The 59,376-nt window shown below is 46.6% G+C and overlaps 4 protein-coding genes across 8 annotated transcripts; all 4 read left to right on the forward strand.

Moving 5' to 3' along the window:
- The first annotated feature begins 5,906 nt into the window (after nucleotides 1-5,906).
- Nucleotides 5,907-23,136, forward strand: LOC310851369 (NACHT, LRR and PYD domains-containing protein 12-like). The gene is made up of 8 exons (XM_083753692.1): nucleotides 5,907-6,264; nucleotides 11,877-12,207; nucleotides 12,721-12,801; nucleotides 14,702-14,758; nucleotides 16,149-17,925; nucleotides 18,652-18,738; nucleotides 20,152-20,319; nucleotides 21,583-23,136. Exons 1-8 carry the CDS (start codon nucleotides 6,199-6,201, stop codon nucleotides 21,908-21,910), a joined length of 2,895 nt encoding a protein of 964 aa, XP_083609818.1. The 5' UTR covers nucleotides 5,907-6,198; the 3' UTR covers nucleotides 21,911-23,136.
- Nucleotides 23,137-26,036: 2,900 nt separating this feature from the next.
- Nucleotides 26,037-31,302, forward strand: LOC310851523 (uncharacterized protein). 4 transcript variants are annotated; one of them, XM_083754036.1, is made up of 3 exons: nucleotides 26,037-26,476; nucleotides 27,194-27,292; nucleotides 28,012-31,302. In XM_083754036.1, exon 3 carries the CDS (start codon nucleotides 28,058-28,060, stop codon nucleotides 29,381-29,383), a length of 1,326 nt encoding a protein of 441 aa, XP_083610162.1. In that variant the 5' UTR covers nucleotides 26,037-26,476; nucleotides 27,194-27,292; nucleotides 28,012-28,057; the 3' UTR covers nucleotides 29,384-31,302. The 4 variants fall into 4 exon arrangements, with proteins under 4 accessions (XP_083610162.1, XP_083610164.1, XP_083610161.1 ...); XM_083754037.1 differs by lacking the exon at nucleotides 26,037-26,476 and adding an exon at nucleotides 26,510-26,528; XM_083754038.1 differs by lacking the exon at nucleotides 27,194-27,292.
- An 8,204-nt stretch (nucleotides 31,303-39,506) lies between these two features.
- On the forward strand, nucleotides 39,507-46,903 carry LOC310850144 (lens fiber membrane intrinsic protein-like). Its single transcript, XM_083751266.1, has 4 exons — nucleotides 39,507-39,703; nucleotides 42,355-42,519; nucleotides 45,218-45,352; nucleotides 46,460-46,903. Exons 1-4 carry the CDS (start codon nucleotides 39,529-39,531, stop codon nucleotides 46,519-46,521), a joined length of 537 nt encoding a protein of 178 aa, XP_083607392.1. The 5' UTR covers nucleotides 39,507-39,528; the 3' UTR covers nucleotides 46,522-46,903.
- Nucleotides 46,904-50,211: 3,308 nt separating this feature from the next.
- Nucleotides 50,212-58,924, forward strand: LOC310851742 (protein NKG7-like). Of its 2 annotated transcripts, none has more exons than XM_083754411.1 (5): nucleotides 50,212-50,334; nucleotides 51,865-52,094; nucleotides 54,893-55,042; nucleotides 56,347-56,481; nucleotides 58,467-58,924. In XM_083754411.1, the coding sequence occupies exons 1-5, from the start codon at nucleotides 50,324-50,326 to the stop codon at nucleotides 58,505-58,507; spliced, it is 567 nt and encodes a 188-aa protein (XP_083610537.1). In that variant the 5' UTR covers nucleotides 50,212-50,323; the 3' UTR covers nucleotides 58,508-58,924. The 2 variants fall into 2 exon arrangements, with proteins under 2 accessions (XP_083610537.1, XP_083610538.1); XM_083754412.1 differs by having other exon boundaries at nucleotides 50,246-50,334; nucleotides 51,868-52,094.
- Nucleotides 58,925-59,376: the final 452 nt, after the last annotated feature.

Genomic DNA, 59,376 nt, shown 5'->3' on the forward strand with positions numbered 1-59,376 from the left:
TAAGATCTAAAACTAAAGATACAACAATCTTCCAGGCACGCCTGGAAGAAGCGGACCATTTGGATCCCTTCCAGTCGGGATTCAGGCCTCATCATGGGACTGAAACTGCCTTGGTCGCACTGGTTGATGATCTCCGGCGGGCTAGGGACAAAGGTGAGAGCTGTTTCCTAGTTCTGCTGGATCTCTCAGCGGCGTTTGATACCATCGACCATAACATCCTTCTGGACCGTTTTGAGGGCCTGGGAGCTGGGGGCACTGTCCTACAGTGGTTCCGCTCCTTCCTCCTGGGTCGTGTTCAGAAAGTGGTGGTGGGGGATGAGTGTTCAGACCCCTGGGCTCTCACTTGTGGGGTGCCTCAGGGTTCTGTCCTCTCCCCCATGCTTTTCAACATCTACATGCAGCCGCTGGGAGAGATCATCAGGAGGTTTGGGCTGGGTGTTCATCAGTATGCAGATGATACCCAGCTCTACCTCTCTTTTAATTCAGAACCAGTGAGGGCAGTGAAGGTCCTGTGTGAGTGTCTGGAGGCGGTTGGAGGATGGATGGCGGCTAACAGATTGAGGTTGAATCCTGACAAGACAGAAGTACTGTTTCTGGGGGACAGGAGGCGGGCGGGTGTGGAGGATTCCCTGGTCCTGAATGGGGTAACTGTGCCCCTGAAGGACCAGGTGCGCAGCCTGGGAGTCATTTTGGACTCACAGCTGTCCATGGAGGCACAGGTCAAATCCGTGTCCAGGGCAGCTGTTTACCAGCTCCATCTGGTAGGTAGGCTGAGACCCTATCTGCCTGCGGACTGTCTCGCCAGAGTGGTGCATGCTCTGGTTATCTCCCGCTTGGACTACTGCAATGCACTCTACGTGGGGCTACCTTTGAAGGTGACTCGGAAACTACAACTAATCCAGAATGCGGCAGCTAGACTGGTGACTGGGAGCGGCCGCCGAGACCATATAACACCGGTCTTGAAAGACCTACATTGGCTCCCAGTATGTTTCCGAGCACAATTCAAAGTGTTGGTGCTGACCTTTAAAGCCCTAAACGGCCTCGGTCCAGTATACCTGAAGGAGCGTCTCCACCCCCATCATTCTGCCCGGACGCTGAGGTCCAGCGCCGAGGGCCTTCTGGCGGTTCCCTCATTGCGAGAAGCAAAGCTACAGGGAACCAGGCAGAGGGCCTTCTCGGTAGTGGCGCCCACCCTGTGGAACGCCCTTCCAGCAGATGTCAAAGCGATAAACAACTACCTGACATTCAGAAGACATCTTAAGGCAGCCCTGTTCAGGGAAGTTTTTAACGTGTGATATTTTATTGTATTTTTGGTTTTTATGGAAGCCGTCCAGAGTGGCTGGGGAGGCCCAGCCAGATGGGCGGGGTATAAATAATAAATTATTATTATTATTATTATTATTATTATTATTATTATTAATATAAATAAAGGCAACAGCTCTCTCAACCCCCGTAAACAATACTCCAGCCCAGGAATCTGTTCAACAGCCTCAGCTTTTGTAGATGGAGTCAGTCAGAAATCCACTCTCCCAGGCCAGATGGGAAAGGGAGCCAGTGTGGTGTAGTGGTTAAGAGCAATAGACTCATAATCTGGTGAACCGGGTTCGTGTCTCCGCTCCTCCACATGCAGCTGCTGGGTGACCTTGGGCCAGTCACACTTCTGTGAAGTCTCTCAGCCCCACTCACCTCACAGAGTGTTTGTTGTGGGGGAGGAAGGGAAGGGAGAATGTTAGCCGCTGTGAGACTCCTTCGGGTAGTGATAAAGCGGGATATCAAATCCAAGGGCGAGTCAGGCAGGGTGCAGGTCTTCCAGGGCTCACAGCCAAGATAGTCTCATTTGAAAGAACACAGATAAAAATTAAAAACAATTGAAAAGAGGAGCCCTTGGTGCTAAGCAGCAGCCGCAGTACTTGTGAAACCTGTGAAGCCCCGCCTCAAGCCAGGTGGAAAGGACTGAGGTGATGCTGAGCAATGTGTGGGCTGTCTATTGCAGAGGCAGCATTTTTAGTTGAGAACGGAAGCAAGGGTTGGAAAGCAGAAATAGCTCCTCTCTGGCTGTTTCCCTTTTCTCCAGCATCCCTCATGTGCTACTGTGCTCAAGTCATCTAAACGCCTCAATATGAGGGCAGGGCGAAGCCTTGCAGATGACTAATTACAGTGGATTTCCCCAGTCTGCGGTTACTCCAGATGTTGTCAGGCTCCAGCTTCCATCAGCTTTAGCCAGTGGAGCCAACAAGCCAGGGTTGATGATGATGAGAAGTGGTCCAACAACAAATGGAGGGGGACCCAGACGGTGGCTGTTTGGCGTCATTTGTAGTTTGCAAGGATAAAGACAGGGCAGCATGTATGTGTGTGCAGAAATTCCATGCAAAGAAAAGCTGGATTCTGCAACCTGCATGAATTATCAGGCTAAGCAGGTGGATGGATAGTCTCACTGAAGTTTTTATTTGATTTTAAGGATTTATAGGCTACTCTTCAGCTGAAAAAGACACACACGACGGCCTACCAATAAATCAGAATTCTGTGCAAAGAAAACCTGGATCCTGCAACCAGCATAAATTATGAAAATAAGCAAATTTATTTATGTATGAATGCATAGATTATACATTTTTTTCTATATGCCACTCTTCAATTAAAAAGTACCCTACAAATAAATAAAAAAGAAAAAGCTGGGGGTTGGGGGGTATAAGCCATGAGGTTAATTAGGAATGGATCTGTCAGTTTCTGTTTCTCATTTTTCCAAACCAAAGCACAGCAGTTCGCATTTCTCTTTCAATCCTCATGAAAATCCTGTGGCAATTTAGTGCAAATTTCTCCACATAAACACTTTTTTTTTTGCAGTTTTGATTAACATACAACTTCCCTGCAAGCAATTTCCCCTGATGCAATTTTGTACACCAATAATATATATCTTATACATGCCTTCCCTACTGCATGCATTTCTGCAGCAAGCTGTTTGGCTGTTTGTGTATCTCCAGAAGTGTGCATGCACACAAAAGCTCATACCAATAACAAACTTAGTTGGTCTCTAAGGTGCTACTGGAAGGATTTTTTTTTAAATTTGTTTGGCTGGAGAACTGCATCGCAAAATCTGAGGCAGTGCCAATTTTGAAGGCCAGCTGTGTTTCAGTTCACATGCCGATCTGAGAAGCATGAGGGAAGTAACTCCTCATTAAAATGCAAACAAAAATGGAATCCCCCCCCCCAAAAAAAATCACTAAGCGTAGGGCTCACACAGTTTGCTAAATCTCTCCTGCCTCTGCTTTCAAGCAGTGGGCCAAAATTATACAGTTAGGTTATGCAGACCACTCCAAATCTTTACTGTGCCCCTACTCTGGCTTAAGAACTTCAGAGCGCTGGATCAGGTCCTATCAAGTCCAGCATCCTCTTCTCGCAGTGGCTACCCTCAAGCCAGACCTGAGCGCTCTCCCCGCCTATGATTTCCAGTGACTGGTATTCAGAAACATTTCTGCCTCTTACTGTGGGGGCAGAGTGTAGAAGAAGAATAGCTTGGATTTGATATCCCGCCTTTCACTTCCTTTTTAAGGAGTCTCAAAGCGGCTAACATTCTCCTTTCCCTTCCTCCCCCACAACAAACACTCTGTGAGGTGAGTGGGGCTGAGAGACTTCAAAGAAGTGTGACTGGCCCAAGGTCACCCAGCAGCTGCATGTGGAAGAGCGGAGACGCGAACCCAGTTCACCAGATTACGAGACTACTGCTCTTAACCACTACACCACACTGGCTCTCTACACACTAGCCAACCACAAATGAATGTCCTGCTTTGCCTAATATTTAAAGGTAAAGGACCCCTGACAGTTAAGTTCAGTCACAAACAACTCTGGGGTTGTGGCGCTCATCTCGCTTTACAGGCCAAGGGAGCTGACGTTGGTCTGCAGTTTTTCAGGGTCATGCATGGCCAGCATGACTAAGCCACTTCTGGTGCACCGAAACCAGAGCAGTGCATGGAAACGCCGTTTACCTTCCTGCCAGAGTGGTACCTATTTATCTACTTGCACTTTTTGTCGTGCTTTCGAACTGCTAGGTTGGCAGGAGCTAGGACCGAACAACCAGAGCTCACGTTGTTGTGGGGATTCGAACCACCGACCTTCTGATTGGAAAGCCCAAGAGGCTCCGTGGTTTAGACCACAGCACCACCTGCATCCCTTGCCCAGTACTTAGGGACCCTCAAAGTCCTCCGAAGCAGAAATCCTGCCATATCCAGGTCCTCCAACCACTTCTCTGCCCTGGTATTTTTTGCATTGCCTGTGACGGTGAATGGGACATTGCTACAAGTTACCTGTTGTAAATATTTGACTAGAGCCACTCCTTAGTAACTATTGATTGGCAAACGTGCTAAAGATGCCAGTCATGCAGAGAAAAAAGCTTGCATATCACTTTCCCTCGTGTTCGAGGTTGCAAACATTTGGCTGTCCAGCTTTGCCTAACAGGTAAGGACCTCCATTGTGCATGCTAGATTCTGGGATGGGTTACCGAGTAGACATCCATTTCCATTTTTTATGGTTTTAAACTTCTTTCCAGTTGTTGCTTTTCTACTGTTTTGAAAAGTGTTTTAGCTGCTTGGATGGGGTAACTGGAAATCGCCTCGAAACACATATGTACACGGCAATGTGAAATTAATTGATTAAAATAAAGGTTACGCTGGGAACATAGAAAATTTGGGAACCGCTGCCTGATGGGGTGTGCCTCACATTAGTCCTTCAGATGGACTGAACAATGCAATCTGCTGACCACAAGAAGAGCACGAGGGCTTTGAGGCTGAGCTTAGCTTTGCCTTCACCGCCCCTTACTTAAATCTGAAATTTGCTTCTTCATTTTAGAGGGCGTGATTTGTCTGTCAGCTTGCCTGCCTCTTGGGCACACACAAACTGCCGTGTCAGCTACCAAAGAATGTACAGTCTGCTAAGCAGCTATTCTTCCTGACACAACTTTTATGGTTTTATGATTATTATTAATCAATCCTCTGGCACTTTTTGTGTCCCAACGCGCTTTGTAATTCTTATCTTGTTTATCCTTCCAATAACCCCCTGAGGTAGTTAAGCTGGAGAGATACAGGCCAGTCAAGGTCATCCAATGAGCTCCCCGGATGAAAAGGGATTTGAGCCAGAGGCGCCTGAAGCCCAGATGGCAGCAATTTCCTCTCTCCACCCCCCGCCCTGCCGACCCCGCTGTTGTTTGTGGTGCTAGAATACAGAGGACGCTTCTATTTGACAGCTCCCTCCATAGCCTTTTAAAGGCTGTGTGCCGTTCAACAGGTGCCTCTTATCCACAGGCTTGGTTCACGTCCTCACCATACATTTAAATCACTCTTTAAAAATATATATTCTGGGAACTGTAGTTTAAGGGTGCTGGGAATTGTAGCTCTGTGAGAGGTAAACTACAGCTCCTAAGACTCTTTGGGAGGAAATGGCTTTTATGTATGCAGCAAAGGACGAAGTGATGTTTGCGTGGGATGGGACTGCCCGCCTCTCAAACAACTATTACAAAGGAACGCTCTTTCAGGTCAGGATTCCTTTCTGGGCAACTTTCCGGGGGCCGGAGGGCCAGTGAGTTAGGGCCGGAGGCAAAAGCAGGCAGATCAATTGATTCATGTTGTGTACAGTAGGCTAGCTGATACACACACCCCTCTCTACCCACGAGCCAAGCAAGGGGCTTATAATCAGAGTTCAGGGAAACATTTCAGCCACACTCAAGGGATGTGTGGAGCAGGGGCAGTGAGGGGTGTGGCCTAGTGAGAGGGGCGTGGCCTGCAAAGAGTTCTGAGGGCCAGGTAGAGAGACCGGGGGCGTACACCATTACAGCCTCTGTTGCGGGAGGAAGGACAGCAAGAATGGCAAAATACCTCTAATGGCTAGCAAGCAGGGACATCTCCTTCTGCATGTACCTGTACCCAGAAGTGAAGCTGCAAGGAATATTCGGTGTTATGTTGGAAGGGGATGCTGGGAAACCGGGACTTATGCTCGCATGTGGTGGGGGTGTAGATATGTATAGGGGAGGAGGTGTTTAAGGAGATAACAGAAATCACTGGGTTAAAGCCGACCAAAAGTCCAGAGGTAGCATTATTATCAATTTACAATGGGGCGGAAAGTTTGCAGGCTAGGAAGGATTTGCTCCCCAATTTATTGACAGCTGCACAAGTTATTATAGCTAGGAAGTGGAAGGGGCAAGGTGAATATAAAATGGAAGAATGGTATAAAGAGGTGTGGGATATAGCGACTAATGATAAATTAACATGTGCTATTAAGGTAAGGCGGGGAATATGCAGGAGAAATTATTTTGAGATATGGAAATTGTAGAATTTGTACTGATAATAATGGAAAGGGGTCAAACCATCGCAAGAGGTGTTGAAATTTTGGGAGGTTGGATAGTTACAATGGAATGGTCTGGCGGTGGGATGCACATTTTTATTCTTATTTATTTTTGATTAATGCTTTGTCAAAAAAAATTAAAAAGAAATAAGGAAGTGAAGCTGAATGATGGAAGTGCTTTTTCACGCAGTGCATGGTTAAAGTATGGAACTCACTGTCCTGATGGGCACCAACTTGGATGGCTCTGAAAGGGGATTAGACAGTTTCAGGGAAGACAAGGCTATTAATAGCTAGTAGCTGGAATGGCTGTGGTCTCCCTCGACTGTCAGAGACAATGTGTCTCTGAATACTAGTTGCTGCGAATTGCAGGTCCATAGAGCCACTGTTGTGCTGAGGTTCCGCTTGCAGGTTTCCCATGGACATATGGCTGGCCCTTTCCCAAAGGATTCTCCATCTACTCTTATGCCCTATTGTGTTCAGTGGGGTTCATTTTCCTGAACTGGATCAAGGTCAAAGATGGCAGCCCTGGGAGAGTACAAGGCATGACCTCAACTCGCTAATTTACAATAGATTCATATCACGTTCTACACCCTTGCTGAACCTCTGGGTTTGATCAGCAACCGGCTCCCCTTATCGCTGACTCTGCCCAAATGAAAGGTCGAGTTCATAGCTTCCGTTATCAGACCTACCTTTGAGAAACGAGGTGATAAAGGAGAGCTATATCCTGTTGTGTTAACAGGTTGTGGCCCTTTCCCCAGCAGTAGCTGCTTATCTGGCCACTGAAGAACTGGATCCGAGCCCAAAATGATTTTCCCTGGTCCCTGCTAGCCCACCAACATTTTAATCCAAACATAGTAGTAAGGAAGAGAGTTGTTTTCAAAGATGAGAGACGAGGAGATTCTACATTGTAATGCAGATTTTCCAGACGGAGGGCCCTTTCAGATGACCTGTTTTGTTGAGTAGCCATCTTGATTTGCTTGCATAAAGGTTACGTGGAGGTTAAATTACTTCTGGTGTTTATTGAGCATCTGTTCCGGTTTCTTTGCAGGCAGGTTGCATGACAAGGAGCATTGGCCCTGCATTCCTCCTGATCTGCTTGCAAGGAATTTATTTATAAATCTTCCCACCCATCATTCATTCATCCCAACTTTTTAAAGTGCATTGCTGCACCTTGGCGCCAATCTCCCCCCTCTGCAATTCTGCCTCCATCTTTCTTGCCCTCTGCTTTATGGCTGCCTCTATTCTACCACACTTTTCTCCTTGTCAGCTTAACCTCCCCCCGTTTTCCCTCTTCCTTGAAACAGGGATAGAAAGCTGTAGTCCACCAGATGTCATTGAGCTGCAACTTCTTCCACCCTGGCTTGTGATGGCCATGCTGGCTGGGGCTGGGGCGAGTTGCAGTCCTACAGCATCTGCAGGGCCACAGATTCCTCATCCCCATCTTGGAAAAATATGCAAGGACACAATCAGTGAGGTGGAGGGGAGAGGGGCTTGGTGTTCCATGATGTTGCAATGCAAACCCTCCAGTAGGTGGCAGCACAGCACGTTTTGGCACGCTGCAAATGTGTCATTCATATGGAGGCCGCAACAACTTTGCATTTGAGCCAGTAAAGGTAAAGGGACCCCTGACCGTTAGGTCCAGTCGTGGACGATTCTGTGGTTGCGGTGCTCATCTCGCTTTACTGGCCGAGGGAGCCGGCGTAAAGCTTCCGGGTCATGTGGCCAGCATGACTAAACCACTTCTGGTGAACCAGAGCAGCGCACGGAAACACCATTTCCCTTCCCACCAGACCTATTTATCTACTTGCACTTTGACGTGCTTTCGAACTGCTAGGTTGGCAGGAGCTGGGACCGAACAATGGGAGCTCAACCTGTTGCAGGGATTTGAACTGCCGACCTTCTGATCGGCAAGTCCTAGGCTCTGTGGTTTAACCCACAGCGCCACCCACACCCCTGTGTGAGCCAGCAGGTGGAAGCAAAAAGACTCTGGCAGCAAACAGGGGCAAAGCAGCCCCCTTCTCACTCCATAGCTCCTTCGGGCCTTTGCAGCTTTGGCCAAGCACCAAAAGGATCCCAGATGCTGGTGCGGCTCACAAACCTCCCTTTCCTAGTAGTGATTTCCACCAGAGAGGACAGAGTCGCCCCGTAGCTCAGTGGTGGAGCATCTGCCTTGCATGCAGGAGGTCTGGGGTTCAATCCCTAGCATCTCCAGATAGGGTTAGGAGAGAACCCTGTCTGAAATCCTGTAGAGCTGCTGCCAGTCTGTGCAGACAGTGCTGAGCTAGTTGGACCGATCGTCTGCCTCAAAGCAACTGTGCCAATTGCAATAACCTCCAGCGATTACGTATGTGGAAATGCACAGAATCAGAACCAACAAGCATCATCTAGTCGAACCCACTGCAATGCAGCGTCGCGTCATGATTCCTCCCACTGTTGTTTGAGCAGCTGGTGCCTTTGCAGCAGTGCTGGATTTATGTATAAGCTAAACAAGCTATAGCTTAGGGCCCCCAAAAATTACAGTGGTACCTCCGGTTACGTACTTAATTTATACCGGAGGTCTGTTCTTAACCTGAAACTGTTCTTAACCTGAAGCACCACTTTAGCTAATGGGGCCTCCTGCTGCTGCCGTGCTGCCAGAGCACCATTTCTGTTCTTATCCTGAAGCAAAGTTCTTAACCTGAAGCACTATTTCTGGCTTAGTGGAGTGTGTAACCTGAAGCGTATGTAACCTGAAGCATATGTAACCCGAGGTACCACTATAAAGGGGAAAAAACTGGATGTACATTTCCAAAATATAAGATAAAAAAATAAAACCTACATACAGCAACAGTGATTTGTGTTGTGTAGGCTCCTATGACGCAAGTCATGGGCCCCGCCTGCTAGCCTGCTGCCTAAAATATCACTGGTTTGCTCATTTCTATATCTAGGGTGCCTACATTCTGCATGTGCAAATAGCTTTAGATACCTATTAGGTCCATAAATTACCATACAACATATATTCCACACAAAAAACAGCGACAATTTGTTGTTGACAAAGGACAGCTGGACATATAAATGGCCTCATTACCTTCAGTAGCTATGGGCCTCTCAAACCTAAATCCGGCCCTGCTTTGCAGTTATGCTCAAGACAGCAGTGGTTGTCTCTCTAGTTGTACACTCAAGCAGTGGCATAGTTCTTAATTCAGCTGTGGCTTATGCCAACAAAAACATACTCTGTAGCCTACACAGGTAGCACTCTCAAACAGCAGTAAAGCTGGACCTCCAGATGATTACGATTACGATACAATTGAAGGAGTGAGGACCAAGGGTCCACCTGGGTCCACTTTGGAGAGCCAGACTGAAGCCATTTTATAAGAAGCAAGCTAAAAGCTAAAAGCTATTTCTCTCCTCTGCCTGCACACAGCATTTTTGTAAATGCAGCAAATGTGGTCAGAGCACTTCACACCTGCTCTAGCCGTTGACCCAATTCCAGTAAACACACCGAGAATAGAGCGAACAACAGGAAAGATGTAGCCCACCACAAAATAAGGTGAGAACACGGATGGCCAATGTGGTTTTACAAGGAATTGCAAATAGGTCAAGAGGATTATAAGCTTACAGCGCCACCTAGTGGATAATGCAGCTTGGAACCGAAGGGCCACCATCAATTCTTTAATTGGTTGAGCTTCAATGAATATGCATAAAGGGGAATGTTTAAGGGGGGTGGGTGAAGGGGCTGAACTTTGCTTTGCCTAAGGGGATAAAAACTGTCTGCCCCCTGGTGTTCGGGGGCATTCTCTCATTTTTGCTGAATGTACCCACTTTGCTTTGCTTGTCTGACAAATAAACCAGAGTCAATAAAACTTCTTTTAAAAATATTGCTGCCTGGATTTTTTTCCATTCTGGTCTGGATTCTGAAGTCTCCAACACAATTACGATATCTTTATTGTCATTGTCCCTTGCGGAATAATGAAATTGAAAAACTACTTAAAACTACATAAAACTACCACAAAACTACACAAAACTACATAAAACATTCAAAAAACCCCTAAGAACTCTAAAACCCCATTTTAAAATACACTATACTACAGAGACCCCTTATGCTGCGTTTAGAACCAGAATTGCATTAGCGTAGAAACTGTTTCTCAGGCGGCTAGTCCTGGCCTTCCAGAAGGCAGAAGCTGAAAGAGATCATTTCCGGGGTGCGTACTATCATGTGCTATCTCTGCCACTTTCTTATGGCACCTAGCAGCATAGATTTGATCTAAGGTGGGAAGAGTGCACCAAATAATTCTCTCTGCAGTCTTTACAACCCTGGATAGCATTGTTTTTTCCCTGGCCATGCAGCTCCCAAACCACACACACAGACCATAAGTTAGTACGCTCTCCACAGTGCAATGGTAGAATGCCATCAACAGGTCCTTTGAGAGATTGTTTTTCCGGAGGATTCTCAGAAAATATCACCTCTGCTGCGCTCTCTTCACCAGGTCTTTGCTGTTCTCTCCCCAGGTTAGGTCATCTCTCAACTCCATTCCCAGAAATCGAACACCGAGACCTGTTCCACGCACTTCCCCTCAATAATAAGTGGCTGAATATTCAATTTACATTTCCTAAAGTCCACAATGATCTCTTTTGTTTTCTTTAAGTTAAGGAGTAAATTGTTTTTGTAAATTGTTGGTGCCAAGGATGAGAATGATGTGAGGTATATTTCAAAACATCTGGAGCAGGGCACTGGGTTGGGGAAGGCTGGCTTAGAGCATGGGTGGTGAGCCTCCAAATGTTGATGGACTCCAACTCCCAGCAGCCAAAGTGGCCAATGGTCAAGGATGATGGGAGCTGTAGTCCGAAAACATCAGGTGGACTTGTCACAGTGCCGCATCTTTTGCCACAGAAGCAATTACCGTAAATGTAGTCCTGAAGGCATTGCTGGGGTTAAACTGCTTATCTCTGAGAACATTAAGAGTGAGCTGGCCTGGAGTTGCCCATCTGAGATAAGTTCACGTATATGTGTGTTTAGACATGTAGGCAGATATGTAAAGGTTCTCTCCCCCCCAATTATATTTCATTACGTTTCAGCTTTTTAAACATATGCAATCAAAACACAATTTTGTCTTTCCTCTTATTTTTGTCAACTTCCCACCCCGTTTCCCATGGAGTTGTTGCTTCTCCCCTTCTGCTGCCCCTTCTCTATTAAATCATAACTACAATATTATAAACCTAATAACTTCTGTTGCTCATAGTTCAAATCTTGCTTGCGAGTTCATCATACTATAGTATTTCTGAAAAAAGGCATCCATTCTTCCATTCAAACACTCACCATTAGGTGATCTTAATTTTGCTGTTGATTTTTTGCCAGTTCTGCAGAGTCCATTATCCATTCTTCTTTGGTAGGAACGTCTTCCTTCCATTTCTGCACATAAAGAATCTGAGCTGCTGTCGTTACATACATTAACATTTTTTTGGGGGGGGGATTTCTGCCCCCTATAATCAGGGAGCACTCTTCCAACCAAGCGACAAAATGGGATTGGCCTACTGCCCTCCTGTTCACCCTCTTCTTTCCCTCCCTGCAGATGGCTGCTCCCTTGGACTTCACTCGGCTCATCCAGGAGCACCGGGAACTTCTCCTGCGCTGGGTGGAGCCCAACCCAGCTCCTCTGCTCCGCCTACTCCATGACAGCGGGCTCTTGACCCAGCCGGAGTACTTTTCCCTGCTGGAGACCATTCCCAAGAGCAACCAAGTCATTGCGCTTCTGGACAGGGTCTGCAGCAAGCCGGAGAATAGCCAGAAGTTCTTGGACGCATTGCGGGAATTGCAGGAGGCCTACTGTCCTGAGCTCCAGCACTGGCTGGAAAAGAGCTGTCCGGAGAAAGGAAAAGGAGAACCTTCTCCAAGGCAGCCAGGCACGGCAGTGAAACAACTAGCCTTGAGGGCAGGAGTGAGGAGGGAAGGGCCACATTCCTTTCTTGGCAAGCTTCTGGGGGCCACGTTCCGGTGGTGGATGGGGTCAGGTGTAAATATTCGCCTCTGTATAGTGGGCTAGTTTCTCCACTCCACACACAAGGTATCCTGATTCGTAGACCTGCCAGTGGGCATCTGCTCTCACACTGCTTTGCCATCACAGTGAGAGCCAGTGTGGTGTAGTGGTTAAGAGCGGTAGTCTCGTACTCTGGGGAACCGGGTTCGCTTCCCTGCTCCTCCACATGCAGCTGCTGGGTGACCTTGGGCCAGTCACACTTCTCTGAAGTCTCTCAGCCTCACTCACCTCACAGAGTGTTTGTTGTGGAGGAGGAAGGGAAAGGAGAATGTTAGCCACCTTGAGACTCCTTCGGGTAGTGATAAAGCGGGATATCAAATCCAAACTCCTCCTCCTCTTCTTCTTCTTCACAATCCTTCTCTTTCCCGTTTCAATCTAGAGCCTCCTCCCAAAACTCCCAAACGAGCTTTGCTGAAATTCTGGAATTCGAAGAAATACAAGCTCCCAGCAGTGCCTGCAGGCAAGTCATCTCTCCCACCTTGCTCCATAGGAGGGCTTGCTTCTGTGCATATATTTGTATCTTTGAGTGGACGGTGGAGCGGTAGGGCTCACTTGGCGTCCAGCAGGTAGCTTTGCCGCTGCTTACCAGGTGACAGAGAGGGAGGGACGAGACCAAGGTGTGGTCAGTACGATGTAAACGCATCAGCAAAGCCAATCTGGCATCCCCACTGGTGCATCTGCGCATAGCATGGGCCTTGCCCCCATCTTGCTCTTTGCTCCTTTACCTCCTTGTAAGCGGCAATGTTTCAACCAGGAGCTCAGGTGAGCATCATTGCCCCACGAAGCTGTCCACTGGGGCTGGCGCCACATTTTTTGGGGGCCACGATTTCAAAGCTGGTTATCTTTAACACGTGCAAAAGGTTCGGTGCCACGAAGGCTCAACATAAGAACAGTTTTTGTTGTCCGATAGGTTGCTGCCCAAGATGGGTAGTTGAGGCCTCTTAAGGAGAACTAGCATTTGGGATAGGGATAGCCCATGGAATGCCCCACAAATGTTGTTGGGACTACAACTCCCATTGCCCCCAGTCTATGTGGCTTATGATCAGGGATGATGGGAGTTGTAGTCCTGACCGTCTGGAAGGCACCACATTGGCTACCCCTGGTTTGAGAGAAGTTGGTCTGGATCTCTGAGCATTTTGGAGTAGGAAAACCATCAGAGGATGATGGAGCTGGCAAATTCCCACCTCTGTTAGAGGGAGGGGGCTGATGTAAGAGACGTTTGTGTGTGTGTTTGGAGTGTGAGTTGAGGCGAGAGAGAATATCATGAAGGTTGAAGACATGGTGACATGCATCTCTCTCTGTCTCTGAGGATCTGGTGTGGGGAAACCTACGTGTTGCTTAACAGGAGTATGCATTGCTTGCCTTTCCTAATGCTCTACTGAAATGAACATTGCAAAAAGCATATTGTTCCAACTCTTCAGTAGGGGTCTTAAAGCAGCAGCAATTTTCATTCTGACCTGCCTTTGTCACAATCTGTGCTGTTTCCTTTCTGTTTCAGTTTGGTTTCTGCCAAATACAATGTTATCTGTTGGCTATCTGCCGTTCACCGTAATTTATGTACTTATTTATGTTAAATTACAAATTTATCATAATTAACGATGTCATTATTCCCACAATGTTCACTTCAGTGCAAAGGAAACACCACTGTAATGAGGGGGGAGCATCCCCAATTGCGTATCATTTGCAGGCTGAAAACGACAATGATGAATGCCGACATGTTAAATGGCATATCAGATTTACATGCCTGGATAGCTCTGCTTAGACAAAGTTAGTAGCAGGTTCCAAAAACAGTACAGTGAAGAAGCCTGCCTACTGGGCTAGGAGTTCCAAAGTGTAGTTACTGCTACATGGAAGGATAAATCCCTTGCATGTGTGGGATGAACATTATGTCGCACTTGTAATGATGCTCAGATCTATTGACAGTATGGGGAAAGGGCTGAACAGGGAGAAATTGTTCCAGTTTTATGCGCTCTCAGAAATGATTGCAGAAAGAGCAGTGCATCAGTCTGCTGATTTGTGTTGCTTTGTGACAGGCAGGGCTGGTGCAAGTTTGGGGCCTGCCCTAATGTTAGGCAGAGTGAGATGATCGCCTCAGGCAGCAAGTGATGGGAGCTAGGGAACAGTGGCTAAGAGCTGGACACCAGGCTGCCTGTGCCCCCAAATCTCCCCTGCTGCCCTCAGGAGGACACTGTCCAGTCCCCCGTGTCAAAATAAGATTCCCCTGCCAGTTCAATCAGCTTCCGTATGGGAAATGTGGGAGCCATCTTGTCCTTTGCCTCAGGCAGCAAAATCTCTTGGGTTCGGAGGTCTCTACAGGGGCGCCTGTTTCCTATGCATTAAATGTTCTCTTGTCATGGCAGATGAGGAAAAGAGCAACGACCTGACGTTTCGAAGAGCCTTGAGCCGACAACTCAAAGGTAACGGAGGAGGAGGAGGAGAAACAGCAATGAAAGGATGTGCAAGCAGAATCCAGGACAAAGAGGGGCTTCAGTGCAGAAGAGGGTGGGGAATTGTTTTCAGACTGAGGGCCACATTCCTTTGTGGGCAACCTTTTGGGGGCCAGAGACAAAACTGGGCTGGGCAACAGAGGCAACTCATAACTTTGCACGGCAGGTTACAGTCCAGCCTTACAGAGGTCAGAGATTTACCCACTCAGCTCCCTGCCTTTCCATCCTCTGTCCAAGTAAGAGGCATTGGCATTCTCACACTTGATTAAGCAGTATTTAAATCTTAATATAATATAATTAATACATATATGAATACTAAGGAAGGCAGCAAGAATAAAGATGGATTGCTCAGCACATGAATCTTGCAGCTGCCAAGGAAACTTTAGCTGCAAGTTTCCTACACTTAGCAGGGGTCCCTTCCAGCTTTAAAAATTCTATGTTTTTATGGCCATATACATCTAAAGCAGTAAGGGACATGGGTAGTGCTGTGGGTTAAACCACAGAGCCTAGGACTTGCCTATCAGAAGGTCAGCGGTTCAAATCCCCACGACAGGGTGAGCTCCTGTTGCTCGGTCCCAGCTCCTGCCAACCTAGCAGTTCGAAAGCACATCAAAGTGTAAGTAGATAAATAGGTACTGCTCCGGCAGGAAGGTAAATGGCGTTTCCGTGCGCTGCTCTGGTTCGCCAGAAGCGGCTTAGTCATGATGGCCACATGACCCGGAAGCTGTACACCGGCTCCCTCAGCCTCTAAAGCGAGATGAGCACTGCAACCCAGAGTCGGCCACAACTGGACCTAATGGTCAAGGGTCCCTTTACCTTTACATCTAAAGCAGCATCATACTACTTTAAACTTCCCCCAGGGGAATCCTCGGAAGTTTAGTTTGTTCAGGGGTGCTGAGAGTTGTTAGGAGACTCTTATTGCCCTCCCAGAATTACAACTCCCACTGTGGTTTAACATTTAATCCTTCTTCCCAGGGAACTCTGGGAATTGTAGCCCTGGGAGAGGGGAATAGGGGTTTCCCTCAGCACCCTTAGCCAACTACAGTTCCCAGGAGTCTTTAACTGTATGGTGCCTAAGACGTCTCCCCATTGCAACAATCCTGCCCATTGCAACAGTCTCTGCGTCTCCAGTAAAGATCCCCAAAGTAATACGTCTGTGAAAATGCATGCAAAAGATGGGTTCACGTGGATGTGGGTCTAGAGAGATGGTTTTTTTTTTTTTCCAAACGGGAACTGCAAACTCAAGGGATGGATCTCCTTGCCCTACAATAGTCAGCTCTGTACATTCCATCAGGATTATCCGCTGTACTCTTCTGGGTCTCCTCCTTACCTTTTGCTCCAACTGCTATCCTCCTGCCAGCTGCTTTGCAGAACCACCGCCGCTCCCTGCTGACCCGCACGGAGAAGCTTTGCACCAACGTGGACGACACCGAAACCTGCGGCCACATCGAGATCCGCTACACCGACCTGCTGCTGTCCGACAACCCTCGCTCGGCTTCCAGCAGCCACGACTACTTGCACCTGGCCTCCCGCCGTGCCCGCCTCTACTCCCTCCACGCCCCCCGCCGCCTGGCTCTGAGCCAGCTTTTCTCCCCGCTCCCCGAGGAGAGCTTCCCACCTCGCCGGGTGATGCTGAGCGGGGCTGCCGGCATCGGCAAGAGCGTCGCGGCCCAGAAGATCATCCATGACTGGGCGTTGGGCGCGGCCTTCCAAAAGGCCCTTTGCATGCTAGACTTCTCCTTCCGGGAGCTCAGCCTCATCAGGACACCCCAGAGCCTTGAGGACCTGATCCGCAGCAAGCATGTCCACCTGAGCGGGGTTCTCCCCGAGCTGCTAGATCGGCCTGGGGAACTTCTGGTGATTTTAGATGGCCTGGATGAGTTCCGGCACTCCCTGGAGAGCAAGAATCACTGTTTCCAATCGGACCAGCCGGCTCACATCAAAGATCTGGTGCACGGCCTCCTCTATGGGACTTTGCTACCCGAGGCCACCATTTTGGTCACGTCAAGGCCTTCTGCTGCCCTTCCAGAGGACCTCTTTGACCGCCATGTCATTATCCTTGGCTTCCAAGAGCAGCAGGTGAAGGACTACTTCTTCCGCTTCTTCCGTAACCCGACACGAGCTGCAGATGTGCTTGGTTACGTATCTGCCCACGAGGGCTTAGCCAGCCTCAGCTTCATTCCCCTCTACTGCTTCATTCTCTGCACAGCGCTGGGGGAATTCTTCCCATGGGCAGGGGAGATGGAGGCCTCCCCACCAAGCACCATCACTGAGGTCTACCGCCAGTATTTGAGCACCATCCTCCGGCTGCGACGAGCAGGGGGAGCCGGCGGCGCCTTGGAAAAAGCCAAAGACTTGGTGTTGCAGCTTGGCAAGCTGGCCTACGCTGGTCTGCTGAGGGGGAAAGTTGTCTTCTACGCAGATGAGCTGCGGGGTTTCGGCTTTGACCCGGAGAACTTACCCGGCACTTTCTTGAACCGGATCTTCTTCAAGGAGAAAGACGAGGTCTACGGCTTCTTCCACTTGACCATACAGGAGTTCTTAGCTGCGTTGTACTCGGTGGCTATCTTGGACCCCAGTACTGAGGAGTTAACTTCTTGCCTGGATCTCTGGTGGGATGGAGAAGCTCCAGAAGGTGGACAGGCTGAGAGACTTCTGCCCCCACCAGATGGACGTGCTGCGGCTGGACTTCTCGGCTACACTAGAGAGTTGCTGAGCGGAGGCCAACAGTGGGACAACCTGCAGATGTTCTCCAGGTTCTTCATGGGCCTCTTGAGCTCCAGGATGCAGGGGAAGCTGGAGAGCTTGGCTGAGGGCCTAACAGGGGACCCCCTTGTGCCTTTGGCAGAGTGGCTGGGGAAGAAAGCTCAGTACGAATCAGACCGGAAGCTGCTCTCCTTGCTGCATTGCTTGGCAGAGCTCCACCAGGACTGGGTGACGCAGAAGGTAGCTTCCAACCTGGATGAAGTGGATTTGTTCAAGGTGACCTTGAACCCAGCTGACTGTGCAGCCCTGGCCTACGTCTTGGGCTGCTCGGAGCATAAGAGGCTACGGAACCTCAACTTGAGCTACAGCAACATGGGCATCGGGGGGCTGAGGCGACTTCGGGGGCTTCTCCATCGGTGTGAGACTCTCCAGTGAGTACCTGGTTGGCAGTGTCCTAGGCCTTGGCCATATGCCGTGGGCAGTGGCTGCAGGATGCAAGCGTCCTATGCCCTGCTATGAATATGGGCAAGCAGTGGCATTCAGGTCAGCTGTCCAATGCAAACTTGCATCATGTCTCTCCCAGGAATTCTTGGGATAGTTTGGCAAGGGTACCGTGAATAGCCTGTAAGAGACCCCAAGGCCAAGCCACAGAAGTTCAACTCCCACAGTGCTCTGTATGCAGAGGGAATAATGGTAATAACTAATAATAATAATATATTTATATGCAACCCATCTGCCTAGGTTGTCCCAGCCACTCTGCATGGCTCCCAACAATTTTTTAAAAAATAAAAACAGAATACAACATCAAATACTAAAAACTTCCCTGAACTGGGCTTGCCTCCAGATGTCTTTTAAATATCCATTTTAAATCTGCAACATACATATGCCCTTAGTGTTTAAAGGAGCAGGAACAGATCTGGATGTCATTGAATTTAGTTATTTAGATAAATTCCGTGCACAGCTTGCAAACTCAAAGTGGTTTACAAGAGGAGGAAAACAGTAAAATTAGTCTGTGCTACGTATTCAGACCACTTTGGAGTGTTAGGGGAGGGGTGATATTTCTGGTGGGGGACACACCATGCTCCTTGTGGGGTAGTTTGTCCACCTTTGGTCCATACCATGTGCTCAGCTCTCACCTGCAATCTCCTGTTTTCCAGGTTGCGGTACAATTCTCTGGACTGTGAGGCGGCAGCCATAGAAGCTGAGATACTCAGGTCCCCAAGATGCCAGGTGAAAAGACTTCTGTGAGTCACCTTCTGTGTATGTGTGTGATATAACCTACGGAAGTCTTGACATCACTCCCACCAGTGACACAATTACTGTATTTTTCCGTGTATAAGACACCCCCATGTATAAGACGATCCCTATTTTGGGGGACTCAGCAACCAATAACATGCACAATAGCCGCTGACAGCAGCGGCAGCAACCAATCAAACGTCTTCCCTATGCACCATTCCATGTATAAGACGACCCCCACTTTTCACCATATTTCTTAAAGAAAAAAACCTAGCCTTATACATGGAAAAGTACGGTATTATTATTATTATTATTATTATTATTATTATTAAAACTTAGGTGCCTTTTCTTTTTTTAAGTGACTCAAAGTGACATAGGATAGGGTTGCCATATTTCAAGCAGCGAAAATCTGGAGAAAAACAAATTGTTGACCCTCCTTTTTTAAAAAAAAATTCCCAAAGCTGCTTTTTGGGGGAATTATCCCAAGTTGTTGAGTTTTTTTTGAAAGCCCCCCGCAAAATGTCTGGGACATATGGTAACTCTACTTAAGAACAACAATGCACCACACTGAAAGAAGGCCACAGATAATTAAAAGCCAAAGACCTGGTGGCAAATAAATGATTTAGCCTGGTACCTAAAGATAAGTAACGATGGTGCCTGGTGAGCCTTCCTGGGGAGACCATTCCTCAAACAGGGAGCCACCACTGAAAAGGCCCATTGTGGTGTTGCCACCCTCTGGACCTCCCGTGGAGGAGGCAAATGAAGAAGGGCCTTAGATCACGATTACAGGGTCGGTTCATATGGGATCAGGTGATCCTTGATTTATGGTCATATCTACATCACACATTGAAAGGACATGGTCTTCCCCAAAGAGTCCTGGGAAGCATAGTTTGTTTAAGGTGTTGGGAATAGCACCTCAGTGAAGAGTAAGCTATAGTTCCCAGGATTCTTTGCAGAAAGTTGTGTGCTTCCAATGTATAGCAAGGGTTTCATCTATATCTCTTATCATTGTGCTTCTAGTCCATAGAATCCTAGTAAATTAAGACAGCTCACCGGCAGCATGTAGCTTGGCTTATTTGCTCGAGTTCTCTAAAGAGCTTTACTTTTCTAAAGATCTTTGCTTTTGTATAATATCCCTGCCTCCTCCTTGAGATGGCCCACTGCCTAGATTCCATAGGATTCTGCCTTTAACTGGGAGTTCAGACCTCGTGACCCTCTAGCCAGTTTCAGCTCTATGGAAGTAAAATCCTAACTACCAGGAAGGGTGTGTTTTGCTTCATTCATTCTGATGGGATAATCTGAAACTGGGGATTTCCTATACAGGAATTTGCAATGTGTTAGTTTGAATTCCACTGATCATGGGAGTTCCTCTTTGCTTTAAGTTAAACTTCTCTCTCTCCCCCCACCCCCAATTTCTTAAGGTTTTGTGGGAACTGCCTGGGCTCTGAAGGGGTGAGGGGTTTATGGGATGCCCTCCAGGAGAACACCACGCTCGAAGAGCTCTATCTCGATATCACAGGAATCACAGATAGCGGCTTGGATAATATTATGGATTCCTTGATGGGCAACAGAACGCTCAGGCTCTTGACGTAAGTATGCTCTGATGATACTGCATTTTAATATTTTGCAAACTTCTGGAAATGAAATCACAAGCCTACCAGAATAGAATTTTGGCAGGAGGTATAATTGATTAGAGGTGATCACATTTTTGCAATGATCCCAACACAGAGCAAATACAATGCAGTGCTATGCAAGAGGAATAAGGAATGCTGTTGTATACATCTAGGAATTTTCACACACACACACACAAACAAACAAACAAACAAAGAAACAAACACCCCCCAAATAATACCTTCATAAATTTCTACAATTTTTATTTTCTTAACCCAACAAGTGTTGCAGTTTCTATAGTGTGTTTTGCAGAATATGTAATCATGAGTATAGTTTCTCCCTCCCCAAAATTTAAATATTTAAAGTGTGCATGCATAGATATACTTATCAGATTTGGTTTTCCTTTCCACTGTATTTGTAAATAAAATAACTATATAATTTTAGATGTGGGGAATGAATTTCCTCAGTTGAGCTGCAGTGAGGAGGAAGGGAAAGCCATTAAGTCAGAGGTGGGTGGGACACTTGTGGCCTTCCAGATGTTTGCTGGACTATGACTCAAATAATCCCTGACCATTGGCCATGCTTCCCGGGGGTCTGGATGGGAGTCAAGCTGTTGGAACTGAAACAGCAGGGATCATTCAGTTTGGAGCTTAAGGGTTTATTCTGTTAAAGTCAACTATCCAAGAGGGAGGTGGAGGTGTTGCTTTAGCAACCAGTCAGAATGGCATGACCTTTGCTGAGGTAGTACAATTTCTGGCTGTGCGGTTCTGAGGGAGTGCTCCCCTTGTATGTTTCGCCCTAAAACCCTCCTCACTTGTTTCTTGGGCATATGTGTGTGCATGTGTGTGTGTGAGAGAAATTGATCTGCATGCTCTCCTATTACAAGGTCTTTCTCTATCATGGGTTGCATCCTGGCTGAGTTAATTACACCAAATTAGTTGTTAGGAGACCCCAATGCCCTCACAGAGCTACTAGTTCCAGAGTTCCCTAGGATTGATTGTTAGTCTCTTCTGGGAATTGTAGCTCTGTGGGAGGAAAGGGGGCTCCTAGCAACTCTCAGCTCAACAAACTACAGTTCCCATGATTCTTTGGTGCAGGGGGGAGTCTTGACTGTTTAAAGAGGCATCATAACACTTTCAATATATAGTGTGCATGTGGCCTAACATAGCTTGGACCCAACCTCATGTCTATCCACATTTTCCCCCAGGGTACCTTTATAACACCTGTCTTTTTTTTCTCAGCATTGTGGGGAACCGCCTGAGCAAAGCCGGGAGAGAAGTCCTCTCCGAGTTGAGTCGCAGGAAGCCGGAGCTCAAGATCATAAGCAGTTTCCTGTCCGACATGGGGCTGCTGCAGGCATATTTGGACTGGGTGGAAGAGATCAAAGCGGACCAGGAACAGATGGAGTCAGTTAAGAACGCTGACGCCTTGCGTTCTGTTCTGGAAGTTCTGGAGGAAACAGAAGACCCGGGAGCCAGCCAGGAAGCTCGGGAAAGAGCGGAGCTACTGAAGAAACAGATCACTGTCCTCCTGGGGGAGCAGAAAGCAAGAGAAAACGGGAGCCCGTGATGTCTACTTGGCTTCACCTGTCCTGCAAATGGAGGCATCTACTGGGAGGTCAAAGGACAGCATCTCAACCAGTGTATTCTGCAACATGTTGTGGATGGAATATTAGGGCGTTAGTGGTAGATTTGTACTGGACCGTCCACACATCATTCTGCCGTTGTTCTGCGATGCCTCATTAGTGTTACCTTGTTCTTGCTCTATAGAGCAACATTCCCCCCGGGGATGTTAGGTATGAAAAGTTACTGAACTTCCAACAGGAAGCTACTACAGGACGTGTAAACAAGTAGAAATGAAGCCCTGAAATGTTTGCAGGTGCAAACAGTCCCGAGATCAGGATCATGTGCCCCAAGATTAGCAAAAATCCTTGTGGGTGCCTTTGTCTGCCTTACCTCAATAGAACATGTCTCTCCTGTATCTACAGCCACAGCAGGCGCTGTAATTCTCCAACGGTTTGATGTCACCCCTGAAGGCGCAATCTTCCATTGTCTCCTGGAGACAGACGGATGCCAACTGCGCATCTGTAGACGCACAATACAAAGGACCTCTGGATGGGCACCTCAGCCTACCCAAAACTTTTTCTTCATGGGGAATCTCCCTATCCTACTCAGCCCCTCGGACACAGGAAGCTGTCTTTATACTAGGTCAATTTATTTGTTTGTGCTCTGTGCTAGCAGCTGCTCTTGGGAAGACGTCTCTTGCATCACCACAGACTGCAGAGCAGGAGGGCACATCTGGGCCTCTGAGGTCAGAGAGGGGACCAAGGGCCACTGCACCCACTGCCTCCCAGGAATAACATTTAAGGCAAGGGGGAGACCTCATTGGTCCTATTGATCAACTGGAGAAGGGGCAGCTGCGAAAAGGAGCTTGCTTCCTGAGAAAACACTGCAGAAGCAAAGGTGGAAGGATGCTGTGACCCCATCCTTCAGCCCAAGCCTTGGCTGGAGCTTCTTTCACCCTGAGGACCACTGTGGTGTTCGTCCATTCTTCGGGGATATGTTTGTATGGGGGAGAGAGAAAGGGTTAATCGGTTGACCAATAAGAAAGCACAGGGGCGGAGCCTACCTGATTTTGAGGCTCAGCTCAGAGGTTTTGACAGTTAGTTCCGTTGGTTCTTTTGGGAGGGGAGATAGAGGAGTCAGAGTGAGTTAGAGACAGGGACGAATAGAGTGACAGCGTCTTGAATATTTTAAAACTTGTTTGTGTTTGAAATAAACTTTAATCTTCATTGTTAACTCTACCTGACTGAGACTCAGTACAGTGGTACCTCAGGTTAAGTACTTAATTCGTTCCGGAGGTCCGTTCTTAACCTGAAACTGTTCTTAACCTGAAGTACCACTTTAGCTAATGGGGCCTCCCGCTGCACCACTGCTGCGCGATTTCTGTTCTCATCCTGAAGCAAAGTTTTTAACCCGAGGTAATATTTCTGGGTTAGTGGAGTCTGTAACCTGAAGCGTATGTAACCCGAGGTACCACCGTACTTCACTCGGGAGTCCTGGGTTTCCCCCCACAAAATTGGTGGCAGCGGAAGAATAAAGTAGTGGTGTACAGGTCAATAGTCCGTGAAACGACCGGGGGCTCCATACGAACGCCACAACCACATCCCCTTCTGATCAACCATCCAAGAGTCACAGGGCAGTGGTGGGTGGAGCCAGGGGCAAAAGTGGGTGGAGCAACAAATGTAAGCTTATACACGCACTCTTTCCCCTGTGCTCCATCCAGGCTAAAAGGGTGGGGAAAGGCACTAACTTTCCTTAAAGGCGCAGTATTTTTATTCCTGCTACCTAATACTAATACAGTGGACGCTCAGGTTGCGAACGTGATCCGTGCGGGATGCACATTCGCAACCCGCAGCGTTCGCAACCCGAGATTTAGCGATTCTGCGCATGCATGACCGCCGAAACCTGGAAGTAACCCGTTCCGGTACTTCCGGGTTTCAGCGGTCCGCAACCCAAAAAAAGGCAACCTGAAGAGGTATGACTGTAAACTGATTTGCTATCACGAAATAATCGAACCCTTTGGGGGCAGAACAGCATTGGTTTGGGCAAAGCCTGAGCATAAATAGCCTCCTCCGCATCAGTTTCTGGACAGATAGTCTGTTGCAGGAGAAAGTCTTAAAGCCTAAGGGATTAATTTTGGCATGATGCTTTTATGGTCTAGATTCCACCTAATCAGATGCACAAAATCTTAAACATGTCTACAGAATACACTCACCATCCAGTGAGGCTAATGGGGTGGAGGGGGGTGCTCAACAGAAAGTGAAGATGGACCCATAGGGGGATCCACTCCATACATTCAATACATGAATTTCCAGGGAACTGTATTTTCCTCCTCACAGAGGAACTGTATTTTCCTCCTCACCATTCCCAGCACCCTTAAACTACAGTTCCCAGCTTTCTTTGGGGGAAGACATGTGCCTTAAGCGTGCCTTGGACGTGCATTGAATGCACTGCATGTAGGCAGAAACAGCTAATTCTAGGAAGCATGGTGGGCAGTGCCTCCTCCTGGACTGGTTGATAAGTAACAAGGCAGGCGGGAGCCAGATGGGGAGCTGGCTAAAAAAGTGGGAGAGCGGAGGATATCACTGGTATTAACTTGGTATAATACTTTACGCACGTCAAACCTCCTCGCTGTGCAAACTGTGTCCGTGTTTGCTTGTGCAAATTACAGGATTTTCACGAGTCTAATGCGCCATCGAATCTAATGCGCAGCTCAGTTTTCAGAACCTTGAAACCAAAAACAGTAAAGGTAAAGGGACCCCTGACCATTAGGTCCAGTCGTGACCGACTCTGGGGTTGCAGCGCTCATCTTGCTTTATTGAGCTTAGAAAAAACACCACTTACACTCCCATATTAACTCCCCCCCCCCAATGTACACATAAGAGTGCAAAACGATGGTGACTTACAGCATCATCCTATGCTTGTCTACTCAGAAACAAGTCCCATTCAGTTCAATGGGACTTCTAGATCCGTTGATGCAGGATTTCACAGGATTCAATCCCACTGACATGCTTAATTGGGGCTGAGGAGCTCAGTGGGGCTTACTTCTGAGCAATCCTCTACTCACTTTGGAGTAAGAACCGCTGAATTTAATGGATCAGACTCCTAAATAGATATGCATATATATGCATAATTAACCAAGTAATGTGGAGAGGCAGAGTTTGAACTCTCTAACCCCTACACTAGCTGTCCACAGAAAGTTATTTACACTCTCAACCATTTATTTGGAAACGTGTACTTTTTTCCCCTGGGGGAATGCATACCCCTAAAGAAGAAGAAGAAGAAGAGTTTGGATTTGATATCCCGCTTTATCACTACCCTAAGGAGTCTCAAAGCGGCTCACATTCTCCTTTCCCTTCCTCCCCCACAACAAACACTCTGTGAGGTGAGTGGGGCTGAGAGACTTCAGAGAAGTGTGACTGGCCCAAGGTCACCCAGCAGCTGCAGGTGGAGGAGCGGGGAATCGAACCCGGTTCACCAGATTAGGAGTCCACCGCTCTTAACCACTACACCACACTGGCTCTCATTTTCATTCACATTTTGTGAATCTCTGTACTTTTGTACATTTACTGTATTTATTTTTCCCGATTTGAGCTATAAAATGGTGCTTTTCTTGAGTCAAAATAAGAGTACCCCTAAACATTTTTTTAAGAAAAAAAGCACTGAGTATTGTTGTTGTTGTTTAGTCGTTTAGTCGTGTCCGACTCTTCGTGACCCCATGGACCAGAGAACGCCAGGCACCTCTGTCCTCCACTGCCTCCCGCAGTTTGGTCAAACTCATGCTGGTAACCTCGAGAACACTGTCCAACCATTTCATCCTCTGTCGTCCCCTTCTCCTTGTGCCCTCCATCTTTCCAGGCATCAGGGTCTTCTCCAGGGAGTCTTCTCTTCTCATGAGGTGGCCAAAGTATTGGAGCCTCAGCTTCAGGATCTGTCCTTCCAGTGAGCACTCAGGGCTGATTTCCTTCAGAATGGAGAGGTTTGATCTTCTTGCAATCCATGGGTCTCTCAAGTCTCCTCCAGCACCATAATTCAAAAGCATCAATTCTTCGGAGATCAGCCTTCTTTATGGTCCAGCTCTCAGTTCATCACTTCCATACATCACTATCACTTCCATACATCACTATCACTGAGTATTACAAATGTTAATACATTATGCATTGCTAATAGTACTATACTAGAAGTACTGCTAGTATATTGTTAATGCTACTACACCCCTATACTAGTAGTAACACTATCCTAGCAGCATTGCTAATTCCAATGATAAACATTATTAGCACCACTAGAGTGTGAATGATGATAACAATAAGTATGCTACCTTCCCCCTTTTCGCGCTCTTCCCGCGCTTTCGAGATGTGCTTCTTGAAGCCCCGCCCCTTCTTCTAAGTTTCTAGGCCCCTCCCCGTAGGCTAATTCCAGCGCTCCAATTGGTCTTCCCCCTCTATGTATAGAAATGAACTCTCTGGGAGCCGCCCTTCAGCGGAAGCAACTGCGCATGCCTGGGCGTTCTTTTGCCCGGGTCCTCGTGCAGCAGGAGTCGCTGTTGGGCGCGAGACAGCAAAGCGGATTGCAGGTAAAGCGCGGGAAGCGTTCGCAGCCGGGTGCATGGGAGGAAGGCGCCCTGGGTGGATTTGTGTCCCCAAGCAGAGGCTCTTCGGGGGGGGGGGAGGGAAACATCCGTTTTAAAAACTTTTTATCGAAATGACCTGAGCCCCTTTCCTCTGCAAGCCAGCAAATTTGATGTCTGCACGGCTCTTCCCAGAAACTTTGCTCCAGCGGCCCAGCGGCTGCTTGTAAGGAAATAAATCCCTTTTGCACATAGGCATTTTGGGAATAGTCGCAGGCGTGGGAATGCACTGTAAGGAAGGCAGGTGGGGCTGCTAAGGTTCAAAGTAGCTTGCAAAGTTACTGTTCTCTAGGACCCTCTCCTTCCCCAGCCCCCTGTTCTGCGTGGGCTGCGGGTAAAGACAAACCCAAGAGGAAAGGCGCTCAGTGCATGCCTAAAGGCGTTTTCTTTACTAATTATTGCATGGGTTGGTTTCTATGCCATTAGTTCCAACGGGATAAAAATGTTTTGTGGACACACGCACCTCATATGGAAGTGTGTCTCTTGCTACATACACCACTTAGAGACTACTGTGATTCAGCAGCATACAAATTGTTGAAATAAATGATAAAATACAGTTTTTTTTTTTAAAAAAAATTAACTTGGTGGTATCTGAATGTATTTAAAAAAAATCAAAAACTTTTCCATCTTTGCCAACTCAATCTTTTGCCTCCTTCAACACAGATATTGTGGAGTTGGAGAGCCTGGTGGCCTGCTTATTCTTGTTTTCTGCATGCAGGGGAGTTAAACATGATTTCCTAGCAACCTGAGCTTCATATTGGGGTGAGTTGTCTTTGGAGGTAGAGCGACGTTTACACTGAACACCTTGACATGTTTACTCAGGAATAAGTCCCATTGAGCTCTTTGGGACTTACTCTCAAGTTGTCTTTGCAGGATGGGCGTCTAACCTTATTTGGGGACTGAGAGGTTATCATCCTATTTCTGGTCAATGTGAGGACTGGTAGGACAAAGGTTTGTTTCCCCATTAAGATGACAGGCTCCTGTCCAGTACTACTTTACCCAGTGTGGTGTAGTGGTTAAGAGCGGTGGACTCGTAATCTGGTGAACCAGGTTCGCGTCTCTGCTCCTCCACATGCACCTGCTGGGTGACCTCAGGCTAGTCACACTTCTCTGAAGTCTCTCAGCCCCACTCACCTCACAGAGTGTTTGTTGTGGGGGAGGAAAGGAAAGGAGAATGTTAACTGCTTTGAGACTCCTTTGGGAAGTGATAAAGCGGGATATCAAATTCAAACTCTTCTTCTTTTTCTTCTTATCCTCCCACCACCGAAACTATTCTCCCACCATCTTCAGCATGAGGTGGGCAGAAGAATTTGCTGACTGGGCCTGAATCAGACCCAAACTGGGGGTGGGCAACTTCTGTCTCATGGTCTCTGCCCTTCAGAGAATAGAGGGCAGAAAATTGGGATTCCTGCTGTTACAATTATTTGCTCTAGCAAATAAGGGGAGGCTCCTAAACTTGGCTTCTCTTTCATCCTTTGCAGTTTCTACATACCTGCAACCATTGCTGGGATCACACAGGCAGACCTCATGGCTGACGACAGAGTGACTAGCCGCTCGCCGGAGAGAAGGCCAGTTCTGGTGTCATCTACTTCATCCTCCAATGAGCCCACCTCTTCGGGGCTCTCCGGCAGCCTCCAGCCTTTCTTCCTGGGCCGCACTTGTGCACCAAGCAACCTCCTTTCCCTCACGGTGCCCGTACGCTTGGACATCCTCTATGTCCTCATTAATGCTGCCAGAGGGGCACAGTGCCTCCCTCCTCCAGCACCCATTCATGATGGCGCTCAGGCCTCTTTCTCCACATGTCACGAGCCACCTGCTCAGTGCGCCTTGAGCTGCTGCCGCCGGTCGGCTTGCTGTTGTGTGCCAGGCTGCGCCAGTGGGCAGCAGCAGCCCAGCGGAGTCCAGCAGTGTGGAGCGGCTCCTGGAGGATACGGTGGCCACAGAGGGCCAAACGTCGGAGTCCTAGAGCCACAAAACTACGGGCGCAATTGGAACAGCGCTGCCGAAAGAAATGGTGGGAGCAGCAGGTCTGACCACAGCCAGCCACACACAGCAGGGGGTTGGAAGAGAGCCCAGCCCCACACAGGCTGGAGGGGGAACCAAAGAGGAGGGGGAGAAGGAGAGCATGGGAATGGGGGTCGTTGGCAAGACAAGCGGCAGGATTTTGACAGGGCTTGGGGCAACCGGAGGCAAGGCGCTGTCGAATCAAGCTCTTGGAACTCAGGGCCCCAAGGGTGGAGGAGAGGAGGGTCTTCTTTTGGGTCCAGCGCTAGCAGCATGAAAAGGAACCAGGAAGGGAACCGTTGGCAGAGTGCGCAGGATGCCCCAGAAGCGAAAAGATGTATGTTTGTCGCCCGTGAGTGGCAGAAAACCCAAGGCACTGGGGATTCTGCTGGCTTCGTAGGCAAGGCTGTGGATGCTGGACCAGCCAAATCCGCAGCTCTGGAGGATGGGGAAGACTGGGAGGCTGAATATGAGAGTGAGCCAGCAGTCCCTGCTGCTGCAGAAGGTGCTCCGGATGCTTCCCACCAGGATGACAAGTCCGACTCTTGCAAAGTAAGCAATGATGCGGAAGGTGAATGTGTTACATCTGCCCATCCACCCAAACCAGAGCTCTCTGTTTCTCCCCTTCCAAGGTCTGATGTGATGGACCAGGGAACATCAGATGGCACGGGGAAGGAATGTGCTGCGGATTGGAGCAGCAAGGAAGACAGGTTTGCCACCTACCTGAAGAACCTTTATTCTGATGTGCCGGAGAAGTCCAGCTCTGAAATCTCCGTGGGCATAGCTGTGGATCCTCTGACACTGGATGAGGAGGAGCAGTCCCGAGAGAGTGTAGCTGGCTCTCCTTGAGAGAGCTGAGCAAAGCACACAGTACTCTGGGGAAAGGGGGCAGAGGAAGAGATTGAGAGCCCGAAATCCTGATTGACAGCATGGCGGCCAACAGTGGCCTTAATTCAGCTGGTATTGTAAACTGGGAATTCCACCCCCATCATGGGTGTTGTACTCAAACTTCTACTCAAAAGTGGACACACTGGAATTAATGAGCCTAAGGTGGCCATGTCTGTTAATTTCGGTGAGTCCACTGTTGGGTATGACTTGGAGTGCTGAGATGAGCACAGGCGAAATGTTCCCTAGATCCATTATTGCCCGCTTTAAGTTCAAGGGCAGCTGCCTGAAGTGGCAAAACCTCCTGGCAAGAACCCTGGGAAATCAGACTTTCGTATTTGTGCAGGGACCCTATTGGAGTGAGCCCCACTTCACACAGTAGCCCCCCGAAACTCCCAGGCAACTGTTGGAGGTGGGCAGACCCAGGTGAGCTTGTCCTCCTGCCCCATTTGTGGAATTCACAGGGCAAGTGTGTCCAGCCGTTCTAAACATTAACAGCTTGGGCAGGTCTGCACCACTGCATCTGAAGTACACCCAGTGCACATTTAAAGCATATGACGCCCCCATCCAAAGAATCATGGGAATAGCAGTTTTTCCTTCACGGAGGTATAGTCCGCACCGTCTTTAAACTACAGTTCCCATGATTCTTTGGGGTGAAACTCATTGCCTAAAACAGTGTTGGCCAAACTTGGGTCTCCTGCTGCTTTTGGACTACAACTCCCATCATCTCTTGCTTGGGGTCAGGGATGATGGGAGTTGTAGTCCAAAAACAGCAGGAGACCCAAGTTTGTGAAACACGGACCTAAAACTTGAGTTGGGTGAGGATCTTCCTATTGCATGGGTGTAACTTGCAGCAGAGGTACCATTTTGCATTGCAGTTCCCATTGCAGTTGTAACATGAACTGCAACTCTGACATTGTAGTCAGATTCTGTTAGGAAAAGCCCAGCAATGCAGCTAATGGACAGCATAATTTGCATCCCATTGAAGACTAAAGAATTGCAATGGAAACCTCAGCGGTCCAGGGCAGAATTTTGCCACAACTTTACATTTTTGACTGGGTTGCAGCTGTTCAGTTCATCTTAACTACAAAGCATTAAGGTTTTGGTTCTGTTTGCATTTAACATAAGAAGCTACAAAGAGAGAAGAAAGCAAAGGGAACTTTGCTGATTTAATAACTGTTATATTGAAGGGAATCTGCTGTTTTGAAGACAATCAGCATTGCAAAGTTTTGATTTAGAAATCCAGAATGGGGGAAAAAAATCAGAGGGCGAGTCTGTGTGCAGGTAAATCTCATGATTCTGAGACTGTGCCATTCCAGACTCCAGATAGGGGGATCCTATGCGCGAATAGCTTCCCTGTGTAAACACTAAAACCCTTCCTGTTGGAAAACAAGTCCTGCATATTAAATAGAAGAGTCTAATCCAGTCTTCTCTCTAACATGCCAGTTTTTAGCAGGTAGGGAGGCTTATTTAATGCAGAAGAAGCATTCAGACATGCAGTTCCTCACCTGCCTTCTCAGTTAGCATCATCCCAAGAATTCGCCGGATTTCTCTGCACAAGTGTATCTGCTCTAAGATGGTGAAGGTAACAGTACCATGGCTAGGTGCATTAAACTAGCAGTCTAAAAACACTTAAGGGTTATGTTGGGGTTTTCTAGGAAGGTTTTATTTTGAAAAATCCATATATATCTTGTATAGTGAACCTGGGTTACTTTGGAAAGCCTGAGATAAATGCCTCTGGTGAGTTTGTGATTTAAATCACATCATTGCTTCCAAATAGTTCAATTTCTGTTGGTTCGGCCTTCTCACCCTTTCAAGTTGTCTGTTTGTTTCAGTTGCATGAGGTTTTTCCTTAATTTGTTGCAATAAAAAGGACGTTTACAGCACTTTACAGGAGGTTGGGCCATTTTGTTTTGTTTCAACAAAGCAGGTGTTCTATCACTCGACTCCATAAGTGAGCTTGGCAAGGGATACCATTTTTAAAACATTGGAATGGAAACTCATGAGTGAACACCAGGGCTATATTTGGATACACACTGACTTGGGAGTTGAGTCCATTGAAATCTTGGATTTATTTCTGAGTAGTTACTTGTTCAAACCAGTTACTTTCTTAATGTGAGTTCTCAGGCATCTGGAAAGATTATCAGGGATTCCTCACTTGAGAAGATGAGGAGTGGAAGCCAAGTTTTTTTAAAAAGAGAACCAGAGTTTAGATGAGGTCAGCCAAGCTTTTTTTTCCTGTACAGTTTTCTCCAGAAGCAACATTATGTTGATTTATGTTTATACATGACACACTCTTGACTTAGGCTGTGTGTGGCTAGACAACACTTTCAAAAGGTTTCTGTTTTTTAAAAAAAGATTTTACTAAAGCTTTTTAATAATGCAATAAGATAAAAGAAACTGATCTTTAAAAAAAATACAGAGGAGAAAAAAAGAAAACACCAAAGGAAAACCACAAAAAAGAGAAGAAAATGAAAATAAAAAGGACTTCGCATTTTCTACCAAACAGTCACATAAAATAAATTATTCAAAACATTCACTCTAGAATGACATCCAACTGAGCTGCTTTACATTAGGCAATTTTTTCCCCAATCTTCTGACTGAAGTAGATGAATTCATTTTCCTTTATGCACAAAAATTCTCTATTTTGTGCATCTTGACCTTCGTTTTAGGCACATCACTTTGAAGACTTGCACATCACTTTGAAGTTGGGCGCAACTTCCCATGTTTCTCACTTAAAACAAAAATGAGCCATCAAGTGGATAGTCATGACGGTATCAGACAGCAGTTGAGACAAGTTTGTTCTGCATCCCGGTAGAGTGCAATTAATCACTAAAAATGTATGTTATTACAGTAACTTAACAGAAATTTGAAATGCTTGCAGCAAAACATTTTGGCTTCTGCCAAAATGAATGAAGCCCTTCTGAGCGTTTCTGTTCTCCAAGCTCTGTGCCTGCCACCTTGGAAATGGCGTCATTTTCGTCAGAGCAACAATTGAAGGTGAAAATAATACAACTGTGGAATTGGAAGGGACTCCGAGGTTCATTCAGTCCAACCCTCTGCAATGCAAGAATCTCAATTGTTTTGCTGTAAGAATTTAAAGCTGCTGTGTGCATATATATACATGCACACATGCCCCTCATGGACTTCCTTTGAGGGAAGCTGGATATAAATCAGGATTTTAAGAGTACCAGGGTTATTTGGAGGGAGAGAGAGGCGCCCGTGTTCAGTAACTGAATATTGCAACTACAGCACCACCACCTGACATGAGTGCTTACTGAGCCGTTGCTTAAATATCTCCACTGAAAGAGAGTCTACCACCTCCCAAGGCAGTTTGTTCCTGTTGGTGTTGGAGTTAAAATGCTGGCAAAAGCTGAACTGAATAATCAGCCTTTGCTGGAGAAACAGGCTTTAGCATGGATAAGAAAGCTAAAAGGCTAGGCTTTCTGTTGCATCTCAGCAGGCAAGAGATCCATAACATATACCCGCCTCTCATGAGGAAGGCTTGGAGAAGAAGCAAGTAGGAATTGAGGCCCGCAGTCCTGAGAGTAATCTGAAGGAAGGGTAAAGGTAAAGGGACCCCTGACCATTAGGTCCAGTCGCGGATGACTCGGGTTGAGCTCTCATCTCGCTCTATAGGCTGAAGGGAGTCAGTGTACAGGTCGTGTGGCCAGCATGACTAAGCCACTTCTGGTGAACCAGAGCAGCGCACGGAAACACTGTTTACCTTCCCGCTGCAGCAGTAGCTATTTATCTACTTGTGCTGGCATGCTTTCAAACTGCTAGGTTGGCAGGATCTGGGACAGAGCAATGGGATTCGAAACGCCGGCCTTCTGATCAGCAAGCCCCAAAGGCTCAGTGGTTTACACCACAGCGCTACCTGCGTCCCATAATCTTGGGCTACGTACGCATTAGCAGCTTAAAACACAGGTTGCCCTCTGCCGTTTTTCAAGTCACATTTTCACGCTGTTGCACACACACCAGATGTCTTTGCCAGTGTGTGTTACCTGCTTGACTTTCCTGCCTCTGTACATACATGCGCACACAAAATATCAATCATGGGCAATGGCTGTATCAAATGCATACAATTAAGCCACATTCACTTTACATTTAAGCTGAAGTTTTTCTTTTGGATTGAAGCTTGCTTTGAGGGAAATGGCAGAATTTCTCAAGGACAGGATGGCTCTGCGTCATAGGCAAAGTCACATGTACACAGGATTCAACAGGCAGCAGCCAGGAGTGCAAAGGAGCCAGACTGAAAGGTATTACATACTCTGCCTTGATTTGAAAGGGTTTGTTTACAGTGGACGTTCCAGTGAAATATAACCCGCTAGTTCCCCCCTTGTGACCCATCGCAGCACTACATCTTGGAAAAAAGTAAGTACTGGTCTCACAGAATGATAGAATTGTGGAATCCAACCCCTGTAATGCAAGAATCTCAACTAAAGCATCCATGACCTCTACTTTGTTTATATTCAGTATTCATATGTTCCAGCAACCTAACAAAAGCTTAACACGGCCTCCCATCAGATGTCAAGGAAATAAACAGCTGACTTTTAGGAGACACCTGAAGGCAGCCCTGTGCAGGAAAGATTTTTTTATGTCTGAGGGTGTTTTTGTGTGCGCGCTTTTACTATTTTGTTGAAAGCCGCCCAGAATGGCTGGGGCAACCTCCCCCACATATATATCTTCATCAAATTAAGCTGTTACAAAGCAAATTTTGAAATTCAATACACCCAACAGGCAGTCTTAACAAAAAATGTAAAAAAATAGCAGCAGGAAACACATTAAAGATGATAGTTAACGTGCCAGCCGGAGGAGCAGGGGAATCAGTTAAATAACTAAAATTGATATTTTACATGGGAAATACAGTGGTACCTCGGGTTAAGAACAAAACTTCTGGAGGTCTGTTCTTAACCTGAAACTTTTCTTAACCCGAAGTACCACTTTAGCTAATGGGGCCTCCCGCTGCTGCCGCTGTGTGATTTCTCTTTTCATCCTGAAGCAAAGTTCTTAATCTGAGGTACTATTTCTGGGTTAGTGGAGTCTGTAACCTGAAGCGTATGTAACCTGAAGCGTCTGTAACCCAAGGTACCACTGTATATTCTATTTGGTGGATGTTCCTGTAGCCCATTTGGCACCTTGAATTCATGAGGGGAAAATGGGGGCCTACTACCTCACCCTATGGTGCAGCTCTAGGGCTCTGCTGTTTTTGTCAATTTCGTTTTCTCCTTTTTCCCAATCTTAATTTCAGCTTTTCATTCATCAGGGGACCATTGGTTGTAGCCAGCTAAGTTCTATTTGGAGCAAACCTGTTGAAATTAATGGACCCAGACGAACTGTGTTTATTCATTTCAATAGGTCTTCTCTGAGTGGGACTAGCATTGTCTTCTGCTCAGAAAAATACCATGGGCACTATACACTCCCAATGTGAAAAACTGCTAGCAGGCTGAAGGAAATAATGTGTGAACGCCTCTTCATCTTCCGCTGCACAGTTCCTAAATGTAAGGGGGTCAAATGCAGGCTAGTGGCTTAAATCCCCTTTTATTTCCACTCTGCAAGGCAATCCTCACGGGGTCTCTGACCCTGAGGCCTTCCTGCAGCTCCTGCCCTGGTCCCAGAGCTGGAGAGTCAGCAGGTTTTACTGCATTCAGGGTGCCAGAAAGGAGTTTGCTGCCTGTGCACATTTCCCTTCTCGAACCAACAGCGTCTCTCGTCATCTGTATCCTCCACTCCCACCCCAGCTCCCCAGCATTGGTCATTTTCAGTAAGGCTCTGGAGACGTTTGGGCCGAGTCAGCGACATGTAGCTGTTGGAGGTGTTTTGAAAAAAGGGGCTTGGCTCAGCCAAGACGAGAGAGACAAGCGGCAAGGGAAGCGGCTCCCGGGGTCTGCAGGTAGGCAAGAGGGGTGGATGCTGAGACCACCCACAGGATACGTGTGGCTGGGGCAGAGGCATGGGGTTGTTGAATATACAGTACACAACCTACCCCAGACTGGGAACTTTGCAACCCCATGTGGAGAGCCAGTGTGGTGTAGTGGTTAAGAGCAGTGGACTCATAATCTGGCGAACTGGGTTCGCTTCCCCGCTCCTCCACATGCAGCTGCTGGGTGACCTTGGGCCAGTCACACTTCTCTGAAGTCTCTCAGCCTCACTCACTTCACAGAGTGTTTGTTGTGGGGGAGGAAGGGAAAGGAGAATGTGAGCCGCTTTGAGACTGACTCCTTAGGGGAGTGATAAAGCGGGATACCAAATCCAAACTCTTCTTCATGGCCAATGGGAGTTGTAGTCTGTCTTCTGCAGCATGGCCAGAGGGCAGGAGCGATGTGAGATGCTGACACAAGCTTGGGACAGGCTGTCTTAAGGGAATTGGATGCAAGTATTGGGAGTGCTGTTGTGCTCAGCCCCTGCTTTTGGTGTCCCTTCCCCATAGGCATCTGGTTGGCTACTGCGGGAGCAGGGCGTTGGACTGGGTGGGCCACTTGCCTGATTCAATGAGGCTCTTATGGTCTTATTGAACTGCAACCACCTGGTGCTTCCCAGTTGTGTTTTTTAAAAAATACAGTGGTACCTCGGGTTAAGAACTTAATTCGTTCCGGAGGTCCGTTCTTAACCTGAAACTGTTCTTAATCTGAAGCACCACTTTAGCTAATGGGGCCTCCCACTGCCGCTGCACGATTTCTGTTCTCATCCTGAAGCAAAGTTCTTAACCTGAGGTACTATTTCTGGGTTAGCGGAGTCTGTAACCTGAAGTGTATGTAACCCAAGGTACCACTGTGTGTGTGTGTGTGTGTGTGTATATATATATATATATGTGCTTTCGTAGATTTTCACGGGTACAGGAATGCAGGTTTTGGTGTCCTCGGGTGTCTTCCCGTGTAAAAGTTGGGGTGTCTAGGCGACGTTTCGACGAGGTCTCACTCGTCATCTTCAGGCTGGTGCTTTCGGCTTCTTGTTACTGGAACAGAGCGGGATCTCAATGTTTGAGTTCCTATAAATACTGTAGAGGGGGTGTGGTGTCTAGCCTCCAATGTTCTGGGCAGAGAGGAAGTTCCCAGGCTAGTGTGCCTTTTCTTCTTTTGTTCCTTAATTACTTGAGAGATACCTTGAGTGATTTCTTGAGTGATATCCTGAGTACCACTTAGGTGGGTCATTAGGTGTGGATTAGTTGCTAAAGTCTTTGTGTCTTGACCTCTTGAACTTTGTGAAGAGTTTTCCTGAGAAGATGGCTGTATTGCACTTAGTTGTGCTTTGGCTTGGCTTCGTGTATAGGGGCGAGCTGTGGTTTTGTGGCTTGTGTCAGCCAGATCTGTGTAGGGATTGCAGGGGGGTGCAGCATCCGGAGGTGCCACCATGGATTGGCTACTGGATGGTGTCAGTAATTCATCTGTGGAGAGGGTCTGGGTTTGGGTCTGGTGTGGTTGATTGGTGTTGGCGTTCTGTGTGCCTCTGGATCTGGTGTCAGTTTTTGTGGGGAGGGCTAATTTCCAGATGTCTGGCAAGCGGGATGTGTCGTCACGCTTGTTCATGTTGTGAGGGTAGAGAAACACCCTCACAACATGAACAAGCGTGACGACACATCCCGCTTGCCAGACATCTGGAAATTAGCCCTCCCCACAAAAACTGACACCAGATCCAGAGGCACACAGAACGCCAACACCAATCAACCACACCAGACCCAAACCCAGACCCTCTCCACAGATGAATTACTGACACCATCCAGTAGCCAATCCATGGTGGCACCTCCGGATGCTGCACCCCCCTGCAATCCCTACACAGATCTGGCTGACACAAGCCACAAAACCACAGCTCGCCCCTATACACGAAGCCAAGCCAAAGCACAACTAAGTGCAATACAGCCATCTTCTCAGGAAAACTCTTCACAAAGTTCAAGAGGTCAAGACACAAAGACTTTAGCAACTAATCCACACCTAATGACCCACCTAAGTGGTACTCAGGATATCACTCAAGAAATCACTCAAGGTATCTCTCAAGTAATTAAGGAACAAAAGAAGAAAAGGCACACTAGCCTGGGAACTTCCTCTCTGCCCAGAACATTGGAGGCTAGACACCACACCCCCTCTACAGTATTTATAGGAACTCAAACATTGAGATCCCGCTCTGTTCCAGTAACAAGAAGCCGAAAGCACCAGCCTGAAGATGACGAGTGAGACCTCGTCGAAACGTCGCCTAGACACCCCAACTTTTACACGGGAAGACACCCGAGGACACCAAAACCTGCATATATATATATATATATATACTTTTATTAAGCAATTTCAACATGACAGATTATCAAACCATATAATCACATATGTTCTTTCCCCTCCCCCCCTTCAATCCCTCCCCCCCCCCCGGACTTCCCTCAGCTCCTCTCTCTGATTTCTTTGCACATATTATTCTCTGCATGTTATAAAATTGTACCTATCCTTGCCTTGTCTATCATGTAATCAACCAAGAATTTTGTGTATGTTTATTCAAAACCTGTCAAGGAGTCCAGTTCATTTTGTTGTCTTTTTAGATAATTTGTAAAAAGTTCCCATTCTTCCTTAAAGTCACAGTTGTCCTTACCATGCAACTCTGCATAACTCATCAATGTCTCTTGCCACTGTTCTTTCGTTGGGGTTTCCTCACTCTTCCATCCTTGTGCTATCAAGACTCTTGCCACTGTTGTAGCATACATAAATAAATTCTTTGTTTTTCTTGGCAGGTCTTGTCCTACAATCCCTAAAAAAAATGCTTCTGGTTTTTCTTTTACAAATGTCATTTTGAACATTTTTTTTTCAATTCGTTTTATATCATTTCCCATTTTTTTTTAACTTCTCTACATTCCCACCACATATGATAAAAAGTCCCTTATTTTTCTTTACATTTCCAACTTATGTTTGACACGGTTTTATACATTTTTGTTATCTGTATTGGTGTGATATACCATCTGTACATCATTTTCATATAGTTTTCTTTCAAAAGAGAACAATCTGTAAATTTCAAATTTACTTTCCAGAATTTTCCCCAGTCCTCAGTTCCCAGTTGTGTTGATGCTGTGATTGTCAACCCCTCAAGTCAACATGAGTCATTTGTTGTTGTTGTTGTGTGCAACTCTTCGTGACCCCATGGAACAGAGCACTCTATGCGCCAACAGTGTGATGCAGCAGCAAAGAAAGCTAACACTATTCTAGGCTGCATCAGCAGAAGTATAGTGTCCTGTTCAAGGGAAGTAAGAGTCCCACTCTATTCTGCCTTGGTCAGACCACACCTGGGGTACTATGTCCAATTCTGGGCACCGGAATTTAAGAAGGATGTTGACAAACTGGGACGCATGCAGAGGAGGGCAACCAAGATGATCAAGAGGAGACTGGGAGCAGATTTGATAGCCATCTTTAAATATCTCAAGGGCTGTCGCATAGAAGAGGGAACAAGCTTGTTTTCTTTTGCTCTGGAAGGTAGGACTGGAACCAATGGCTTCAATCTACAAGAAAGGAGATTCCGACTAAACATCAGGAATAACTTCCTGACAATAAGAGCTGTTCAGCCGTGGAACAATCTCCCTCTAGAGGTGCTTGACTTTCATTTTCTGGAGGTTTTAAAGCAGAGGTTGGACGGCCATCGTTTATGGATGCTTTAGCTGAGAGTCTTGCATGGGGGGGTTGGACTAAATGACCCTTGGGGTCCCTTCCAATGCTACAGTTCTACCTCTTCCACCCCCCCCCCAGAACATCTCTTGCATCATTCCTAGCTGCAATTTCTCACCCCTGCCCCCTTGCTTATATATTTTCTGGATTTCTATCTTTCTCAAGGGTTCATTGCTAAGCTGGGTTTTGAACCCTGGACTCCCAGGTCCTAGCCCAGCACTCTAACCCAGGCACCCCCAAACTCAGCCCTCTAGATGTTTTGGGACTACAACTCCCATCATCCCTAGCTAACAGGACCAGTGGTCAGGGATGAGGGAAATTGTAGTCCCAAAACATCTGGAGGGCAGAGTTTGGAGGTGCCTTCTCTAACCACTACACCACGCTGGCCTTTCCAACAGCGACCCAGATCTTGCCGCCTTCTAATCGCTAAGCCACACTCTTATTCCTTCCAGCTGCTGCTCTTAGAATTGGACGAGGATGTACAGCTTCATGGGTGGGGGCTTGTTCTGTGCCTCTCTGGGGAACATCCTCCTGGTGGTGTCGACGGTGACTGACTACTGGATGCAGTACCGATTGGCAGGCACCTTTGCTCACCAGGGACTCTGGAGATACTGCTTCCCTGGGAAGTGCTACATGCAGCTGGAGAGCATTGGTAAGAGACAGCTTGGAGCTTGTGTGTGCGTGTGGACTGTGAGAATCTTCAGGGATGCAGGAGAGGATATATTGTTTGATTATAGCCTTTCCAACTTATGTAAACAAGTTCACAATTTAGCAGAGTAACATTCCCCTTTTAAACTCACAGCTGATGCATTTGCTCAGGCTCACTAAAGCCTCTATAATAACTGTCCTGGTATTTCCCCCTTATTCCCTTATAAAAGATAAGACACGACACAGTCTTCTATAAAAGTATAAAAAGAGTTTACTCACTCACATTCTGTTCACAGTCAGATCCCAGAAGGCAGACTTAGCTTAGAAAAGTTACATACACCCGGAAACTATCTCATAAGGAGACAGTCCCTTTGTCCTCTCTTGGCTGGAGGCCAAGAGAGCATCTTTGGCTAAGCAGATGTTGCTTTTTCGACAAAAGTAGTCATAGAGAGAGAGATGGCTGCCCTGATCTGTGCTTTTGTCGTTACCTGCACAGGTGAGGCCACTCCCACCTCTAGTCACATGCAGAATAAGTCTGTCCCAGCCCAGAAGGAAACAGGAAGCTTACCTGCTTGCTGGAAAAACATTCACCCCCATGTGTAAACATGTTCACTCTAGGAATGTTGTACTTGACTGCTCTTGTGTTTCACATCCCACTGGACCTCCGTCGCACATTGAAGAAGCTCAGTGGCGATGATCTGATGATTTCACAAGCTAAGCTCTGCTCAGGGTTGGACCTATGTTAATCAGGCAGCGCATAGTTTAACTATGGAACTCACCACCACAGGATGCAGTGGTGGTCCCAGATTTGGACGGCTGTGAAAGAGGATTAGACAAATTTAAACAATATAGTATAAGTGATCAAAAGGAGAAAGATCGGAGACATAATAGGCTGAACTATACAATTACCAATGAGATTTGAAAGAGGGTAAGGATTTGCTGAATTTGATTGGGTAAAGGGGAACACAAAAAAGGAGGTGTGAGGAAGTCAAGAAAGAGGGTTAAATAAGTGTGAAGTTAAAAATTGGATTTTTTCTTTTTTATGTTTTTTATTATCTTTTTTGATAACTTTTTTGTGTATTTTCTGTTTTCTGTATTTTCTTTGTATTTTTGGCTATGTTGGTTTTTTTTCCTTTTTCTGTTTGTTGTATGTATGTATTTACTTTTTTGTAAAACTCTAATAAATATTTTATAAAAAAAAGAAAGAGGATTAGACAAATTAGACACTAAATGCCCTGGGTAAACAGGAACGTGTTCAAATTCCTCTAGAAATTTGAAGGAATGCTAGGGAGGGCATTCCACAACAGGGGAGCTGGCAGGGGGAAAGGCTGTGTCATGGGTCAACACCAACCAGGCTGCCCCGGATGGTGGCACTCCCTCTCCTGGCACGTGGGGGGGTGTAAAATGTACTAGTACTTGGGGGTGTAAAACTTGTACTTGAGGGGGTCCAGCCATGGCCATTCAGTGCAGCATAACCTCTAGACTAGATTGCTGCCTCTGAAGACAGTTTGGGATCTTCAGCTGCAGAATTCACTGGCCAAGGTGCTCCCTGGGGCAAGATGATATGAGCATATAATGCAGATCCTGACCCAATTGCACTGGCTGCCTATTACCGTAGTTTCCAGACCCAGTTCAAAGTGGTGGCTTTGACCTATAAAGCCATAAATGGCTCAGGACTGCAATAACATGAAAAACATCTTCATGTATGCGACAACGGTCGCAAGAGTTCTGGTAGCACAAGGATGGAAGACTGAAGAAACCCCAGCTAAAGAATCATGGCAAGAAAAATTGATGGACTATGCAGAACTGGCAAAACTGACATACAAGCTATGGGACAAGGATAACTGTGACTTTAAGGATGAATGGGAACCCTTTACAAAGTATCTGAAGACACAACAAAGCAAAGTGGACTCCTTGGCAGGTTTTGAATAAACATTCACAAACTTTTTATTGATAATAATCAGCTAAATAGTTTGAGGATCTATACAACTTTGTAACATGCAGAAAACAGCATTTTTAGAGAAACCAAAGGCTGAAACTGAGAGAAGTCGGGGGGTAGGGTGGGGGTAAGTGGGTTTTGTGGGGGGGAGGGAGGAAAAATGGGGGGGGGGCAAGGATGATATGTTTTTGGATAATATGTCTTGTTATAATTTTGAATAAAAAAAATTAAAACAAAAAAGGACTGCAATAACACAAGGACAGCCTCTCTCCGTATGAACCTACCAGGACCCTGCAATCATAAATGGAGGCACTTATCTGGATGCCTTCTCCACAACAGGTGTGGAGGGTGACCATGCAAGAACAGGCCTTTTCTTGGTGGCTCCCCATTTGTGGAATGCGCTCCCCAGGGAGGCTCACCTGGTGCCTCCTTTACGTATATTTATGCACCAGGCAACAAAAACATTCCTCTTCTCCCAGACTTTTGGCTAATTGAATAATATATGGCCTTTTAAATTCTGTGTTGGGTTTCTGTTTGTTTATTCCTATGTAATGTATTTGTGTGTTTTTATATTATAAACTGCCCTGTGATCCTCAAATGAAAGGATGGTATAGAAATTAAATAATTTTTCTTAATATTATTGCGGGCCATTCCTATTCTGCTCACCCTATTCTGCATTTAGCTAGGAATAGCATTCAGTAGCTCTCTTCTCTCAGTCTTATTCCCTGCAGCCTACTGGAATGCCACCCAGGCCTTCATGATCCTCTCTGCCCTCTCTTGCTTCGCTGGCATCATCACCGGCATCTTTTCCTTCGCCCAGTTCTCCACTTTCCAGCGCTTCAACAGATCCTTTGCGGCCGGCGTCCTGTTCTTCGTTTCCAGTAAGTGCCTCTTCTCTCGCACAGGTTGACCTCTTTCTCAAAGCTGCACAACTTGAAGCAGCACAGATGCCTAGAGGCAGATGCTGTGATTTCAGATGCAAAACCACAGGAGTATTCAGGTGAGGGCCCAGGTGCCACACCTGGGCCCCCAAGATGGGATGTGGTGGGGGTGGAGAAGGAGGCAAGGGGGGAATTTCAAACAAAGATATATACACACACATATGCACGCACATTATGTATGTAGATGTGTGTGTGTATATATATATATATATATATATATATATATGCAGGTTTTGGTGTCCTCGGGTGTCTTCCCGTGTAAAAGTTGGGGTGTCTAGGCGACGTTTCGACGAGGTCTCACTCGTCATCTTCAGGCTGGTGCTTTCGGCTTCTTGTTACTGGAACAGAGCGGGATCTCCAGTAACAAGAAGCCGAAAGCACCAGCCTGAAGATGACGAGTGAGACCTCGTCGAAACGTCGCCTAGACACCCCAACTATATATTTGCTTTCGTAGATTTTCACGGGTACAGGAATGCAGGTTTTGGTGTCCTCGGGTGTCTTCCCGTGTAAAAGTTGGGGTGTCTAGGCGACGTTTTGCACCTTTTGCAGCCTTTTGCACCAACCAAAAAATAGCCAATATCCTCAGAAACCCCAAGGATAAAATCCAGTTGGAAAACCAAGGGATCTATGAAATACCCTGCAAAGTCTGCCCAGCCACGTACATTGGACAAACAAACAGACGAATAAATGCACGTATCGCAGAACACAAGAATGCCGTCAAAAAAGAAGAAAAAACTTCCTCTCTTTTCCAACACATGAAAGAAACAGGACACGAAATTAATTTTGCAGATTCCAAATTGCTCTTTAACACGGAACATCACCACAAGAGAATAATCATGGAAGCCATCGAGATAGAGAAACACCCTCACAACATGAACAAGCGTGACGACACATCCCGCTTGCCAGACATCTGGAAATTAGCCCTCCCCACAAAAACTGACACCAGATCCAGAGGCACACAGAACGCCAACACCAATCAACCACACCAGACCCAAACCCAGACCCTCTCCACAGATGAATTACTGACACCATCCAGTAGCCAATCCATGGTGGCACCTCCGGATGCTGCACCCCCCTGCAATCCCTACACAGATCTGGCTGACACAAGCCACAAAACCACAGCTCGCCCCTATACACGAAGCCAAGCCAAAGCACAACTAAGTGCAATACAGCCATCTTCTCAGGAAAACTCTTCACAAAGTTCAAGAGGTCAAGACACAAAGACTTTAGCAACTAATCCACACCTAATGACCCACCTAAGTGGTACTCAGGATATCACTCAAGAAATCACTCAAGGTATCTCTCAAGTAATTAAGGAACAAAAGAAGAAAAGGCACACTAGCCTGGGAACTTCCTCTCTGCCCAGAACATTGGAGGCTAGACACCACACCCCCTCTACAGTATTTATAGGAACTCAAACATTGAGATCCCGCTCTGTTCCAGTAACAAGAAGCCGAAAGCACCAGCCTGAAGATGACGAGTGAGACCTCGTCGAAACGTCGCCTAGACACCCCAACTTTTACACGGGAAGACACCCGAGGACACCAAAACCTGCATATATATATATATATATACATACACACACAGTGCTTTCCCCCCTAAAAAAATGTTTAGGGGTACTCTTATTTTCCTACTCATATTGAAATACTGCCCCTCAATGAGGCCAAACTTGGATTCACAGAATGTTTAGGGACATGCGTACCCCCAGAAAAAAGCGCTCTCTCTGTCTGTGTTTGTGTGTGTATGTTTCACAACATTAAGTGAAAAAATAAAAAAGGAAACAAAAATGCAAAAAACAGGAAACAAAAATGCAAAAGGAAATAAAATGCATAAAAAATACAAAAGAATAAGATTTAAAACCAGCCACCATAATTCCACACATGCTTGCCTAAACAAAGGTATATAAGTGAAATATATGTTCTAAATATATATACGTTTCTTTATAGCCTACTATGTTTTAAAAATAAATGCAATGCAATTGGTCAACGTAAATGGACTCTTTGTGCCCAAACTATAGCTGACTCGTATTGATCCACGGGAAAGATCAATCTATGCCCCCCCTTTAATTAATGGATAGAAGATATGACAACTCTTGCAACACGTGAATAGACAACTCATATAGACATACATTGCTTATGGATGTATATATCTAATATTTATAGGACCCGAGACAGGAGATGCCTCTTTAAGAGCCAGCGTAGTGTCATGGTTGGAGTGTGCTGCACCAGGACCTGGGAAGACCAGGGTGCCAATCCCTGCTCAGCCATGAAGCCCACTGGGTGAACTTGGGACAGTCACTCACTCCCACCTTAACCAACCTTGCAGGGTCGTTCTGAGCATAAAATTGAGGGAAGGGAGGAGAAGTATGTTATGTCACCTTGAGCTCCTTGGAAGAAAGCTGGGGAATGAATGAATGAATGATTGCCAGCCACTGGGAACTGCAAGTTGGAAGAGAGACCTGTTGCGCTCAGATGCTGCTTACAAAATTCCATTGCGTATCTGGTTGGCCCCTCTGTGGACTTAGATGGACCTTTGGCGTGATCCAACAGGACTCTTTTCACATTCTTGTTGTTGGTTCATCAGTTCATCACATTAACTCTTCTTCCCTCCCTCCTCCTCTCTCCCTCCCATGTCGCAGCACTCTTTGTCCTTCTGGCGATGGGGATCTACACTGGGGTCACGGTCAGCTTCCTTGGCAAGCGATTTGGCGAGTGGCGTTTCTCCTGGTCTTACATCTTGGGCTGGGTTGCCCTCCTGATGACTTTCTTTGCAGGTGATGATTCTTGCGGGGGGGGGGGGCAAGAAAAATGGGTGAGTACGAAAGGAATGGTCCATTCTGAGGATCACAGGGTGGTTCACAATATTAAAAACATAGAACATTACATAGTCACAAACGAAAACAATAACCCCCAACGCACACACACTTTAAAAGGCCATAGGTTATTCAATTAGCCAAAGTCCTGGTTAAGGAGAAATATTTTTGTCTGACTCCTAGAGATATGTAATGAAGGTGCCAGGTGAGCCTCCCCGGGGAGAACGTTCCACAATCAGGGAGCCACAGCAGAAAAGGCTCCGTTCTTGTGTTGCTCCCCTCTGGACCTTTTGTGGAGGAGCACATAAAGAAGGGCTCAGAAGATGATCAGAGGGTCCGGGTTGGTTCCCAGAACTCCCTGGGTTGTGGGGGTGGAACTCTCGCTTTTTAAATCCAATGGAACCCATTAGCATTTCTCTGTTTCTATATTTTTATTACTTGATTTGCTTTATGTGCATCTGTTTGAATCAATACACTTTGGGGAGCGCTTGCAGGAGAAAGACGGGATATAAATTTGATGGACGGGATATAAATTTGATGGTGCTGACCTTTAAAGCCCTAAACGGCCTCGGTCCAGTATACCTGAAGGAGCGTCTCCACCCCCATCATTCTACCCGGACACTGAGGTCCAGCACCGAGGGCCTTTTGGCGGTTCCCTCACTGCGAGGAGCCAAGTTACAGGGAACCAGGCAGAGGGCCTTCTCGGTAGTGGTGCCCTCCCTGTGGAACGCCCTCCCACCAGATGTCAAAGAGAACAACAACTACCAGACTTTTAGAAGACATCTGAAGGCAGCCCTGTTTAGGGAAGCTTTTAATGTTTGATGTATCACAGTATTTTAATATTCTTTTGGAAGCCGTCCAGAGTGGCTGGGGAAACCCAGCCAGATGGGCGGGGTATAAATTATTATTATTATTATTATTATGGATAAATAAATAAAGTTCATTTTGTCATGCTAATTTTGCATTGACCTTTGCTAGGATTCTGCTATGTTGCATCCGATGAGAAATGCATTACAGAATCATACTAGATTATATTGCATCTTCTTTTCTCTCTCCTCCAATGTGCAGGTATATTTTACATGTGTGCCTACAAGATGCACAAATGCCAGCAACTGGCTGTGAACCGCTAAGATTTCGGCACCCACCATGGCTCTGCAATGTTTAAAGAACTGACGTGTGAGAGGTAGAGAATGGTGTTGTGTGAAAAAAAAGAGAAATGGCTCTTTAAGAAATGCTCATCATTTGAGGCAAAGAAGCTCAGCTGGAATCCCATGGTTCAGATATCAGCCCAGGCATGCACTCACTGGATGACTCAACCTCAATGCCTGCAATACAGAAATAATGACACTGGCCTACCTTACAGGGTTGTTGTAAGGATTACTGTATGGTGATGCACAAAAAATGTTTGGAGAAGGGGCTTTTCCTGGGATGGAAGCAAAGCAGTCAAAGAAGAGCTTCAGTGCACATTGTGGAGCTGCTGAAAGCATTGATCCATTAAAAAAAACCTGGTAACTCTAGTCCAAACTGTTATTATTGTCTTCAGCTTCCTAGCTTGGTGATGCCATGTCATATAGCAGAAGTGAGGAAGTCCTGCTACTTTCAGAGCCTCAGCTTTAAGTGATATTGCCAAACCATCATTTCCACTAACCATTATTTCAATCACAAACCATTATTTCTGTTGCATGTGTAAAGGTAAAGGTAAAGGGACCCCTGACCATCAGGTCCAGTTGTGACCGACTCTGGGGTTGCGGTGCTCATCTCGTTTACTGGCCAAGGGAGCCGGCGTACAGCTTCCGGGTCATGTGGCCAGCATGACTAAGCCGCTTCTGGCAAACCAGAGCAGCACACGGAAATGCCGTTTACCTTCCCGCCAGAGCGGTACCTATTTATCTACTTGCACTTTGATGTGCTTTTGAACTGCTAGGTTGGCAGGAGCTGGGACCGAGCAACAGGAGCTCACCCTATCGCGGGGATTTGAACCGCTGACCTTCTGATTGGCAAGTCCTCGACTCTGTGGTTTAATCCACAGCGCTACCTGTCCCTATTGCATATGTACAGGGTTGGAGTAGCTTATATGGCTTCCATCAACTGCCTTCCCTGAGAGTCCCTAATGCTCTCCTAAACAGAAGGATTTGTAAGTGAAGAAATGCTCCCAAACCATGGTTTATTGGTTCAGAAACGAAACAACAGTTTACCCAAACTTTAATTTGCAAACCAACTGCGAAGCATAGTTTCATATCCTGGTTTGGTGGTTATTCATGAACTATGGTGTTGGTTAGCCTACCATGTTAAACTGGGGGTGGCTAAGCTGGAGCTCTGCAGATGCCGTTGGACTCCAGTTTCCAACAACCTCAGTCAGCATGGCCAACCATCATGGATTATGTGAGTTGTGGCCCTCAGAATGTTAGTAGACTCCAAGTCAGCATTCCAGCATTAAACCATAGCTTTGGTTTTGCCCAACTCTCTGCTGATATTCTGCAACTGACCAGCTACCTTGGATGCGAAAGTAGGGAGGATGGGATCTCCTTCCCTGCTGCTATTGCCCGCCCAATACATTTTGGCACCTGAAGCACACCGCAGAATGACAGCCACCTTCCTGGCCAGGGAAGGAGTGGTGAGTGAAGCTCTACATCAGGAACAAGTGGGGAATAAAGATCTACATTGGGATCTGGTGCCCCTGTGAATTGTGCTGCCCGAGGCAGCCACCTGACCTTGTCTAATGGGTGGTCCGGCCCTGCTTGCTATTAACTCATGCACTGCCACACATCAGAGCTTAAGGAGAAGGGCTTCCAGATGAGGAAGTACTGAGTCCTGGCATCTCTTCAGCACTTCAAGGCATTGTGTACCATGTTTGATCACGTAAGGCTTGGCTCCCCTGTGCCCTTGTTCAGAACCACGTCTCTACACAGAAGGAAGACTTCCTTTCTACAGTGTTTGTATTAAAAGGCCACCACCCATCACACTTTCTCTGCTCGGAAATACTCGTGTGAAGGTACCTCGTTAAATGCTTTCAACTGTTTAGCAGAGTTTTCTGGAAAGCAGGAGTCAGCAACTGAAGTTACTCTTTGTTATGTACTGAATTGAATAGGCTCCAAAATGCAGCAGTCTGGTTGGTCCTAGAACAATAGGATCCAAAATGCAGCAGTCTGATTGGTCCTAGAACAATGCAGCAGTATGATTGGTCCGCAGGAGCCACCCAATCCAGCTCCAGGTGGAAATGAATCCACAACCTGATTGGCCTACAGGAGAATCCCGGAATTAGCCAATCACGTGCAGCCCATTATGTAAATAATGTATATAAAGCAGATATTTTGGGGGAACATTCATTCCTCCTTACCACTATAAGCTGAATAAAGAGCATGAAGTCCACTCTTGACTCCACGTATATTTCATTCTTAGAGATGGAACACTCACCGACACCGTGAAATCTTGGTCAAGAGTTTTATTACTTGACCGGTCACAAAAGCATTATGGTAGCAACTATATACAATCGTTAAAGCAACAGCTATAATGGCACACTTTAAGTTACAGTCTCTCTCTCTCTCTCGCAATGGCGTAGTCACAGACACAGTCCATCGGCAGTCCTGACAGCAGATTTGCAGGCAGCATTCGTTGGTCAGGGGTCTGCTGTTTGCGAAAACGATACTTCCTTTTTTTATTGACACTTCCAGCTGAAGCTGCGCATGTTCAGAGTGCCACTCTCCTATATGAATGAGTGTTCTAGAAACTTCTACCTGTTTCTGAAGAATGATTCCCTCACAGTCTGGCCCTTCCTCCATTCTACCAGTCGGCTACTGCAGGAAATAGGAGGTCTTCTTACATGTGTCTAGCTTCTTCTTTGCCTCTGGCCTGGCACTTTGGGGACCTTCTCTCGCTTCTCCTTCTCCTTGGGGTGGGGTGGGGTGGATGGAGGGGTGTCTCAGCTGTGATCTGGGGGGTTGTAAATGTAGGTGTATGGCTTCTGAGATCCTCATCAACATTCCATGTATACCCTCCAGTTCATCAGAGATGGCCTTTGCCATGGAAGCTCTGGTCTGTACTGAAATCCATGCTGAGGGGCCTACTGCTCATTCAGCTGGGCTCTGCATTCACTTTCCAAGTTACGGCCTGAGACGGGCACATCATGCACCTCATCCATGAATGCGTCCTCTTCACAGGAGGTGAGCCAGGGTACTGAGATGCTGCTCCAGGGTCTCTACTAGTCCTGTACAGTTGCATAGGTTTTTTCCCCATGGAGCCCAGAGCCAAGTGTATCAATAGCAGCCCCACACGAAACAGCACCTCGACGCCCCCCCTCACTGAGGAAGGTATCCTGGACCTTCAGCCCCACTGAGAAGGTCAGGGTGTGGGCAAAGAGGAACATAAACTATTCTGGCATGTGGAGGAGAGGGTCCACACCATGCTTCTGCAAGTGCTTAAGTGCCTTGAGACAAACCCTGCACAGGAGGTCAACAGACACTTCACTGTCCAGCAGAAGGGCCTCCTGCCAGGATAAGCAAATGTCATGCAAATCTGTCGTCTCAAGTGTCCTCTTTTTGGGTGATGCCTAAGTGCCCACCTGGATAAATTGGAACCTGGAAATCAATTACCCATGGATTGAAACAAAAGCCAGATGAAATTTATAATGCTGTCCTATTTTAGCAGCACCATGAATTAGGCTGGATTCTGCTTCATGTAAGGATGCAAAATTGCATGGAAAGATGTAAGGTTTTCTCCACAAAATTACAAAACAACAACAACCTTTCCTGTTGCTGGACAATATGGAACCGATTGGCTAGAATCTTTGAGGATGGAAAGCCCCAAGAATCTGATTGGTCAGAATTCACATGGATTGGAAGCGTCTGGAGCACCCGAGTCGCCTAGGCAACCAGATGAATTTCAGAAGAAGTAGATGTTTCTCCATCTCATCCTCATCACAAAGGACAGCGAAAAATGGCACAAAGGTGAGGCTGAGATCCTATTGTGCGGAGGGGGCCATACGGGTGAGATATTGTGCCCCCAACAAGTGTTGCCCAATTTCATTTAAAAGGCATGAGGAAATTGAAAGACAAGAGCAAGGTCAGAGGTCCTGGGGTGGATCTACACCAGGCACCCGCAAACTTGGTCATCCAGATGTTTTGGAACTACAATTCCCATCATCCCCGACCACCGGTTCTGTTAGCTAGGGATGATGGGAGTTGTAGTCCCAAAACATCTGGAGGGCTGAGTTTGGGGATGCCTGATCGACACACTGGGCTGGGGGGCGCTATAAATAACTGAGACATTAAATCATTATGACAAAAGAAAAACAGCCTATAGAAACACTATACAGTGGTACCTTTGGTTCTCAAACTTAATCCGTTCCGAAAGTCCACTCCAAAACCAAAGCATTCCAAAACCAAGGCATGCTCTCCCATAGAAAGTAATGCAAAATGGATTCATCTGTTCCAGACTTTTAAAAACCCCTAAAACAGCAATTTAACACAAATTTTACTATCTAACAAGACCATTGATCCATAAAATAAAAGCAATACGCAATGTACTGCAGTCACACAATCAATCCATTAGTAGCTGAACTGGGTTCCACACAGTCACAAAAACAAAACAAAAAGAGCAGCAAAAATGCAAAATAAATAGCAAACATAGACAGACCTCAGCGTAACACTCAAAACGGAAGTGTGGAGCTCAAAATGAAGCACATTTGGCTTCCAGAAAAAGTTCACAAACAGGAACACTTACTTCTGGGTTTGCAGTGTTTGGTTTCCATGTTGTTTGAGTACCAAAGTGTTTGAGAACCAAGGTACCAACTGTAGAAACGTTTTGTGCTCTCCGCTGCCATCTGGTGTTGCATGTTTATAACACAATGAAATCACTGTTTTCTGACTAATGTAGCTGAGTCCCTGGTTTTCCCCCAAGAGCTCTTTTTTCAGCAACCTAATTTGCAGGGTGGGTGGGACGTGGGTGGCGCTGTGGGTTAAACCACAGAGCTTAGGACTTGCCGATCAGAAGGTCGGCGGTTCAAATCCCTGCGACAGGGTGAGCTCCCGTTGCTCAATCCCTGCTCCTGCCAACCTAGCAGTTCGGAAGCACGTCAAAGTGCAAGTAGATAAATAGGTACCGCTCTGGCGGGAAAGTAAACGGCGTTTCCGTGCGCTGCTCGGGTTTGCCAGAAGTGGCTTAGTCATGCTGGCCACATGACCCGGAAGCTGTATGCGGGCTCCCTTGGCCAATAAAGCGAGATGAGCGCCACAACCCCAGAGTCGGTCACAACTGGACCTAATGGTCAGGGGTCCCTTTACCTAATTTGCAGGGTGGGTGGGTGGAGTTCTTTAGTCCTTGCTGTTTTGGGAAAGGGAAATCCCTACTGACCTACTCAAACTCACCCAGAAATGTATCCGTCGGTCCTTATCTACCTTGTCCGACTGCACCTTTCTTTTGCCTTGCACCTTTTCACGTCCCTGATGGTAATGCTTCCTCTCCTGTCCTCCACGCAGCAGGCCCACTTCCACGATGTCCTTAAGAATGCTAGCACGCCTCGATCTCTTGATGGAACCGCTGCGGATCAGCAGCGCCATCTGCTCTGCTGGAAGCTTGCTGCTGGAGTTTATTTCCCTGAGTACCCCCTACTGGGTACTGCAAAGTACCAAAAAAGGCCTGGTTCACAGTGGCCTCTGGACTATCTGCGTGGGTCCAGATTGCACCATGTATTGGTTCAATCTACTCGGTAAGGTCTTTTCCACTTCTGTATCTTTCTATAAAATGCAAGCATGTCAAAACTGGGTTTCCAAGTATCTGGACGTGCCTATAAGTTAGGAACAGACAGCGGCGTTTCCAGTCAATGTACAGGCCTCCAGATTCTGCTATATATAAACAGTACAATACAACAACAGAAATAATGGCATGTATGATAGCTCAGGTAGTATCAACACATAGGGCTACGGCAAGGGTTACCAGGTCAGGAACGTCATAGACCCTGTGATTTCAGAGCCCAAACCTGAGACCTAGTCTGAATATATATGCTGTGAAAATGCTTTTTAAAAAAAATGTTTAAAAATATATATTGAATTTCCCATAACCTCACCATCACACCATCACCATCTAGTGTCACATTTGTACAATGCACATAAAACGTTCTATTTGCAGAGGTGTCCCCACTGGTGATGTCATGGGGTGGGCCCCTATGATGTCATTAAACATTAACCACAGTCTCTGAGACCATTTGCAAAGATGAAGCTTAATTGGGAGAGGGAAGGAGTGAAGGGAGGGGGGCAGGATGCAGTGTCTTCTTCTTCTTCTTCTTCTTCTTCTTCTTCTTCTTCTTCTTCTTCTTCTTCTTCTTCTTTGTCTTCTTCTTCTTCTTCTTCTTCTCTCACCTGCCACTTGGAGGAGGGAAGACAAACCTGAAGACTCCAGCTCAGTCCTGGAGGTCTAGTACCCCTAGTTGCAGCAATGGGTAGTAGAACTCAAAAAAAAAAGAGTCTTAAAGATGCCCTTATTTCACACATTAAAAGAGGCAGAGGGTTATGAAGATATTTTGAAATAGAGTAAGAAATAAAGGCCTCCACCATATGACATAGAAATGGATTTTCCCAGTTGATTGGAGACACTCAAATTATACACCATTTCTCCCCAGCAATTGCCAGATTCCAACAGGAGTGCCAACTTGGCCCCATGACTGCGGCTGCCTGGGGCCATGGGTGCCATGCAGCGTGCATGGCCCTGGCACCAAAATTTGTGGATGCCCGGCCCCTTCATGGGGAATTTTGTAGGTTCTCGGGCGCCCAGAGAGCCAATACCTATGGATTCCAAATGTTCTCGTACCATAATGATAGCTGCAGCATCTTCCACCTTTGTGCAAAAGATATAGTTAGTTAAGGGTACTTTCTGGGAACCGTAGTTCTGTGGCACTTAAACTACAGTGCCCAGAATTCTTTGGGGGAAAGTCATGTGCTTGAAATATATGGCGTGTACCCAGCCTTGATGGCCTACAAAATCCCATCAGCGCTAGCATTCTACGAACAGAACGACCATGTTGTAAGTCCATGACACCCACACTGTATGTTTAAAGAACATGGCTTCCTCTAAAGAACCCTGGGAACCGTAATGTAGTGGTAAAACTACAGTTCCCAGAATTCTTTGGAGGAAGCCATGTACCCCCAAAGTGCTGTTTCTACCAGTTAATGTTACAAAAGTGACACCAAGTTTGTCAAAACGTTTGACTTTAAAAGGGAGGGGGGGGTAAGGCAAATTTGTGGAGGGTGTGGCTGACAAGTGCTACTTGTCATGATGATGGCATTCAAACCTCCAAGATCAGAAGGTGCATGTCTTTGAATACCAGTCCCTGGGAACAGCAATTGGACAGGGTCATTGTGCTCACATCCTGATTATGGACTTCCCATGCTGTGCACCCTGGGGCAGGGCGAGAATTCCAGGGGGGTGGGGGTGATGTCACCTCCCTCAGGGATGACACCCCAGGATGGTCCTACACACAAGTAGGAGTCTGGCAGAGACACATGCCTGACTGGCATGTTCTCTCCCTCCTGGTCATTCGTTCGGGAGACTCAAAATCTTTCTCCAGCCCGAACATCACAGTGACTGATACCTTAGAGGCATCAGACACTTCAGGATCAGCAGAGGATAGGCAGTTCAGCGTACAGACTCAGTAGCGCAGCATTTGGCTAAACTACATTTATTTACATATACAGTGGTACCTCGGGTTACATACACTTCAGGTTACATACACTTCAGGTTACAGACTCCGCTAACCCAGAAATAGTGCTTCAGGTTAAGCACTTTGCTTCAGGATGAGAACAGAAATCGTGCTCCAGCGGCATGGCAGCAGGAGAAGGCCCCATTAGCTAAAGTGGTGCTTCAGGTTAAGAACAGTTTCAGGTTAAGTACGGACCTTCTGAATGAATTAAGTACTTAACCCGAGGTACCACTGTACACACTCGGAGCATCGTAACTCAGCTTCTTCCTTTTCAGCATCAGACAGCAAAGAGAAAGAACAAAGGACAAATGTCCTACATCACGGTAACACAGTAATACAAACATCCTGTCTCCGTGACTTCCCACAATGTGGAATGAAAACATACTTGGTCATGTGATAAGAACAATCCCATGACTGCAACATGTGAAAGGAATCCTAACCCTAGCCATCCACGTGGGTGGGGCGGCGATGTCACCCCCCTCAGGGATGATACCCGGGGCAGATCGTATCCACTGCACCCCCCTTCCTCTGCCAGTGTCCATAGGGACTGTGGCAAAGAGAATGCCGGCCTAGATAGGCCATTGGTTTGATCCAACAAGACTCCTCTTAAATTCTTACGTCAACTTTCTTCTTTAAGCCGGGAGCAAGAATGGGTTGCCTCGACCGCTAGCCTACTCAGAGTAGCCCAACTAAAATTCATGGACATGACTAACTCAGGTGCACTGATTTTAGTGGCACTACTTTGTCGGTGACTACCAGTCACTCTACCCAGAATCCTTGCCCTTCCTAACGCTTCCTTTTCTGAACCACAGCCATACATATCCACTTCACCCGAACCTTCCTGGTGATTGCATGTTTCTGCAGCTTCTTTTCTCTGTTGTGCGTCTGCATCTCGTTTGAACGTGACCTGCTATTCAATATATCCCTGCTGAGAGCCGCCGTCACCTTCAGCCTCGTTTCAGGTAACCCCAATGTGGGTTCTTATCCCAGAAGGGCTCATGTGGATCAGTGATAGAGCACTTGCTTTGCATACAAAAGCTCCCAGGTTCAATCCCCACCATCTCCAGTAGAGTTGAGAAAGAAGACTCCTTTCCTGGGAATCCCAAAGAGCTGCTGCTAGCTAGTCAGGATTCTTCAACCTTGAGTCCCTAGAAGACAACAACTCCCACCTTCGTTGACCATTGACAAAGCTGCCTGGGTAGGACAGGTCTTGTTGTAGGCCAACAATACCTGGGGAACCAAGAGTGAAGACTCCTGTCCTGAAACCCTGGCTTACCTGGTAGCAAACATATCAAATCCTGAGTCCTCACAGGTCCATAGTCCAAACCGAAGCACAGTCCCGCAGAGATCCTGGAGCACCCAAGCTGTGGTCCATCAACAATGGACAGCTGAGCAGACACAGCACCTCAGCTCCTCTGCCATTTTATGCCTTGCATGCTGACTGCGGCATTTGGGTTTGGCAAGGCATGGGATCCTCACCTGTTCCAAGCCTACTCCAGCTGAGGAATCACCCACCTCCTCCCAGAGCTAGCGAGCCCCACCTGGCCAGCTAGGGAGCTGGGCTGTGAGTCCTTGCCTGCCTCAGCCTCCTGGAGTGCCCCACTCGCTGCTCCCTATGCCTCAGAGCCTGCCATGTTTGCGGAGATAGGGTCCCCTCTGGCTCTGGTGATGGGTTCTGTTGTTCTGGTTCCTGTGCACTCCCCTCCATCTCTTCGTCATCCTCTGTCACCCCAGGAGTGCTTCCTGCACCAACCTCACCTTCCCCATCCCCAGCTTGCCCTGGTGTGTGCCAGTTCTGGCTACACCAGGCAGAGGGCCTTCTTGGTAGTGGCGCCTGCCCTGTGGAACGCCCTTCCATCAGATGTCAAGGAAATAAACAACTACCTGACTTTTAGAAAACATCTGAAGGCAGCCCTGTTTAGGGAACTTTTCAATGTTTGATGTTTTATTGTGTTTTTAATATTCTGTTGGAAACTGCCCAGAGTGGCTGGGGAGGCCCGACCAGATGGGTGGGTTATAAGTTGTTGTTGTTGTTGTTGTAATTTTATTTATACACCTCTTGCCAGGATCTTCTTCAGGTAAATTCTTACCTTTATTTCCAGGCCATTGATGGACTGTGAGCTGTGACTATTGGGTATGTGTGTTGGGGTTGGGTTGGGTTTTTTTGTATGTTAGTGTTTTATATTATTTTCTTCCTATGCAATTATGTTGTTTTGTTTTTAATTTATATATTCTCATTTTTAAAATCTCCTTTTTTTGCCCCCAGCTCTCTTAATCTTGATTGGTATGGCGATATTTACATACGTGCAGAGGCACTCGCAACCTTACACCAATTATTCACTCGCATTCGGTTCGTCCTATGGCTTGGGCTGGGCTTCCGTTCCTATGCACCTCATTACAGGTGAGTTGAGCTTTGCACATGGGCCCCAAACATCTGCAGGTGTGGCCTTAGCCTTGTCACTTCTTAATTATGAGAGGGGGAAAGGCTAGAGTTGAGCCTAGAAATGGAGGAGATTCAGATGGTAGACATTCTGGGTGGTTTTGGTCCAGACTGCAAGGGAACAATACGCTTCAGGTTACAGACTCCGCTAACCCAGAAATAATGCTTCAGGTTAAGAACTTTGTTTCAGGATGAGAACAGAAATCGTGTTCCAGCAGCATGGCAGCAGCAGGAGGCCCCATTAGCTAAAGTTGTGCTTCAGGTTAAGAACAGTTTCAGGTTAAGTACGGGCCTCTGGAACGAATTAAGTACTTAACCTGAGGTACCACTGTAATTTAAAGAAAACCTTCCTGCAAGTTGGGGCAGGGGATAAATTTGATTCAGTTCACATTAAAGGCAAAACTATCAATATCACACTTTCCAAACCGATATGAGAACGGAAACCCAGCCATCCTTCAAAATTCGCACTTCTCAAAATTTTGTGTTGCAGTTCTACAACCAATGTTTGCCAAAAAAATATATGCATATGTTAAGGGAACAGGTGCATCAAAACGACTATATTAGTCAAAGGAACGTACAAAATTCACTTTCCAGTGGTATCTTGGTTCTCAATCTTAATTCGTTCTGGAGGTCTGTTCCAAAACCAAGGTGCACTATCCCATAGAAAGTAATGCAAAATAGATTGGTCTGTTCCAGACTTTTAAAAACAACCCCTAAAACAGCAATTTAATGAATTTTACTATCTAACGAGACCATTGATTCATAAAATGAAAGCGATAAACAATGTACTGCAGTCACAAAATCAATCAGTAGCTGAACTGGGTTCAAACACAGTCACAAAAACAAAACAAAAAAGAGCCGCAAAAACACAAAATAAATAGCAAAAACCAGACAGACCTCAGCGTAACACTCAAAATGGAAGTGTGGCACTCAAAACAGAAGCGTAACACTCAAAATGGAGCATGTTCGACTTCCAAAAAAAGTTTGCAAACTGGAACACTGGGTTTGCAGTGTTTGAGTACCAAAGTGTTTGAGAACCAAGGTACCACTGTATTGGGGGGAAAGTGTTTGCAAAATTGTGTACATTAGCCCAAAGTGTACACAACAATTTATTTAGCTGTGAAAAATTGCACTAAAAAGCTGGACGGTTTTAATGAGGTTTTCTTTAAAAAAGGAAAATTCAGATTGCTGCAGAAATGTAGAGAACTGAATTTAAAATTGACTAAGTCTGGCCCTAGCTCAGGGATCTCAGAGAACCGATGGGCTTATACAAACTCCTTTCTTTCATGTGTTAGTTTTTATTTATTTATGGGGTGTGTACATTTGCCAGACATTGCTCAGAGTTTCACATTCTGAGTTTCTTTCTCACGCTGCAGAGAATGGTGGAATCAGGAGCAGGTGAGAGGATCTGAGTCTTACATGTTTTTGCAGTGAAGAGGAATTGGGATTGCCAAATATGCAGATTGTTATATCTATATTTATACTGGAAGGAGTAAAGAAAGGGGCAGCTGAAACAGTATTTCAAAAGCTAGCAAAAAAGCCCAGCAATTCAGCTATAATCCTAAAAGAGAAAATTCTAATTTTCCAAGGGTAAAATGGGGGTGGGGAGAGTGAGCTCAGAAAAGCCCCCACCATGTGAACTCATAACACCAAATTAAGAGATGAAATCCAGAATTTGCTCCCACTCAGGTTGATAATTTAATTCTCCTGGACCTGCTGATTGCCCAGGAAATGCATTATTTGTTTTGCAGCATGTCTGGGGAATGGGGGGACTTTAAGAAACAAGTACCAGAAAGTAGGTGTTTGAGCTGTGCAGACTAGCTGAGGAGGCAAATGATCTGATGACCAGAGAAGCATGAGGAATTGGATTCCTATCAGGACCTGAGGTGTTTTGTATTTTAGGAGCTAAAATCTCTCTCTCCCCCCTCCTGTTTTCTTCCACCTAGCTGTACTACAAATATTGAGTCACAAAACATCTACCTACTAAGTCTGGAGGCCCAACTCTGCCACCGGGACCAGAAGAACTGCCAATAAGAGCATGGCTGCTCTCCTATCATGAAATCTCAGACGTGGGATATTTCTCTGGGTTAAGTATAGCCATATTCCGGGTATCACGATGGTGTAGGACACAATGATGGAAAGTGCCTTGCTTGTCTCAGTGCAAATGTAATGGCCGGACCATGGTTTGACTTACATCAGTGGGCTTCCGGTTTGCCCCAGTTCCCATGAACAAACCATGGCTTGCCATGACATAACACTTTGGCAAACTGTGGCTTACTCTAAGGATGGTTTGCCTCCACAATTCAACTGGAAACCTGCTTGTGCAAACTATAGTCGACCTGCATGTCTTACTAGACCTTGACTTATCCACTCTTGAGATTAAAAAGGCTATTTTCAGTGCTAACTCGTTGTGATGATTTCCCCTGCAAGTATAATGTGATATAAACAGAGTGTTGGACTTTGTCTGGAGAGACCCAAGTTCAGATCCTTGCTTGCTGGGTGGCATGGGTTCAGTCACCATCTCTCAGCCAGAACGACTTTGCAAGATGGTTGTATGGGGGGAAAAAGCAGGGAGGAGAAACACGTCTCCATAGAGAATGACCGAGATAAACCAAAAACCAAAAAACCTGACATGATAAATAAAGTGCATTGCTTCACCCCTCATTTGGTTTGCCTCCTTTTTGGCATGTCTACACTGCAGAAGATGGATTGAAGAAATGTGAACATTTTTGGAGCTTTAGTGATGGTATGAAAAACGTTCTCACTGCATTGAGTACAACTGCACTGTTTTCTGTACTGGAGTAAGTTTTGGTAATCTGCAAGGACCCAGTAAAACACTGACCATGGAGGGAGTCT

Source organism: Podarcis gaigeae (assembly GCF_964106915.1).
Source record: "Podarcis gaigeae genome assembly, chromosome: 8".
NCBI classification, from domain to species: Eukaryota; Metazoa; Chordata; class Lepidosauria; order Squamata; family Lacertidae; genus Podarcis; species Podarcis gaigeae.

Coding starts and splice junctions, on each gene's coding strand:
- LOC310851523 (XM_083754035.1), top strand. CDS start 26,509: ATGGGAGGAAGGCGCCCTGG. Junction 26,529..28,011: donor ATGGGAGGAAGGCGCCCTGG/GTGGATTTGTGT, acceptor CATCCTTTGCAG/TTTCTACATACCTGCAACCA.
- LOC310851369 (XM_083753692.1), top strand. CDS start 6,199: ATGGAAGAATGGTATAAAGAGGTGTGGGATATAGCGACTAATGATAAA. Junction 12,208..12,720: donor ACCTTCTCCAAGGCAGCCAG/GCACGGCAGTGA, acceptor GTTTCAATCTAG/AGCCTCCTCCCAAAACTCCC. Junction 12,802..14,701: donor GCTCCCAGCAGTGCCTGCAG/GCAAGTCATCTC, acceptor TTGTCATGGCAG/ATGAGGAAAAGAGCAACGAC.
- LOC310850144 (XM_083751266.1), top strand. CDS start 39,529: ATGTACAGCTTCATGGGTGGGGGCTTGTTCTGTGCCTCTCTGGGGAAC. Junction 42,520..45,217: donor CGTCCTGTTCTTCGTTTCCA/GTAAGTGCCTCT, acceptor CCCATGTCGCAG/CACTCTTTGTCCTTCTGGCG. Junction 45,353..46,459: donor CCTGATGACTTTCTTTGCAG/GTGATGATTCTT, acceptor TCCAATGTGCAG/GTATATTTTACATGTGTGCC.
- LOC310851742 (XM_083754411.1), top strand. Junction 52,095..54,892: donor GTATTGGTTCAATCTACTCG/GTAAGGTCTTTT, acceptor TCTGAACCACAG/CCATACATATCCACTTCACC. Junction 56,482..58,466: donor TCCTATGCACCTCATTACAG/GTGAGTTGAGCT, acceptor TCTTCCACCTAG/CTGTACTACAAATATTGAGT.